At 41.8% G+C, this 72,089-nt stretch overlaps 1 protein-coding gene across 1 annotated transcript in view; it reads right to left on the minus strand.

Annotated features, from left to right (window-relative positions):
- Positions 1-71,806: 71,806 nt before the first annotated feature.
- Positions 71,807-72,089, minus strand: part of DMRT2 (doublesex and mab-3 related transcription factor 2) — a 22,454-nt gene continuing 22,171 nt past the window's right edge. The window contains exon 4 of the mRNA XM_072992161.2: positions 71,807-72,089. This exon is cut by the window's right edge and continues 11,193 nt beyond it. The gene's annotated coding sequence lies outside the window, so the exon portion shown is untranslated.

Below are 72,089 nucleotides of genomic sequence, written 5' to 3' on the forward strand. Positions count from 1 at the left end.
GAAGAAGAGGAGAGGAGGAGACTGCTTTCTTCAAGGGATGAATGTGTATGTATAAGCAAGCTTTCAGACTGAACTCCCCACCCAGCCAGGGAAGTCATCATGTAGTCTTTTACAAGTCCCCTTGCAGTTAACTTAGCCAGCTTGTTATGAAAGATCAATGCAAAAACATATTTAACCTTAGATTGTAAATGGAAATGTACTGTAAGAGTTTTTGGTCATACTAGGGAAAAAGCATTATAATAACCATAGACTTTTTACTCATTTCATGGCTAACATTTATTTTAATATATTCACATGTACATAAATTATGCATTTTACATGTACTAATTTATTTATATGTATTTATTTGTTACTGTTATGTGCTGTCAAGTTAGAACCGACTTATAGCAACTCTAATAGGTTTTTCAAGATAAGTGAGCTATTTGAAGAGTGGTTTTACCAGTTCCATACCCCTAGTGGGTTTCCATGGCTGAGTAGGGATTCAGACCCAGGCATCCTGAGTCCTTGTCCACCACTCTGTTCACTAGGCCACACTGGGTACATAGGATACATATTTATTATCTCAGGAAGTGATGAGCTCTTCAATACTGGAGACATTACAGTGGTGCTTTGCTAGACTAATGTCTCATGGCACGAAAACCTTGCTAGATGAATGGGTCTGGCTAGGGTTTTTTTGCCTCCCAAGATGATCGTTCCTATGGCCCTGCTTTGCAAGACAAAGGCCTGGGAGGCTTCTGAAAGCAGCACTTTGCTGTGGGGGGTGCTGGGCTAGCCTCTGCAAGCGCCGTTCGTTGGCTTTGGTGGTTCCCCAGGGCTTACCTTGCACTATCCCAGGACTCACGGGGGTCCCTCCGCATGCCGAAGGGCGTTTGCAGAGGTTTGCCTGGCACCTTTTTTTGAAGTTCCTGCCCTTTCCCCCTGCCTTTGGCAAGCCTCGGAAGGTAAAAAGAAAAAAAGAAAGGCTTTTTACTTTCCAAGGCTTGCCGAAGGCAGGGGGAAAGGGCGGGAACTTCAAAAATGGTGCCGGGCAAACTTCTGCAAATGCCCATTGCCGTGGGGAGGGACCCCCGTGAGTCCTGGGATGGTGCAAGGTAAGCCCCAGGGGACCCCCAAAGCTGGCCAGTGGCACTTGCAGAGGCTAGCCCAGCACCCCCAAGAGTCCTCTGATGGTGCAGGAAAAGCCTCCAAAGTGCTCTGAAGCCGGCACGTGCGGTTGCGGGGCACCCCCGCCAGTGTTCCGATGGTGCAGAGAAAGCCATCGCAACACTGGCGGGGGTGCCCCACAACAGCACGCACCGGATTCAGAGCACTTCGGAGGCTTTTCCTGCACCATCAGAGGACTGGCGGGGACCTCCAAAGCTGGCAATCGCGGTTGCAGGGGACCCCCGCCCCACCAATCCTCCGATGGTGCTTCCCCAGCTCCCTACCTGGTAAGTGACCTTTTTTAAAAAAATTCCCAGAAGAACACATTAATAAGATTTCAATGCATTTCTATGGGAAAACACGACTCGCAAGACAAATTTTTCGCAAGACGGCATTGACCGCGGAACCAATTAAATTCACCTTGCGAGGTACCACTGTAAAGAGAAATCTAGACAGCCATCTGTCAGATGTATCTTAACTTGGATTCCCACCGTGAGCGGGGGGATGGATTCAATGGTTTTATAGGCCCCTTCCAATTCTGTCAATCCATGCTTCTAGGTTTATACCAATCTTTTTCCAAGGTATCATAGATGCCCTCACATACTTCTGCCCTTCTACTGATAGCTGATACAGAGTTACCCAGGGAATCTCAGTGAACGGGGATTTGATTGCATTTTCCACAGCCAAAGTCCAACATTCTAGACACAGGCCACATTTGTGTCTTTGTCAGCTTTGAGTCTCCCTTTTTTGTGTGTTTACTTAGTGCTGAAAATGCAGAGGGGGAAAGAAATTTTCGTCTGTTTGCTCTTTCAACAACACACTTCTCAAATCGATTTATGAAACAGCTATATGACTTTCCATAAACAGCTCCTCTGTCATTGCAACAGCAGTTACAGTTGTAAAGTGTTTATGGTGTCACTGCCTGATCAACAGCTACTGAAATCAAATGAAAATATGAAAGCTAGACTCTGTGTTGTCCCTGCTAACCACATCGCCGCACCCCCAAAACAGTAAGCGAACACGCTAGCAAATGTTTCCAATTCAGTTCAACATCTTTATAGGAAATATAAGTTATAGGTATGGGACTGTCAGGACAAGAGAAGGGGGCAGGAATAGGTGTTAATATAAAGTGAGAAGTTCTGACTTCTTTTTCAAAGTCTATGGAAGAGTAGACCTATTATTCCCCCTCATGAGCACATGGGTAAGACAATTCTATGCAACTGTACTCAAAAGGAAGACCTACTGAATTTTGTGATCTTGGGTGGCTTTCTCCCAAGAGGCACAGTGTAACCCAGATACTACACAAGAGTTCTGCATGAGAATGGAGCGTTACCATTTCAAGAGCTGTTTCCCCATTGTTCATTTTCTATCCCTACTGATGAGGTGCCAGCTGCACACAGTGAAGTACACAACTAGAACCTCATCAGATTCCCAAGGCAGCTTTCACTGGTGGAGCTTTCAACACTAAATATTGAACAGGCTCTGGGCCTTTGTCTTTCTACTGCCCATGTCTTTAGATAACTTACAGCATTAAGAATATTCTCAATCTTTGACCTCCAGGATAAAGTTGCATCCTATGCTCTCAGTACATTTTGTGCTGTTATTTTCAGATCATTTACAACCAACCAACATTTAATAATAGTGTAACTTTGATATCCAACAATGCTTGTGTTTCTTTTTCTCTCCCTCTTCTTGGTAAAGAAGGGGCTGGTGTGCATTTATCTGCAACTGATCTTTGTGATGAAAATATTCCCAGCTGCACACAAACACACTGTAACATCTACACCCAAATTGGTGCATGAGTCAACACATCCAGCTTAGTTATTATTACTATGACATTGCTTGCTTGGTTTCTCCCCAAATGAAATACAGCTGCATTGTCCATCACATTATTTGAAAACAGTCCCTTAGCAGACTTTTGCGTTAAAAACAATTGGTATACCTTTGGTGACAACAAACAATAAGGAAACCAAATCCTAGCATGCATTGCCCAGCTGTCATTTTTTAAAAAATCAAATACCTAATCAGGTATTCATTTTCAAACATAAACAGTACATTTTGCTTATTTGCTAAACAGGAAGGAGGTAAAAAGTGAGTCACAGATATATGTATGTATATACACATCCTCTTGTGGATGAAGGTCGTTTAAGATGTAAGACGTAAGAAATTTATTTATCATTGCGCTCACAAGTGGGTGCAACGAAATGAGGTGCTCTTCCCCAAGGTAAAACTGGACAACACTACAAAAAAAAGTTAAAATATACACAACTTTCACCATCCAAATATAGATACCCGTTTTCTCTCAGCAATTAAAATTCCACCAAAAACCTATGGCCTCGCATTTAAACTTTTTAAATTAAACAATTTAGTTGTCTGTGATGAAGGATACTATGAAACCTTTTTTCGTCAGCCATTCAAGGATTCTGTGCTGGGGTAAAACCCTAAAAGCCAAAAAAGTGAAGTGAAATCAACACGGAGGATATACAGTATCAGAAATCTCCTACCAACTCTCCTCAGACTGAAGAAGCTGCTTGGATGAATAGCAAAACGTTTCAACCAAACAAGTCCAGTTGCCATGACTCAACTTCCAGATTGCCTTTCATTGTTGTAAACTGCTTTGGGTCCTTTTCAAGGAGATAGGCAGGGCAAAAATATTTTAAATAAATAAATAAATAGTCCTCCATGAAAGTGAGGAACTAAAAGCAGACAGCTGTGCAACCCAGGATCACCCATCTGTGGCAAGAAGTGAAGTGCCAGACAGTGCCTCCCCACCAAGACATGCTTAGCCACTTCCACACCATTGCAACCTCCTAGATGCCAGAAAAAGAAAAGAAAAACAAACCTCCAGATCCAGATACCACCAGAGGAGGAGAGGGAAAAAAAAAGCACAGCCATTCATTTTCCTGAGCACTTCAGCCTTCTTCATTTGTTTCAAGGGGAAGTCCTAGAAAGCAAGGCATGATGGCATTATTATTATTATTATTATTATTATTATTATTATTATTATTATTATTATTATTATTATTATTATTATTATTATTATTATTATTATTATTATTATTATCAGCATCAGCATCAGCATCAGCATCAGCATCAGCATCAGCATCAGCATCAGCATCAGCATTCTATGTTTGCTTTTTAACTGTGTGTTCATTGTCCTTTTAACTTGTAGTTTAATGATTGCGAGCTGTCTTGAGTCCCTTTACAGGAGAAACGAAATAAATATAATAAATAATAAATGGAAAGGACAGTTTCCAAGGTCTCAGAGCTCAGAAATTACGCTTCCCATCACACCTTGCTTTTCTGAGGACCCTGAAACCAACAGTCAAAGTAGAGCCAGGGCCCGCAGCAGCTGCTTTTCCTTTTTTTTTCCGGTGGTATGTGCTGCTGGATGTTTGGGTGTTTTTCTTGGTTTTGCTGGCATTTGGGTTAAATTTGGCACCCTGTGGCTTATCCCCAGTTGCCCCACCCTGGGTTACATCCCTGCATATGACTGACAAACCCTGGCAGCGTGCCAATTAGTGTCAATTAATCACAGCACGTTACATAAAGCTCATTCAAACGACAGGATTCTGCCCAGTATCTCAGTATTCCCTCCTCTTCTTCTTTTTTCTTGAAGAAGAGGAAGTGAAAGAGGAGCAAATGACAGAGCTGAGGAAGTTGTCTCCAAAGTTGACCTGTTAAAAGGATCTCTTGAGAGGATATATATATTTACATGTGGTGTGGAGGACACCTGTTTTCAATTGCATCTTCAGATCAGAAGACACCCGCAAGAGCGGTATGCAATCCCAGCCGTCACAAATAAAAGAAAGAGCCCAGTGCATATGGCTGTCATTTATGCTTTTCACTGCAAATGATTTCTGATCAGCATGTTGGTGGAAGTCTTCTCCAAGTCCTGCTGACATCATATGTATGGAACTCGATTCCCACTGTAGGAAGTAAGTACAGAAGGTGCTTATTTAAACTGCTGGTCACAGGGGGTCACTCTCATTGTAAATGGATTCTGGGTCATAAAAATATGTGAGATTAGTTTTTAAAGTATCACCAGAGAAGCCTAGCTTTGCAAAAAAACATGGCACACAAAACAAAGTGAGCTCCTCTTACAATGTCCCAGTGTAATTTCTACATTCATATTTGGTAAGATGTCTGAGGTGTGACCTCTTCAGGAGCTGACCATGTGGTCCTTTTATTTCTCTCTCTAGTGAGTTTTCCCTTAGACCTGATTCCCACAGTAAAGTTCCAATTTTGTCTGTCTGTTTGTCTGTCTGTCTGTCTGTCTGTGTATTGTCAATGAAAAGTGGTGTGCTTTTGTAATATAAATAGCCCCACTGATATTTTCTTTGCACTAATCCCAAGAATTGGAAAAAGTTGCTTTTCCAGATAACAATTCCCAGCATCCCACAGCCAGAATAGCCACTGGCATTACAGACTGGAGGCAAAGCTGCAGGCAAAAACTCTAAACTCTGATTAACCCTGACTAGCAACGAATGCTTACATCACTTCCATGGCATGAGGGCATTTGGGCATGACAAATATATAATCATTGTTGTGGGGTTTTTGGGCTCTTTGGCTGTGTTCTGAAGGTTGTTCTTCCTAACGTTTTGCTAGTCTCCGTGGCTGGCATCTTCAGAGGACAGGAGTAGCACTCTTTGCTCTGGTGCTGTTTGTTTGGGAGTTGAGTATTTATAGCTGTGGGATCAGCTTCTGTCCTTTTCAGGAGATGGGTGATTATGGTGATCAGTGTGTTTTTGTTGTGGGTGTATTGTTGTGATAAGGAGGAGAGGTTATCTGTCACTGTGATTGATGGGTATCGTTAGCTGGTCTTTTGTGTGTAGTGATCACCGGTCCTTGTGGCTGGGTAGATTTCTTTGACCTTTTGCAGGCTGTATTTTTCAGTGCTGGGAGCCAAGCTTTGCTGAGTTTTAAACTTTCTTCTTTTTTGTTGAAGTTCTGCTGGTGTTTGTAGATTTCAATGGCTTCCCTGTGCAGTCTAACGTAATGATTGCTGGTGTTGTCCAGTATTTCAGTATTTTGAAATAGAATTTCATGTCCAGTTTGTTTTAGGGCATGTTCAGCTACTGACCATTTTTCCCGTTGTTTTAGTGTGAAGTGTCTCTCATGTTCATTGATTCTGGTGTAGATGCTTTGTTTTATGGTTCCAATATATACTTGGCCACAACTGCAAGGTATCCGGTATACTCCTGCAATAGTGATGGGGTCCCTTCTGTCCTTTGCTGACCATAACATTTGTTGTATTTTTGTGGTGGCCTTGAATACTGTTTGTAGGTGGTGTTTTTTCAAAAGTTTCCCCATGTGGTCTGTGACCCCTTTGATGTACGGCAGAAATACTTTATTTGTGGGTGGCTGTTTTTCTTCTTCAGTTTGGTGTTGTTTTCTTAGTTTGATGGCTCTTGTGATTTCATTTTTAGAGTAGCCATTTGCCTGTAGGGCCCAATTCAGATGGTTGAGTTCAATGCTGAGAAACTGAGCTTCACAGTTCCAATTTGCATGGTCTACTAGTGTTTTGATTATGCCTCTTTTTTGCTGTGGGCGATGGTTGGAGTTTTTGTGTAGGTACCAGTCTGTGTGGGTGAGTTTTCTCTAGACCTTGTGTCCCAATAGGACATCTAAGAACGGGAGTTGACTCTCTATTTCTTTTTCCATGGCAAATTGTGTATTTGGGTGGATGCTGTTGAGATGGTTTAGAAATTCTTATAATTTCTCTTCATCATGGTTCCAAATTGCGAAGATGTCATCCACATATCGGAACCAGATTGTGGGTGCAAAATATATAATCCCTCATGAATGAACATAATATGGTTTTGCATGCACAAAAATATAATATGGGTGTAGATTCTTAGTCAATTAGCCAACAATGATCAAAGAGGAGAAGACTTGAAGATATCCTGAGAATTGTTCTCCAGGATGGCTAGTATGTGTGACCCAGAGAAACATTGAAAGCGTCTGATAAAGGAGACTGCATTCCATGGAAGATGATGCCAAATGTAATCTTTCAGGTACCAGAAGACTCTGCTGTTTCGTGTTGCATCTTTTGGGGGTCCTGTTTCTGGATTGTTCCATGTGCTCACAGCCAGGTTTACCACATCCATTTTCTTAGCCAATCTAACTCTTTCCTTATTTTTGAAGCATTCCCTTTGGCTCTCCATTTGTCCTTCAACCGTCTTTTCTTCCGGTCATTTTTATTTTTGGCATTGGCAGGATAATTTAGAAATGCTAGCAAAGTATGCCCAGGTTCTTCTTTGGGGCAGGAGGAACCCTATAAAAATTATTCTTAAAAACAGTGGATACAAAATGGTGAAAGATATGGATTTCCTTTGCTAATTTCTACAAGCAGAAGGCACTTTTACTGTAGCTTTTTCAAATGCAATTCAACATGAAGAGAAAAAAACAAGCCAGGGGAATAATGTTTAAGATAAGAAATAAGTTCAGGACAATAGTGCACCAAATAAAACGATGCAGAAATTATTACATCTTGAATGAGATCATTTTTCCAGAATGATAAATGAGCCAAAGATGGGTGTGGTAGGACAACATCTTAGTAATCTAAAAAATAAACAAAAATGTCACATTTAAAAAGGTAGTGAGGAGATAAAACTTATTAGATGTTGGAGTGATAGATGAGAAAGCAAGTAAAAAAAACTTTTAAATTTTGCAGGGAGAATGAGAAAAAACTCACCGCCCACAGCTGCCACAGGATCCTGAGGGTTGCCAAAAGTGGCTTCAGAGAGGGTGTGGTGTATACAGCTCCCCCAAAATTCTCCCTAACACATGCCAGTCACCCAAAATAACCCCCAAATCGCTGTCCAAGAGAAAGGTGGGTTCAGGTGCACCTCCAAATACTCTACACCAATTGGTTAATTTCTCATCCAACCAGTAAGGTGCCACCTCTTCCGAACTAGTTCAGGATTCCATTGCAGTGCTTCCATGTAAGCTTTCACTAGTAAGAAGGTACAGTACTGAGATCTTAAACAGTAGTGCATAGAAATCTGCAACCTCAAAATTTGAACCATCCAAAGGGGAGATTAGGATTTGTATGTGGCTCATTCAAATGGCTGAAAATAAAGCTGGACCACTGGCAATTCTCACTATTTTAGCCACAGCATCACCTTCAACAACATAGAGCAGCCATATTTTGTTTTCATTTTTGTCAGGTAAAAACACACAATATATCCAATACCAAGAATTAAGATCTATCCCTTACACCAAGGGGAACATCAGAGGCTAAAGCACTGTGTTTATGTCTCCACTGAGACTGGTGCACAGTTTTGGTTTATGTGATATCCACAGGTTCTGGCCAACAGTCTTTCAGCCAAACTTTTTCACACACGAGCTATGCAATGTTTTTCTTTCCACTCTCATTATCATCATTGCGAAGCATGTAATTCCCTTCTCTTTTTTAACCTTCATTTGATCTGTCATCGAGGATATGTTTTCTCTTGCTCCACTGCCTCTCTTGCAGCTTCCCCCCTTCCCCTGGCTTCTCTGGTAGCCATGCCTATCTCAGAAAAATACCCACATGACCTGTTCTGTAGTCGGTCAGTTCTTCAATAGGGTAAAACAAACAAGATCAAAAAGTCGCCAAAGTAAGCAGATGTCAAGTGGCCCCTTGAGATCTCTACTTAACCCATTGCTCCAGCTTTCTTGGACCCTGATGGGAAATCCATTGGTGGTATACAGGATTGTTTTTCTAAAGCATTTTCTGACTTTACTAGAGAAATAATCAGGTGGACCAGTCAGTGGGATCACTTGTTCCAGGATATAATTAATGATAAAAATATAATAGACAAAGGTTAAATGTTGACATTTATATGGGAATGTTGACTATCCTAGACTAATTTTTGAAACTTCAGAATTCTTAGATACACAAGTGAATATCCCAAAATGTTAGGAGTGTATATCTGTGTGTGTGTTTGTGTGTGTGTGCGCACGCATTAGTATATCCCACTTTCCTAAATACAGTACTGACGAGTTCAAAGAACAGCATTAAAGAATCTGTTTTTCTTCGGATGAGAAAATATTGAAGTCTGATCTCCTTGTAATACTTGTTTTCTTTGTAAACACATGGCTACAGCATAGCAGAGTCAATTACATCCCAGTAAGTATGACATGACTTGTAATCCTTCTTATGGAAAGGGAACATTTTTCTCAAATTTTTACCATTTATATTTTCATTAAACATCTCATTCTTTTTTTAAGCCATTCAGAAAAGATATCTCATTCTCCCATGAAAATTCTCACATCTGGAGTTTTCTCACTTTTATTAATTGCTTCCCCACCCCTCAGGATGGTCAAAGTGTCATCTGGCAGCCAAATGTAGGGCTAAATCCAATTTTAGTTCCAGCTAGAGTAGATCCACTGAAATCAATGGGATTTCAGCATTGACTAACATATCCCATTAATTTCAATGGCACTATTCTGGTCATCACTAAGACTGGATTTATCCTTTGCAGAGCTGATTTACTATTATGGTGCAAAGTGGTGAAGAGAAAGCCAAAGGGACACAAGGCCAAGTACATTTCAGGCAGTTACCTACATTTTGTACAACATGATTTTTTGGGGTGATTGTTCTTCCCTGTACCTAAGTGCCATCAAATCTGATGCTGGAAGTGTGCCAGAAGCCATGTGTGCAAATTATATGTTAGCACTGAGAATGAAATGATGTACCAGTACCATTAGCCCAGCTACAATTACACACTAAGTTATGTGACACAGCACCATAAGCAAAGAGAGAGAAGGAGGACCCCATCCTAGAAACAGAGATACAAGCCAAACCAAAACAGCATCCGGATTCACTGTGATAGACCTACATTTTTGGGGCCCTGAAGCTTGAACTATTATGGATGCCCCTTTGCAGTCAGCAATGTCACCTGGGTAACTACTGTTATTTTCTTCAATGGGGTTGTTCCATCTGTGCCTGCTTGCTTGGCCTAAAGATAGTAGCCCTGCTGCATTCAGTTCCTTGTGTATGTTGACCCGTAAGCGGCATCTACTGATTTACTCTATGTACCAAAGAGGGGGAAATGTTGGAGAGAGAGATGTGGACAAAGGCAGAGTGGCTTGTGGTTGCAATGGGAGTGATGGTGATTACACCTCCTGCTTGCAATGGGATGAGTCCTGCTGTGTTCCAGCAGGAAAAGATTCATTCTTGCTGATAGGGGAAACCCTCTCACCCTAACTTTGAGCAAGAATCCATAACTTGTCCAAGTTTGCTAGTGCCAAAAGTAATGGCCTTCTTTGTCACAATCATTGCTTGGGTACACAGAAGGACTCTTGGGGGTTATTTGTGCCACGAAGCACACCAATGTTGTAGCACAGGAATGGAATAGCAGAGTCCCTATGGCTTTAAATGTGGTTGTCTCTTTTTTTCTCTCCAAGTAGAAGTAGCACTACCTGTACGTACCCACAGGCTAGAACTGATAGGACAGCCAGAAGGGCTTTACAGTATTTGCTATTTTTGGTTATTTAGTTGCCCTACCTGGTAATGCAGGTGTGCAAGGACCAAAATACACCGCCAAGAGAGATGACCCCCCCAAAAAAATTTAAATGTGGATTAGGGGCCCTGAAGCTAAAGCTTCATTGGTTTCGTAGTAGATCTATATCACATAAACAAAAACCCCTGCTGATTCAAATGGCTCAGCAAGCTTCAGCAAAGACGAGTAAAAAACAAAAGTTGAAATCAGGCAGACGGGGAGAGAAATCCTAATGCAAGCCACCAGTGTGGCTCAAAACCTACAAATCACCTCCTTTTTAAAACAGTTGCAGGCAAAATTCTCAAAAATTCTAAAAAAGAATTTGCTCACCGTGTTTCCTTGGCCCAGCCTCTTACATCCACAAAAGAAAGCGAATCCTTACAGAAGAACCAAATGGGTCCAACCTCTGATTTTTCAGTCTGTATTGGTCTTGGTATTTGTGAGCAGCCCCCATGGCCCCCTCCAAATCAACATGATAAGTAGCTGCTGGAACGAAACCATAACATTTAAAACTTCAGGGCATCAGGAACTTAACATCACTCCCACACTCCTGGTGGGATGACTGAGCCTCTATAGAGTCTCTTCACTGGGAGGAGCAGAGCCCCACTTCCTCTGCCAGTTCTAAGACACTGCACAGGTGGATCAGGCACAGTATTTTTTCTGATATTCACAATTTTTAACTCAGCACTCGGGAAAAGATCAGAAGTAAATCGACATAATGAAATGGTTGTGTTCAGAAGCTGGATTGAGTGCAGTGCATAATGAAATGGTAGAATGATTCTTATCCCACAACTCTGTTCAATGTATTACTACAAAGATGGAAGAAGTTAGTGAGTGATATACTCTGCCCAGAGACATGACTACTCAATTCTTCTAAAGAAGTTTGCTTAGACATACCAAAACTTATAAAAAATAAAAAATTGTTCGTCTTGTAGGTGCTACACAATTACATCTGGTATAAAAGATTCATGACAACTGAGTAGAATTATATATCCAAATTATCCCTATATTTTTATAAAAGCACATGTTACACAGTGCTGGAGACATTCAAGAGAAAAGTGGACAACCATCTATTACATCTGCTTTAATTTGGATTCCTGCATTGAGCAGGGGGCTAGATTTGATGGCTTTATAGGCCCCTTCCAACTCCATTATTCTGTCATTCCATATTTAATGCAACCATATCTAGCTGCTATGAATTAGGAATGCCCTTACAGTGTTCTGCTTGTGCTTTAGAAATTGGTGAATAGTCACAGCCTTTTGCAGTAATAAGATACAGATAACAATTAATTATTCATCCTAAAGGTACAATTAATTGTACATCAGTATATAGCAGCACCCATTCCCCAATCGTTGCAGTGAAGGCTGAGGATAAAATATAAAGCAGATGCAATTAATCTTTCTTTAAATGGCATTCACTTTTCACATTACTGAGAACTCGAAAGGAGGTGGGGAATCTCCCAGGATCTACTGTGGCAAGGGTTTTCTCCTTAATCAAAAGCATTTGATGGCCAACTGTTAATAATGTGTTTGTCAGTAACTGTAGTCTAGTTCAGTTAATGTTCTTTGAACTAGAGTATCACATTTGGGTATGTTACTAATCCACAGTGGGTTTTATGGAGGATTTGATTTCACCTTGTCCTTATGTCAGGAGATTCAGGTTGCTTATGGAACGACATGGACACGTTGAGACAATGGATCATTATAGAGGATGAGAGGCACTAGGTGCAACTTTTCTGAAATACATACTGGTATATTTCAAGTGTTTTAGATCATGGCATTGAATGTGATATTGTATACCACTGGGTACATTTTAGTCTTGCAACTCAAGAACTGCTTTCAAGTTATATACAGGAGCTTGGGGTCTGCTTCCTTCCACTCTAGTCAAGAGCAGAGATAGGAGTAGTACTAATTCCATGGCAACATTAGGATAGAGAGAATTCATGGAAAATGTACAGTAACATAATTAAGAAGATGCAAAGCTTTTGATCTAAACTGAACCTGATCCATAGTTCAAAGAAGTCCATGAAATATTTCTCTCATCATTGGATTACTATTTATGAAATTTTACTTTTATTAATATTAGTAAGGCTGTTAGTACTATACAGTATTAAGGTATTTGTTTGATGCAATTAGGCACTGGGCATCATCACACAAAAGACTTGAGAACCGGTTTCATTATAGCACTGTGCAGTGGTGCATCACACAACATTTCAGACTGGGTCCGAAAAGCACAGTCTTTTGAAAAAAAATCACTTAAGATCAAAACTGTTTGAACAAATAAAATTTGAATTGCATAGGAAGATATATTAATAAGTTGATTGTTTATCAAGGTAAAGTCAGGGGTAGAAGAGTGTTTCCCTCTTGCTCTCCACTGCTAAATCCATCAACAGTTGTATTGCTGTTTTCAATTCAGAACAAAGATAGACTCCTGGTCAACATAACCATGAAGTAATGTCACCTGCTGGCCCCACATAAGTTGTTGTACGGTATCAGATTTTTGCTGTGCTTTTTATTATGCTCTGCTTAAAAAGGTCATGGTAGGCTGAGAATCCTAATGAAATTCAATCCTCCCATTTAACAAAGAGTCTAGCAAGATGTATCAGACAGAAAGAGGAAAGAACTGGATCTGTCTTAAACTGTGGTTATCCCGCAGTGACACAGATAGGCAGGCTCCCATGTTAAAAACTGTACACGTTTCATTTTTGCAATCATACATGCAATTACTGAGAAGCAAACATTTTTGCATAATAAGATCAGTGCACCACTGAATGAGCTAAAGGACAAGATATCCAGAAAGTTATGACATCTAAATACTGGGAGAAATCTCTAATTCATTGTTTTACATAAAAGTTTTTCATAGATGATCCTATCCCAGACTATCCAGATTATCTCCTAACATCTGTTGTCAACTGTGAGTGTTTCCCCACTTCATTATGCACTCCCTTCTGGGAGTGTCGGAGTAATGTCCCACCCATCTGCCAACTCCCACAATCAGGATGAGTCACCGCAACCCAGTCAAGAAAAGAACCAGTAGATTTCTAGCTGACAATTTCCCCTCTAAAGGTGTGGTCTCCCTGAGAGGACAAGACAACAGCAGCTTACTCCATTTCTCCTGGCTGTCATCAGTAGCAAGTTAAATAGAAAGCTTTTCTTAACCTGCCTGAACTGCTTTGACTGGGATGAAACAGTTTTCATTAGCAGCAAGTGTCTTCTGTTACTTACATTTCTCCAAGTTTATTTTTCCTTTCAGGTGTAACATGAGCTCACAGGTTATGATTAAGATCTGCTTAGCAAAGTATGTTTGTCCAAAGGCAATAAAGCATTCGAGTGAAGCATCTGTCCTCACATTTTTGTACTCAAACTGTCTTTAAAAAAATTGTAACATTCCTGATCCTTTCAGTTACAATATCAAGAGATATGACTCCCAGCCAGTCTTTTAAAGAAAGCAGCCAGCTCCTCCTAAAGGGGAGCTTTGCGTTTGAGATCCACACAGATTCCTACAGATGGCTTTTTTAAAAAAAAATATATAGGTGGCCAAACCAGCACTGGAAAAAAAAACACATAATGTTAACTACACACAGTCATAGGTTTTTATTGTTGTGAATCTGCTAACTTTCAAGTTCCACAATCAAAATATATTTTTAATTCCCCCCTTTTTTTCTTTTCATGTTTTTTTTTTTTTTTTTTTTTTTGAGAGAGAGAGAGAGAGCCAGCAAAGAAAAATCCATGAGGATAAAACCAGGTCAGAAAACAAAGGTTGGGCTAGTAAATGAGATCTCCTTACCTGTCTAGAGACCTTCTGTTTCTATGGAAATGACTCAGCAATAGCACATTGTCACTAATGGCAGCCACTCTTCCTTGACTGAGACCTTGGATGAACTAAAGGATAAGATATCCAGAGAGCCAGCCTCAGAGCCACAGATCTTACACAACCTCAAGGAAGTGTTGAGTATGTCCTACTTGGAGATGCCAGAAGTTCCTCTCTTATTGAACTACGTGTCTCATAATGCCTCAGTCAGTGAGATCCATATGGGTTGGTGTCTTCTAAGAATTACAATCCAAAACTGTAATTTTTCCATCTTTTGTCCTAGCTAGGATATATGTTTGGTTCATGCAGAATGTCAGAGACTTCCAGCATATTTGGCAAGACCTCCACAGAGGCCTTAGAACAATTCCAAGAATGACATGTAATGCAGTAGCAGTCAGATCCATGTGGAATGTAATGGAGTAGCAGCAGATCCTCTGAAAGAATCCAACTCAGAAAACCTTTTTTTAAAAAAACTTTTTTTGGGGGGTAGATTTAACATTTAAAAAACAAAAATAAATTGAACTGACAAAGAAAAGGAAAACAAAAGAACAGAACAAAAAATAAGAACAGAATATACAACAATGTTAGTATTCACTGTAAACCATTATAAATTTGTAATATGAACATAATTGCAACCATCATTGCATATGTATCTAATTAAGTATATAAACCAATTTAGATCTTCCAAGTAAATGAAACTGGTGTCTGTACAACACTTGTTTGAATGCAGCTAGTGCTAACAGATCCTCCAACTGTTGGTGGATGCTAATTCTTTCAGAGTGTAACTTTCTTAGCCACTATAAGAGCTCATAAAGTCCCATTTTGTTGTCCATTTGTTAGATGCCATAGGACAAGGATATAATTTAAGCGAACATGAACATCTGCAAATACCAAAGATTTCCCCAATACTGCATTAATACATGTGAGACTTCAAACCAAAATGAATGAATAACTGGACAAGCCCAGATCATATGTTTCAAGGATACATTTCCAGTATTACATCTCCAACATTTGCCAGAGTTTGACAATTCTTTCCTAAGCAACCATTGTGAAGTCCAATCTTCTCTGAATACTTTTTTCATTGAATCAATCTTCATTTCAAATCTGTGAAAACATCCCATCTAGATTCCAATACAATTTTCCATTGTTTAGATTGTGTTACCTCCTAATTCTCCATTCCATATCTCCTTCAGCTCCTGAACATATATTTTATAAGGATCCATTAAACATGTATAAAGCACAGTTATGAGTGCAGGCTTCTGAACAGATCCAATAATTTCTTCAAACAACGTAAGAGTGCAGATGGGCCAAAGATAGACACCAGCAAATACTGGAAGTGGAGATATGTGCCATCCTGAACTCACAGGGAAAGCCAACTCAGAAAACAAGATATGACAGGAAGCAACAGAACCTGAAGAACAATCACAACTGAATGTATTTTGTGTAGAACATTCACGTCTTTTTACGAGGTTTATTCCCAGGAATAAGAGCATATTTTGCAGCATAAGTCTTCAAACGATTGAGCCTTCATTGCCTCCCCTCTCCCTCCTTCAAGAGTTGGTGCAGAACTTGGGAAAAGGTTAATTTTTAGACTGAAATTCTGAGAATCTCACTTGCCAGGCCTAATGTGGATAATCTCTTGAGTTGGGGTTAAATTCTGCAGATGAAAAGCAGTTCTATTTGTAGAGGCTCTCCATGTGATTTAGCATCCTAGAACAAAAGTCATTCCCTGGGAATGCTGGAAGCAATTCCCAAAGAGTAAGAGCCCAGGTTCAACTCATCCACCTCTCCAGTCAGACTGGACAGTTTTTCCTGAGTTCCTCATATAATATAGTCCCCATCCCATGACTCCATTTTCCTTTTCTACTTCTCATTCCACTGCCACTGATGATGCTTACCCTTCATGCCAGGACATTTCAGGTGGAGTCCTGTTTATTCCTCTTTATCTTATTCATTTACATTATTTCTGCAAACACTCCTTGAGTTTTTTCAAGCCTGCTGATACCATGATTTCTTGCTTCTTGTTTGGGGATGGTACCAGATTGGCTCTATAAAATCCATGCCCCAAGAATGAGTTCCTTCTTAGGACAGAGCATAATCTGGGAGTACTCTCCTCAACTGACCTCCAGTCTGATCTCTGCTTTTTGTTTGGCCTCCTTTTTTGTTCCCAGACAGTACTGGGAAGGAAAACTCCCTTTCCACTTGGAACAATATGCCAAACCTCTCTTAGTGGCCCCAACAATCACAAATTTTGATGAAACAGAATGGATAAGTCTAATCAGAGGTAGACCAAAATCATAATGAAACCCTCTATTGTACAATAATAAAGATTGAACTACTGGACAGCTCAGTGGTTTGGGTATCTGGTTGCAAAGCCAGAGGTTGGGAGTGTGATCCCCCACTGTTCTTCTTTGACAGGAGCTAGAATTGATGCTTTTGAATAGTGGTGCTGGAGGAGACTCCTGAGAGTCCCCTGGACTGCAAGAAGAACAAACCTATCCATTCTAAAGGAAATCAACCCTGAGTGCTCACTGGAAGGACAGATCCTGAAGCTGAGGCTCCAATACTCCATCTCATGAGAAGAGAAGACTCCCTGGAAAAGACCCTGATGCTGGGAAAGTGTGAAGGCAAGAGGAGAAGGGGATGACAGAGGACAAGATGGTTGGACAGTGTCATCGAAGCGACCAACATGAATTTGACCCAACTCCGGGAGGCAGTAGAAGACAGGAGGGCCTGGCATGCTCTGGTCCATGGGGTCACGAAGAGTCAGGCACGAGTTAATGACTAAACAACAACAAAGACTCAGTGATCCATAGGGTACCTTCCAAGATTGCAGTTCTTAGTATTATTTTATTTAGCAAAGGCATCCCATCTTGTTTCACCTTTAACTGTGCTTGAAGGAACTAAGTGATGAGTGAGAGATGGCATGCAAATCTGACTTAGGAGTGAGTAATGCATGATCAGTAGCCTTGGAGCAGTTGCATTTACACTCCTGCTACTCCTGAGGCAGTTTGCTCAGAGATAAGCTGCAGGCAAGAACAAGCCTACCATTACAAGTAAGAATTAGCACCACACTCATATGTAATGCCAGTCTCTTAATTTGTGCCATCAAGCATACCTAAAATGATGTTCAGCCACTTGGATAAACATGAGCAATACATGCATGTTGATATGTGAGAGGGAGGCAATGTAGGGCACTCCCCTCTGCCCCCAGAATGCTAAACTTCTTTTTTTTCCTTTAAACCTACTCAGGAAAAGAAACTACAGTAAGATCAACAATCCATAGGTATCATTTGGCCTCTAATTCACCCTAGAACCATCTCTGTGGATACCAAGCCCACAGACATGGGGGGTCCAACTGTACTTTTTGTTTCTTATTATGTGACCAAAGTATTCATTCCTCCCTAATGGTTTTAATTTAAAAGGACACAAACAGATGTTTACAGTAGAATCCTATACCCATATCATTCAAGCTCAAATCTTTCCTCTTGAAAGCAACAAGATATTGGAGTGCATAGCTTTGCCTGGATCATGCCCAAGGATTTTTGCATTGCAAAATACTACATACTTTTTGGGCACTGTACAGTTCAGTTGCCAGAGGAAATCCAAAACAGACTTCAGTAGCAACCATGGACTAATATGTACAGAAGGATGAACTGTTCTTATGTAATGTTTTTAATATATACATCAGGCACAAACATGTTCCCTATTAGCAGTAAAAACGTCACTGTGTACGTTTTCTTATTCCTTTTAGAGGGAAGGGGATGTAAAGATTTTCCCTTAAAAAACCTAAATTCTCCAGCTACCTTTGTTTCTTTGACCCTGTTTCTGTAAAAGGAAGGAAGAAAAACTAGATTACAGAATCCCAGTTTCTTCTGCAATGTATGGGACTGACAACTGAAGACTTGTCCAGAAGGAGCATTTGGTCCTATAAAAGTACCTGGATCAGCATTGGTTGTTTTGGTATTTTTCCCATCACCTAGATGACATCAACTTTGATCAATATGACCAATGCTTTTTCCGCCGCCTTTCCACATTTTTTCGTCTCAAGACTGGTTTATTTTGTCCCATGGTTTGTTGTAAAGGAAGGAGTTTAGTATCATGGCACTATGAATGTAATTTCCATTGGTCAGCTTTTCAAGTGGGCTTATAATTGACTTTAGAAATAGCTCCAGAAACAAAGCTACAATATTTATAAGGATATATTTCCTACGATCTCAACACCAAATGATTTTCCAGGATGGGACTTTTGCAGAGCAGACACAGGTCTCATTAAGCCCAGTCTCCTCTGGGATGAACTGTAACTACTGTACCCATGATAACTAGGAAAAGAACTTTCACTCCCATCTGAACAAAGCCAGAGGGACCTCCTGCACCAATAGTTGGCTTGTACATGTGGTCTAACTGAGTGGCAAAGAGAAAGAGAGAGGGGACTGGATCCAGGATTTGCCTTTCATTTGCGGAAGCTACGCTTTTATAAAAACTATTTTCACACAAGTTGGAAGGGCTCCTTCTTTCCCTTTATGTCACATTCGTTTGTTCGTTCGTTTAGTCATTTTGTTGTGTCCGACTCTTCGTGACCCCATGGACCAGAGCACGCCAGGCCCTCCTATCTTCCACTGCTTCCCGTAGTTGGGTCAAATTCATGTTGGTTGCTTCGATGACACTGTCCAACCATCTCATCCTCTGTCGTCCCCTTCTCTTGCCTTCACACTTTCCCAACATCAAGGTCTTTTCCAAGGAGTCTTCTCTTATGAGATGACCAAAGTACTGGAGCCTCAGCTTCAGGATCGGTCCTTCCAGTGAGCACTCAGGGTTGATTTCCTTTAGAATTGATAGGTTTGTTCTCCTTGCAGTCCAGGGGACTCTCAAGAGCCTCCTCCAGCACCACAATTCAAAGGCATCAATTCTTCGGCGGTCTGCTTTCTTTATGGTCCAGCTCTCACTTCCATACATCACAACAGGAAAAACCATAGCTTTGACTATTCGGACTTTTGTTGGCAAGGTGATGTCTCTGCTTTTTAAGATGCTGTCAAGGTTTGTCATCGCTTTCCTCCCATGAAGCAGGCATCTTTTAATTTTGTGGCTGCTGTCTCCATCTGCAGTGATCATGGAGCCCAGTAAAAGTAAAATCTGTCACTGCCTCCATATCTTCCCTTTCAATTTCCCAGGAGGTGATGGGACCAGTGGCCATGATCTTAGGTTTTTTTTGATGTTGAGCTTCAGACCGTTTTTTGCGCTCTCCTCTTTCACCCTCATTAAGAGGTTCTTTAATTCCTCCTCACTTTCTGCCATCAGAGTGGTATTATCTGCATATTGGAGATTGTTGATATTTCTTCCGGCAATCTTAATTCCGGTTTGGGATTCCTCCAGTCCAGCCTTCCACATGATGTATTCTGCATATAAGTTAAATAAGCAGGGTGACAATATACAGCCTTGTCGTACTCCTTTCCCAATTTTGAACCAATCAGTTGTTCCATATCCAGTTCTAACTGTTGCTTCCTGTCTCACATATAGGTTTCTCAGGAGATAGACAAGGTGGTCAGGCACTCCCATTTCTTTAAGGACTTGCCATAGTTTGCTGTGGTCCACACAGTCAAAGGCTTTTGCGTAGTCAATGAAGCAGAAGTAGATGTTTTTCTGGAACTCTCTGGTTTTCTCTATAATCCAGCGCATGTTTGCAATTTGGTCTCTAGTTCCTCTGCCCTTTCAGAATCCAGCTTGTACTTCTAGGAGTCCTCGGTCCACATACTGCTGAAGCCTACCTTGTAGGATTTTGAGCATAACTTTGCTAGCGTGTGAAATGAGTGCAATTGTACGGTAGTTGGAGCATTCTTTGGCACTGCCCTTCTTTGGGAGTGGGATGTAGACTGATCTTTTCCAGTCCTCTGGCCACTGTTGAGTTTTCCATTTGTGTCACAATTCATTCCAATGTCTGGGTCTCCTAAATCCAGTCCTGCACGTGAAGGCAATTGGAATTATACATTTTCCATTCCACTCCCAATCGCCTACATTGACCATAGTTAAGAAGAGGCCCACACATATGCATGCCCCACCTCATGTGCCATTTTTCCAAGGACTAGCTTATATTGGGACACACCTATATAGAATCCCTGAGCAGAAGTTAGTATTAACATGTGAGGACAGAGACATCATCAGAAACAATCCCAATTGCTCCTTCCATAGACGCATTTTTACTCAGTTTTATTCTAGTTCTCTTCAGAGGTTGATCAAAATGAAAAATTATCATAAGTACACAGTCATTGTTCAAAGCTGTACCCACTGGTCAAGGATATACCCACTCATCCTGCCTGGTTCTGTTGAGGAATGGGGAAAATTACCACACTCACTAGGGTATTCTTAGAGTTCTGTTGTTGTTGTTGTTGTGAGGATTTTTATGACATTTCAAATTTTCTCTGCAAACTACATTTGAACCCAAAAGCAATTTCAAACATCTTTATGGGTAATCAGGTCTTTCTCACCATATCCCTAATAAACATGTTCAAACCCACCCATAAGCTCAAACATAGATTGCAGGGGGAGAATCACATATCATAGAAATCCTCATCCTAATAATAATGACAACGACAAACCATAAAAAGAAAGAATTGGAAATATGGATGTATTGGATAATACTAATAATTAAAAGGATGGTGAAAGAAGAAGCATTGAAGTGAATGAAGGAAGCCAAAGAAATCATAAGACTTAGAATGTACAGGCAGCTAGAATACTTTAGTTGTGTAATAAGAAGTGCAAAGTACAGATGGTTACAGCTGATCATTCCAAGTAAAATACATGGAGAAAGAAGTAAAGGAAAGAAGAAAAATATTTTAATTGGCTGAAGAACATTGGAGACTGGTTTGAATGCAACACAACACCATTGTTTGGAGATGCTGCATCCAATATCAAGTTAGCTATAATGTTGTCCGACCTTCTGTAGTTCTTAAAGAGGCTTTGCAAATCAGGATTCCAGATTGTGGAATTATTAAGAGAATGGGACCCACCAGCCTTCACCCTAAAGAGAGCAGCTATATATTAAAACCCTTAATGCATGTAGGTGAAAAGACATATGGCTAAAGGTTCCTCTAGGAAAAATTAAGGCTGTGTAATCCTATATTCCTCAGCAAGTAAATCCTACTGAACACAGCTGAATTTATTTCTGAGTAAGCATATACTGGATTACTAAATGTACACACAATTGCATTAACCTCTAATACACCTAAATTTCCATATTCAAATTAAGTTAGGAGAACTTGATTGTGAATAACCCCGTTCTCTTGAACTTTAACTAGAAAATCATTTTAACTGATTTAAAAAAGAATAAAAACAATGTTTAGCATAAAATCTGCAGAATAAAAAGAAACACAAATGAACACATTTATCATGAGAGAGAGAGAGAGAGAGAGAGAGAGAGAGATTAGGAAAGGGGACATATTAACTTTAAAAGCTGTACAATTTTTTTCTGAAGTGTTTCTCTTACACCTCCTTACCAAGAATGAAATGTTCTCATTATAGTAGTGAGCAGGAAGCATTTTTATGAAAACAAGAACTGTGTACAGTAAATTGGGGAAAAAATTTAAAAGACCATCAATATTTATACTTCCTTGTCTGACATTCAAAATGAGCCACTGTAGAAATTCATGCAACACCAAAGCAGTTCACCCAATGCCTCTAAAAACTCATTAAGCATGTTGTGATGTTTGAAAACTGGGTGGATGGCTATTGTGGATTGAAATAAAAACCAATTGCCTCGGGCCAAAGTAACACATTTTACACATGCTACGAGAAAGTTAAGCACGATTAATGTCCTGTTAACATAAAGCCCACACTGGCTATTCCAGAAGCTCTTTGTGTCCACATTCTAGCATTAACAACATTGCATTCACTTACTTGAATGTACACTCCACTGTGCTCAGTAAGATTTTCTTCCTGATAAAGGTGCTTAATATGGTATCCTTAGTTGCTCAAGATCAAGGGGGAAGAGAAGCCAATTTGAGGATCAGAGGTAGCCCATGGAGCCTCCCCATCTGACCTGCAGTCTTCTCTATTTCTTTCTTCAGCCCAACAATTACACTTTTTAAATGTCGAGTTGCCTTACATGGAGGTCTGCAGAGAAGGGAACATCCTTCCTCTCCCTCTCACATAATATGAGTCTCCCCATTCTCTCTCCCACTCAGTAGGAAGGTGTTTTTTTCAGAAGTTCTATTGGTATCAAAAACATACAGCACTGGTGTTACCTGTCTGTCATGGGTTTGGAGGGAAAGTTCCATCCTATGGGGAGTGGAAGGCGGGACATCAGGAGGAGGGGCTGTACTGTATAAATATGTGATGCCTGTGAGGAGACTAAAGGAGATGCTGAGAGACACTGGGTTGTGACGAAGCAGCAGCTGGGAAGAAGAAGCTGTTGTGGGAGTCTGTGTGTCAGACAGGGTACTACTGTGTGTCAGAGTACCAACCTGATAGGTTCAGGTGTCTGTTGGTTAGCCAGAACTGATAGGTTCAGGGTCTGTGCTTTAAGTTAAGGTTCTGTGTGAACCAAACTGTGTGTATGTATTAGTGAAACTAAGCCACGTTACTTTATCTGATTCACCTGATTGTTTTATTTTTCCTGTGTGTATTTAAATAAACCTTATTCTTTTTATTGTTTAAAAATCCATCCCTGGTCTGTGTGACTTCTTACAGGGAATGGTTGGTGGCAGCTTAGTGTAACTGTGTGACATATCCCAGTAGGTCTGGGTTTGTCACATTGATTGGTGTCCAGCGTGTGGGATACGACTGGTCCAGTTGTCCAGTGGTCCAGCAAAGCCTTGGCAAGTGTGCCCAGAGCAAGGGGGGTCTAGTCAGGGACAGTCTGAGGCGCGTAGGTAATCTTCTAGGTGTACCTCACGGGGAGGTGCGCTAGTAGAAGAACGTGCCAACTGGGGAGACTTAGATTAAGGTGCTCTGAGGCAGCCTAGTTTTGGCGGGAAAAAGCTGAGGCAAAACTGCGTAGCAACAGTGATCTAGCTTGCCAGCTGAGAGGCCCAGCAGAGGGGGGTAGGCTCTGACTCGATACTGTTGCAAGTTTAGTGCTGAAGAACAGCAGCAATCTCTAGGGAAAGCTGGTTCTGAGGCAAGAGGAAAAAAGTGGTCGTTTTATTTTGAGGCTTGACCTTTTAAAGCAGCCTGTTCTGAGGGGGGATTATGCCCTTGACTCGAAGCCAGATAGCAGACATGAGTGAAGTGAAAGACCCCCAGATTGACCAAGGTTCTGAGGATGAATTTGGCTCAGTGCAGGGTGACAGCACAGGAGAGCAGAACCCAGAACTCAGAAAATTGCTCATAGTCCAACAGCATGAACTGAGGATGAGGCAATTTGAAGTGGAGGAAAGATTAGAGAGAGAAAGAAGGGAGGAAAGGGAAAGGCAAATTGAAATGGAGGAAAGGGAAAGAGAGAAACAAAGGCAATTTGAGTTAGAGAGAGAGAGAGAGAGAATGGAGAGGGAAGAAAGAATGGAGAGAGAGAGAATGGCGTTTGAATTAAAAAAATTGGAACTGATGAACCAGAACAACAATAATAATAATAGGGATTCTGAGGGAGGCCAACTGTCTAAGGCTGACCTGAAGAAATTCCCTGTGTACCACAAGGGAGATCGTCCTGAGGTGTTCTTTTCCTTAGTGGAAAGAGCGTTTGTGGACTTCTCAGTGAGGGAAACTGAGAAGATGACCATCATGCGATCTTTAATCAGTGGTAGCCTGGCTGAGGTTTATGCCGAGATGCCTGAGGAACTGATGAAAGATTTTGGAGAGTTTAAAAAACTGGTGTTTGCCAGACATGGGATAAATGCGGAGCAGCTGAGACAAAGATTCAGGTCCCTAACCAAGAAGCCAGAGCAGACTTTTACCCAAGTGGGGGCCCAATTGGTGAGGCTGCTTGAGAAATGGCTATCGCAGGAGGGAACAGAGACCTATGAGCAGCTTAAAGACTTGATAGCACTGGAACAGTTCTATTCAGTCCTGCATGGGGAATTGAAATTCCAGGTGAGGGAAAGGAAACCGAAATCTGTGGCAGCAGCCGCAGAGATCGCGGATTTTATTTCCCAAATAAGAAAGCCCTTGGGTGAGGGGAAATCTGTAGGTAAACCCAAAGAAACCTACAGCAAGTACTCTCAGGGACTAGGGAAAAGCCAGCAAGGGGGAGGGGCCCATGGTGAAGGGAAGCCCTCAGACATGAAACTAAGACCTCAGATTTTGGAGGGAAAACCAAAACAAGATGAGAGAGAATCAAAATACACCAGAAAATGTTATTTCTGTCAAGGAAAGGGTCATCTAATCTCAGAGTGTGAGAAATTAAAGAAGCTAAAAGGAATGGTGCCTCAGGAGTCTAGTGGGACCAAGCCAAAAGCTGTGTTCTGTGTCCAGAAAGAGCAAGGCTCAGGGTCACTGAGGGAGCCGGTTGCCATGGCTACTCAGTCTGGAACAGCTACCTATGCTGATCAGGCTGAGGAAAATGGTCCTCTTATAGAGGTAAAGCGCTGCTTGCTGGTGAAAACAGATTCTCAGTTGTTTGAGACAGCAGGGGTGGACGTAGGAATACTTGACCGTCAGTATAGGGGGCTACGGGACACTTGTTCCCAGGTAACCCTGTGCCATCCAGATATTATTCCTTGGGAGTTTATAATCCCAAATGAGAGCATGAAGGTGGCAGGGATTGAGGGGCAGGTAATCTCTCTGCCAGTAGCAGAGGTACCTGTCAACTTTCAAGGCTGGAGGGGAGATTGGCGGCTAGCGATTTCATCGGCTCTGCCAGCAGCCGTGCTCGTGGGAAATGACCTGGCTGAACATGTGAAAAGGGTGCTAGTGATTACACGCTCACAAGCCACCACAGGGACAGTTCAGGGGGGTAATGATGAGCCAGAGACGGAAGCAGAGGGGAGTTCAGAAGCTGTGGTGGAAACCTTAACCACAGACAGCAGATTTGGACAGGAGCAAAAGGCAGACGCCACTCTCCAAAAGTGTTTTGAACAGGTGACTGACGCCCAGCTAACACCTGAAACCCCAGTGAGAATTCTGGAGGAAAAGGGGATTTTATATAGAGAAACCCTGAGGAATATCTCAAAAGGGGGAGATGGGATCACAAGTCAGCTGGTGGTACCTGAAAAGTATCGCCCCATGATCTTACAAAGGGGTCACTCTGACATGTCTGCTGCACACTTAGGGGTGAAAGGGCCCCTTGATTTGATCAAACAAGATTGGGAGCAGATCACCCAGGATGACCCACAAGACGTTGTAACATACATAGACACCTTGATGAATGACCTAAGGAGAAATCTAGAGCTGGCAGCAGAAAACCTGCAAGCTCGGAAGGTCAGACAGAAAACATGGTATGACCACAAAGCTAGAGAGAGGCACTTTGACCCAGGGGAGGAAGTGCTTTGGCTTAGGCCCTGCAGAGAGAATAAACTGCAGCTCAAATGGGCAGGACCATATAGGGTCATTTCCAAGATGTCAGACCTGAACTACCTTATAGAGCAGGAGGAGAACCAAGCAAGGAGGGTGGTTCATGTGAATGCCCTAAAACCCTACTACAGAGGGGAACAGAGGGTTCTATTTGCTATAAAAGCAGCTGAGAGTGAGGAAGCTGAATTACCCTTCTGGGAGGGTAGAGGGGAAGTAAAATACAACCCAGAGGAGGTAAAGATCAGTCCTGCACTCACCCAAGACCAGCAGCAAGAACTAAAAATGCTGCTTAGTAAATATCAACAGGTGTTTTCCAATAAGCCGGGGATAGTGAAGGGAGTGATGCATCGGATCCACACAGGGGATGCACCCCCGCAGGCAGTATCCCCATACCGAGTAACGGGACCCTATAGGGACAAGGTGCGGAAGGAGCTGGACGAGATGCTTAGGGAAAACATAATCGTCCCCTCTTCTAGTCCTTGGTCCTCTCCGATAGTCCTTGTGGACAAGCCTGATGGGAGCATTAGGTTTTGTGTCGATTACAGGAAATTAAACCGTGTAACCACTCCTGATGCCTACCCAATGCCCAGGCTAGACAACCTGATTGAAACCATAGGGGGTTGTCGGTTCATCTCATCATTGGACCTGGTAAAGGGATATTGGCAATTAAGAATTGATCCCAGGGATCAAGAAAAGACTGCCTTTTGCAGCCCTTTTGGTCTCTATGAGTTTCGAGTCCTGAGCTTTGGTCTCAGAAATGCACCAGCCACATTCCAAAGGCTGATGGACCAGACCTTGGCAGGGCTCAGTGACTTTACAGTGGCCTACATTGACGACATAGGGATCTTCAGTAATACTTGGGAAGATCACCTGATACACCTGGAGTTAGTGCTGCAGAGGTTAAGTGCAGCAGGGCTAACAGTAAAGGCCAGCAAGTGTCAGCTGGGTAGCCCAGAAATAAAATACTTGGGTCACATGGTAGGGGGAGGAGTGATAAAACCCCTGGAGGCCAAAATAGAAGCTGTTCGTGATTGGCCTAGACCCAACACCAAGAAAAAGGTCAAATCATTTCTTGGGTTGGTGGGCTACTACAGAAAGTTCATCCCGAGGTTTAGCGAGATTGCGGCTCCGCTGACCGATCTGACGAGGAAGAAGGCTGATGACCGCATCCCGTGGACCAGCGACTGTGAGGCGGCGTTCCAGAGGTTGAAGGAGGCGTTAATCAACTATCCTGTCCTGCGCGCTCCAGACTTCGACCGGGAGTTCATCATCTACACCGATGCGTCTAACAGCGGGGTAGGAGCAGTTCTGTGCCAGGAGGATGAGAATGGTGACCAGCATCCAGTGTCCTACCTGAGTAGGAAACTTCAAAAAGGTGAGAGACATTTGGCAACCGTGGAGAAGGAGTGTTTGGCCATAGTCTACGCGATCCAGAAGGCCAAGCCTTACATCTGGGGAAGACATTTTATTCTGTGTACTGACCATTCACCATTGCAATGGTTAAAGACTATGAAAACCCACAATAGCAAACTTATGAGGTGGGCTTTAAACCTACAGGACTATGACTTTGAAGTGAAGGTGGTCAGAGGGTCAGTGAACTGTGTTGCTGACGCCTTGTCAAGAAGACCTGAAGAATGAAGACGGCGAAAGAACATGGACTATGTGTATATAATGATGACAAGGTTAAATGTACCTGGTTTTTCTGAATTTGGTTTGTATGAATAAAGGTAAATTGATGTAATGTATATGATAAATGTTTAAATGCCTATTTGCTATGGTTTAACTTAGAATGTAAGTATAAGTAAGTATGGTATTATATGGTATGTATAACTCTTGTTGTGTGTTTTATCAAGGTTGTTTTTTGGTGAAAAGCACTTTTAGCTTTCCCCCTACAAAACAACTTATAAAGAGGGGAGGTGTTACATACAGCACTGGTGTTACCTGTCTGTCATGGGTTTGGAGGGAAAGTTCCATCCTATGGGGAGTGGAAGGCGGGACATCAGGAGGAGGGGCTGTACTGTATAAATATGTGATGCCTGTGAGGAGACTAAAGGAGATGCTGAGAGACACTGGGTTGTGACGAAGCAGCAGCTGGGAAGAAGAAGCTGTTGTGGGAGTCTGTGTGTCAGACAGGGTACTACTGTGTGTCAGAGTACCAACCTGATAGGTTCAGGTGTCTGTTGGTTAGCCAGAACTGATAGGTTCAGGGTCTGTGCTTTAAGTTAAGGTTCTGTGTGAACCAAACTGTGTGTATGTATTAGTGAAACTAAGCCACGTTACTTTATCTGATTCACCTGATTGTTTTATTTTTCCTGTGTGTATTTAAATAAACCTTATTCTTTTTATTGTTTAAAAATCCATCCCTGGTCTGTGTGACTTCTTACAGGGAATGGTTGGTGGCAGCTTAGTGTAACTGTGTGACATATCCCAGTAGGTCTGGGTTTGTCACACATCCTTCCTCTCCCTCTCACATAATATGAGTCTCCCCATTCTCTCTCCCACTCAGTAGGAAGGTGTTTTTTTCAGAAGTTCTATTGGTATCAAAAACAGGAGTTTTATGCCCAATGGCTGAGATACTTCTCTCCACGACACCCAAGTATGTGAGAGCTTGATACAGACAAAGGTCAGTCCATGAATGCATGGAATTTATATCTCCCAATGACAAAAACAAAAAAAAACCTTCTTTCTTAACTTCCAGATTTGGGGGTGGGGGGAGAAATCTAAAATTACTGTATAGTCTTTGGCAAAGCATGGAAACCCTTTTCCTGCTCTTTCAATGGCAACTCTATCCAGCAGGTCAGAGAGTTTAAGTATTTGGGTGTCTTTTTTCATTATAGACACACTTGGTCGACTCACCGGCAAACAGCGATTAAGTCAGCAAAGCTTTCAGTGCAGGCTATCTTACACTTCCATTGCACTTGGGGCCGCTCATACGTCCGCGCTGCGCTGCAGATTTTTAATGCCAAATCTACAGCACAGCTTCTTTATGGTGTTCCCATCTGGATGTCTGCGTTCCACAGCTCCGTGGAAAGGGCCCAATCAATGTTCCTGTACAAAATCTTTGGCCTGCCCCACCTTGTCTCCTATGCAACCGTATGCCTTGAAGGCGGCCAACACAGGATTGAGACCCTGGCTTGGCTCAGATCCTTTAAATACTGGGTCAGAATCTACTTGTTCTCAGCCTGGGACATCCTATTCCAAGCGCTGCTTTCTGACAGTGTACTTCCAAAAGGGTTGGCCCTATTTCTCAAGAAAATCAAGACCCTGGGGTTGTCACCAGATCTGCTGGGTTCAATACCCCTATCCCAGGTATTCCATACAATCAAAAATAGAGTTCTGGATATTGAGGGGCAAACCCTACATAGCGCTGCACAAAGGGTCTGCTCCCCGCTATATTTTCAGTTGCCCCTCTCCCATAGCAAAACACCAAATTATCTTTTAGCTCCTCCCCAAGACCAGCAGGCATTCACCCTTGCTAGGTGCCATATTGTACCTTTGAACTTAGCGCAGGGCAGATACACAGGTTTACCCACAGAACTGAAAGTCTACCCTTGTGGTCAGGGAGTGATTGAATCCTTGCAGCATATGTTGTTTTACTGTATCTTGTGCAAGGGTATCCGCCTGTCTTATCAGAGCACTTTCCTTTCCTTCCATTCTGGATGGGACAACCCGAGAAAAGTTCGACACTTCCTCGGCGGCACTGTTAAGGAACTTACCCTGACAACAGCCAGATACATCCACTCCATCATGCAGAGGTGACACATCATGCTGTCACTGAATGCCAAGCCCTAACAATGTTATTTGGCTGTTCCCTGCCACATCTCAGCTGCTGAATGTTTCATTTGCATCTTAGCATGTTTTAATTTTGCACAGTATGCCAATAAAAGTTTCTGTGTGTCTGTCTTAACTTCCAGATGGGGTGAAAATGTTGCAGACTTTTGAATTCCTTGTAAAATTCTGCCCTCCCCGCAAGTACTCCACACACACATGCCCACATGCACGCGTGGCCCACCCACCCAGGTGCCCCACCCACTCATGCATGCATGTGAGCGTGCCCCACCCATCTGCAAGTATGGCCTGCCCACTTGCAAGCATGCCCCACCCACCCACAAGCGCACCCTGACCATCTGCAAGCACACCCCGCCCACCCATGAGCACACACTGCCCCCTCCAACTGGTCCGTGGTTCAGAAAGGGCTGGGGACCACTGCTATATGGGAAGTCCCTAAACGCCTGGGCCTCAAGGATAGGGATATGCCATTCAAACAAATTTTGTCCCATTCTGCAAATTCTACCTGACAGACCCATACCTACAAACATCTATGTTTGGTCACTGGGAGAAAAGCCTAGCTCTAGCCTAGCTTCCTGTTTAAAAGGGTAACACTGTGAAAGGTTACTTTTTAAATAGGAAACTAAGATAGAGCTAGGCCATGGAGGCATCAAGCAAGGCCTTTCACCAGGTGAGTGAAATTTAGGTATCTGGTCTGTCAGGTGGAACTCCTAGAATGGAGAATTCTGAGAGCTGGAGCCCAAAAATTTCAAATGGCACATCCATACTGAAGGGTCTTGGGAGGAACTAGGGGAGGTATTTTCTTGCTGGAGCAGCAAGGGCCCTTCTGGGGGGAGAACCAGTACTTTGCAGACATTATCGAGTCCCTGTACCCGCTGCCTCTTTCCACTTAGTGGTAGACACAGGCTTCGCAAGAAAAAAGAATGAAGGAAAATATTAACTGGGGAGAGTTTAAGACTTTCCCAATCGTATGCAGTGGTCCTGATCCAGATCAAGCTTATTCATAATCACTGGAAGGTAAGAAAGTAAACGAGGCTTAGTTATAGGCTACACATTTAACATAATGCTACATTATGTTACCTTAACACTAGGGTTACTATTATTCTTCTCACTGCTCTGCCCCTTCTGACCTTTGTCCTTTGCCCTCAGGCTTCCCACAAAATGCTATTTCCTCTGTGAAAGAAGTACAGACAGAAATGTTTCATCACAAAATATTTATTCTATTCTGAAAATCAGAGCACAGTCCTCGAGTAACACTCCAAATAAACATACATCAGTTTGTTGTTATACATCCATACAAACAAAAGTGTTTAAGTGTAGTGAGTCAGAGGCTCTCTGTGTTTCTCCTTTGATTTTCTACCAGTTGTAGATGGAGGTGGGGGTGGGAGTATGTGTGTGTAAGGATGGGTTTGGTGTCAATCAAATGAGAGGCCTTGATTTATTTTGCATGATGAGACTATGATTACTGCCTGCTTCAGACACTTGTGACTGTACCTTCTGCAAAACACTACTGGAAACTAATTTCTTTCATTTCCGTGACAGCAAAGGGAAACATGGTGTACCTTAAATCACTTTAAAATATTTATCATGCAAAAGATAAATGGAGGTCATATCCATCTACTGCACCATGCAGAATGGCCAATATTTTATAAGGTTCACTGAGAGTTTGTGGGAAAGAGTTACCTCAGGGCTATTGACCTGAAAAGGAGCCCCAATCACTTCATTGCCTTAACACCACCCTTGGTGATCCATTTGATACGTTTATACGTTTCCCAGCTGACTTTTCAACACAAAAGTCTCACTTTATCGAAGGGCTTTCTAACATGTTTTCACCATTGAAGCACAGACTTGGGACCTACCAAGCTGAACAGCTCTTATCTATGGCAGGGGTGGTGGAACTCTCCAGATATTTTGGCCTGCAGTTCCAATCATGCTGCTCAGTATAGCTGAAAATAAAAGACTGTGGGATTGTCCAAAAGATGTGGAGAACCCAATCTTCCACCTCCTTAATATAGGGAAGGTCATCATTCAGGATGAGCGAGGGGTCCAGCTCAGACCACAGCAGCCCTTGAGAGGGCCAGGAAGAATTTCTACCAGAAACTCCGGAGAGGTTCTGCCAGTCAATGCTGACATCAGCAACATAGATGGAATAATTGCCTGGCTCATTCAAAGCAGGACCAGGCCACTCATTATCTAGAGTAATGGCCCCCAACCTTGGGTAACTCAAATGTTCTTGGACTGCAACTCCCAGAAGCCCCAGCTAGCACTGCTGGTGGTGAAGGCTTCTGGGAACTGCAGTCCAGAAACACCTGGGTTACCCAAGGCTAGGAACCACTGAGCTGGAGTGAGTCAGTCACCTCAGGTGGCAGAGCACTGGAGCCATGGTGGAGTTGTCACTGCCTCCCACTCTCCTTGCCCAGAACAGCCTAATGATGCTGCCTGATGATGCTGCCGCCGCCACCACTGCTGCTACCTTCTCATGGTTGCAGAGTCACCATTTCTTGGCTGTTGAGGTAGCTAATGCTTGGCTTCAAGCCTACTGTTCAGGCAACTTTTTGACCTCCCCTCCCTGTAACACTTTAGCCTCAAGGACCCTCATGGCCAAGCATTAGACACAGAGACAGCTAAGCCACAGTTACCCTGTGGAGGCTGGGTGGCAGCAGAAACAAAAAAGGAGCTGCTGCTGCCATTGCCTCTCCCCTGCATTGCACACGTATATGAGTGTGGCATCAGGGCAGTGAGTGGGAGCACCAGTGGATCAGCAGGGCACCACTAAGCGGCATTTCTCCCCTACCTCAAATGGTTAGAAGGCTTCTACTGGGATGAATAATAAAGCAGCTCCTGTTGTGTCCCTAATGATGGTTGAGATGCTGGATGTGGGCCCAAGGGACCTCAATTCAACTTCTTGCCCAGCCACAAAATCCACTGCATGTCCCTCACCAGAAGCTACTGCACAGGATGGTTATGAAGAGAAGTGGGATAGCTATGTTTCCTCACCTTTTGGGTCTCTAGGTTGAAGGGCCAGGTAGAAATGTGGGAAGCCAATTAACCTTCCCACAATAGTGCTTTCTTTCTTCATGATCACTCTTAAACTAGCTCATGACTTTCCACAAAGAAACAAAAAAATATCTATAGCAAGTCATGAAACAGAACAGCACTATGTATCATCTAGATTCAGATCTGCATAGAAATGGGATGACAAAGGATAAGTTTAAATTTGGTGAACTACATTGCCTGTGATCCCTCAGCCAGCACAGCCTTGCTGGGAGCTACCGTCAGAAAGAAGAAATTTTCCATGCTCTTTGGGTCTGCCCTGGGACAGAAAAGGACTGTCATCCAAAAATAGTCCTAGTTTTAATGTGTTTGCTAGAGGGAAGCAGTGGGGCGTGGTGGTGCTGCAGGTTAAACCGCAGAAGCCTCTGTGCTGCAAGGTCAGAAGAACAGCAGTCGTAAAATCGAATCCACTTGACTGAGTGAGCTCCCGTCACTTTGTCCCAGCTCCTGCCAACCTAGCAGTTCAAAACCATGTAAATGCAAGTAGATAAATAGGTACCACCACGGTGGGAAGGTAATGGCATTCCATGTTTAGTCATGCTGGCCACGTGACCATGGAAACTGTCTACGGACAAACGCTGTCTCTATGGCTTGGAGACGGAGATGAGCACCGCACCCTAGAGTCAGACATGACTGGACAAAATGTCAAGAGAAACCTTTACTTAGAGCAGTGGTGGCAAACCTTACAGCTGGCATGCAGAGCCCTTTCTGTGGGCACGTGAGACGTAAGTTGCCATTGAGAAATACTTACCCATCCTCCGATCCCGGATTTTGGCACTCCCTTCTGCTGGTGCAGTGGTCCAGAGGAGGGGGTACAATGGCATCCATTACTGATGGGTGATTGGAGGACTTGTAAGTATTTCTCTGTTATTACTGCCCCTAGGAGTGAAAAAAACACAAGCATTTAAACGTTGCAGTGCAGAGGCAGTTGTTTTTTCTAAACTAAAAACTCAGTATTCGGGTTTAATTGCACTGTTGGCACCGTGAAAAAAATAAGTCGGTTTCTGTTGCAGTTTGGGCACTCAGGCTCAAAAAGGTTCACCATCACTGACCTAGAGGGAAGAAACCATTAATTTAAAATAAAAATAAAAATGTGTTTAGGGATTTATCTGGTTTTGATGGGAACCTGTTAGAGTTTCATTTATTTGCTGAGGCTCCCACTGGTTTGCTGTGGGTGAAAAGGCCTCAGCACATCTTATGCCTCTTAAATCTGCAAGTGTGACATGAGATGCCCCACTGCCAAGCCTGCTCCTGACTTTGATATTACAACAAGTCAACAAGTCAATTGCCAGGTTCTTGTTTAGACTCTGCTGTGGGTAGGTGGGATCATGGGAGGTTCTACAGGAAAAGCAAAGACCATCGACTTCCAACATGGCTGATGTTAGAACTTGATCCTAGGACAATCCCGACAATCGTGGTCTCCTTTCAGGACCAAACTATCCACTACAGCTAGCCAGTTACAAAAAGAGGGAGATCCTTAAATGTTACAATTATCTGATTGTCATAGTAGGAACTTCTCATGCCTCCTCCAGTTTGCCAATAAACATGCTTTGTTTTGTGACTGGTCATGGGGAGGTAAGCATGGACTCTGCAAGCTTGACAAAGGCCTTTGTCAGTCTCATTTCTAGAACGGTAACGAATTTCAGTTTCTAATGACAGGCTAGATATGTTTGTTCCTCAGTTATTTTTTCCCGAGAAGCCCGAATACAGAAATCAAGTGGTCATGGCTATGATACCTAATCCTAGTCTCTGTTGGAAACTGGAGGAATGCCACTGAAGAGTAAAGACATGCAGAAAGGAAATATTCACAACCGGGTGATGGCAATATATAAGTCTCTGTGCAGCAATCCAGCACACCTGGATACCAGCACATAGGATTGTCAACTTCTCTTTTTTTTCTAGCATAGCTCCTGTGCTGGGATGCAGTCTACGCCCGCCCTCACATCAGATTCAGTGAGTAGCTGATATGAGGTGCCACAAAACGGGCAGTACATCACTGATTGTTTGACATTGTTGTAGAGTGTTTAATTTATTTTACTGAGGAGGGGGAAACAGGGGAGGCACTTGTAAGATTTATTTCATAGAACAAAATCGCTTGGGCTGCCTTGGTTCCTTTTCATCTTGACTTGCAAGGTGGGAGGGCACCGGTTGCCTCTCTGTTTCAGGTAGCAAGAACTTTTGGGTCGGCCTGGCATACACTGACTGACATCTAGTAATTCTCATAATTAGTGCAATCACAGCTCATTGCTTTGCTTTCTTTATATAATGTCTGCTTGTATGAATGAGATGGGCTATGGAATTTTGGGAATTTTTGCAGTCCAAAAAGTAACTTTGCCAAGTTCTGGCTAGGGCTCGTGATTGCCTGCACCTGTGTGATCTCCCAAGTTCATAAAAGTACACAGACCAGGCAGGCCAGGCGCCATTCAGAATATTACGCTGTTTTTTACTAGATGCCTAAATGATTCGGCTTCCCATGAGTACTAATCAGCTTGATATGAGGGGAAGGGAATGCCATTTTGGTGCTCTGACTCAGGCGCACAATTTGAACTGCTTTCTGTGCCATTGCATTAAAAAGATTTGTCTGTTGGGCCAGAATTTGCCTTTTATGAAGGTCGTCATTGTTTAGTCGTTTAGTCGTGTCCTACTCTTCATGACCCCATGGACCAGAGCACACCAGGCCCTCCTATCTTCCACTGCCTCCCAGAGTTGGGTCAAATTCATGTTGGTTGCTTCGCAGACACTGTCCAGCCATCTCATCCTCGGTCGTCCCCTTCTCCTCTTGCCGTCACACTTTCCTAACATCAAGGTTTTTTCCAAGGAGTCTTCTCTTCTCATGAGATGGCCAAAGTACTGAAGCCTCAGCTTCAGGATCTGTCCTTCCAGTGAGCACTCAGGGTTGATTTCCTTCAGAATGGATATGTTTGTTCTCCTTGCAGTCCAGGGGATTCTCAAGAGCCTCCTCCAGGTACTGTATTAGAAAAACCAGAACCTGCATCAGAAAAGGCCCAGCAAAACCTCCCAGCATGTATCTGATTTAAACCCAGCTTGCAAATTGAACCTGACACTGACACAGCCACAATCATTTGCCCTACAAATGAACTGGTTTTGTTTAAGGATTATGATACCTGTAGCAGTGTGTTCGCCCTGGACTTATCAGAATCAGTATTTGTTTATTCGTTATTTGTTTAAAACCATTTGTAATCTGCCTGTCCACAGAGGCTGTCTTCATGTAAACCAATATGCAAAGAGTAATAGAAGAAACAAAACCATAAAACCAAATATAAAACAGCTCATGCTTACAGGAGGCGAAATAAAATCAGATACAGTAGAAAGGGGATATATGAAATCTTCATATTAAAAGCCAGGAAAACCATTTTTAAAAAACGTCCTCATTATTCCTTAAGTGTCTCAGGGTGAAACTGCATACAGTGCTGAGGTTCTGTAACTGGAACCCCAATTTTGTTTTCCTATCACAGAGCACCCATGAGGGTAAACCTACAGCACAGGCAAATGTAGAGCCCTGGGCCCAGCCCAAGTTCCCCACTCCACCCCACCCCATCCCACCTACTTCAGCTCCTTTTTGTAAAGAAAGGAAATGCCAAGCGGAGTTCCAATTATGGAACCCCCACATCATATGTAGTTTTATCCACACAATTACAGTAGCTAGGCAAACATCCCACCGACATCCACATGACTTGCTTCTGAATAGACATGCAGTGAGACTGGCTGTTAGCTGAGTTTCCTTATGCAAAGAACTCTAGAGGTCCCAAGGCAAGGCATGGCCAGTCTAAACATGAAATGAGGCCAGAAGCAGCCCTTTTCCACATCTCACCTACTGAACAGTTCGACAGAGGCAGACCATGAAAATAACGAGTGACAACTAATTATTTAGTGGCTCTGAATTTCTTTTTGCAGTAATGAAAATATACCTACATCACAGTATGACTGTAAGGTTTTATTACCTTATAGTTACACTGAGGTAGACTGACTAAATAGTGAAAGGGAACTATCCCCCCCCTTCAAGCACTAGCTTGCATTGTTGCCTCATGTACATTTGTGGTTGCTGAGCCATGGTGAGGTGGGCTGGAAGAAAGTGTTTTTTGTTTTTTGTTTTTTGTTTGTTTTTTACTGTGGACCAGTTGATTTTACTGTTGGGCCACTCAGCTTTTTAAAAACAAGTTACTGAAAGCATCTATTTTTGAAACAACAAAAGATCTAAAACAACAAAAGACTGAAGCAGTTTCAACCTAATAAGAAAGAAGTCCAGTTGCCATGACTCAGCTTCCAGATAATCTCACCTGGATGACTGAGAATCTTCATAGAAACAAAAGATCTAGTGTTTATTTTCTTCAGGACCAATGAGTTTTATCTGGCATCAACTTTTGTGGACTGCAAATCACTTCATCACATGCAAGTGGGATGTAGTTCACAAATACTTAAGCCAAAAGAAATTTCTCATTACCCACACTTTGCCTCATCAGGGAAATTGAAGTATCTTTGGATAGAGTAGAACAGACTTGGCTGGAAAAACAACAAGCAATGTGATTGGATAAGAGTTAAAACCTCAAATGAAGGGAGCAAGGACTTAAAAGGAACATAACACAGAGAAAGAAGACAATCAAGAACCAGGCTGTGTCTTTGGAGCTACTATACATGACTTATATCCAGTCCTCCTCATGGTTACTATTCTGAGACAGTGGAACAAGGAAAGCAGACTACAGAGAGCATGGTGGTATTTGTAGGTGTGAATTGAAGGATTCCTGCCACTAGGGATTTTCAAATGTTTTGGACTGTAGTTCCCAGAATTTGACCAGAATTCTAGAAGATGGAGCCAAAACAATTAAAAGTTCACAAAGGAACTTTTATTACCCACTCATGTGTTTCCATCACCATAGTTGGTGGGGAGAAGACCTGGGGAACCATTTAGTCAGACTGACATCAAAACAGGTTTTTGAACAGTCAGTCTTTGAGCACTTGGGGGGAAATGTTGTCATTAAGAGCCAGAATGGACTCTTCAAAAACAAGTAATACAAGACTGATCTTTATTTAATTTTCCCTTATTTTTAGATAGAAGTAAAAGACTGGTAGCTTGGAAGAGTGTTGTGGATGTGATAGATCTTGATTTGAGCAAAGCTTTTCCCAAGGCCCCCTACACAACATTCTTGCAAACAAGCTGGTGCAACATGGGTTAGCCAATGCTACCATTTAGCTCACTTTGTAGTCAAAGAATGCTCCCCAAGGGTTCCTTGTTATCCTAAGTCAGTTGTTCTTCACTTTGGGTCCCCAGATGTTCTTGGACTAAAACTCCCAGAAGCCTTTACCAAGAACATCTGGACATCCAAACTGAGAACTGCTGTCCTAAGGAGAAGTGTGGAGTGGACTTGTGGTTCAACGTCTTCATAAAACGCTTGGATGAAATTAGGTAAATAACAATGTGAGGTTATCTTGCCTTGCCCTGCATTGTGAGAGTGCTGACTGTGCTGAAATCAGGGGAAGAGCTAATTCACAACTCAACCATAGCCTCAGATAGTGTGACACTGACACCATTACTCTTAGCTGGATTAGGAATATCTGCTCACTGAACAGTACAACCTAACTGAGTGAGACACAAGGCTGGCTCATAGACCAAAGAAGAAAGGCTCACCCCTGATTTGGGCCCACCTCTTTGCTCCAGTCATGAGTCACCTATGCTGTGAAGGGAAGAAAAATGAAAACTGAAACCACAATTTCAAAACAGAATGTCTTCAGTAAATTCAACAGGGCCGTTCTAAAGTAAATAGCTTTAAGGCTTACAGTTTCCACAGCCTGAACTAAATCCATCGCTTCTGTAAATGATGGGGAAGTATATGAAAAATGTTGATTCCCCCCAAACAGTAAAAATTCCTTCCATGAAGTAGGTTCATGATTTACTCTTTTCAGCTACAAACTGAGAGCAAGATTATGCTGAGTGGAGATTTTTTGAAGGCTCACTTTGAGACGTACAGGTGCAGTCGCTCATATTTATCCTCAGAGAGTGTTCCCTGTGGTTTTTACCCACAGCTGTAAATCAATTAGTTCAGAACAACTCTAAGCCAGCCCCCCCAAATGCTAGTTACAGGATCCGTACGTAACTCTTACACTTCTGACAAAACAGCAACTTCATCAAAATTCCAAAATAGGTAATGACAGAAGAATATGTTGTGCCAAAAGAAGAAGAAAAGATAAGTGCAGTGCATCTTGAAAACTATTCAGAACATTCCTGTACTCAAGAGTTTAGGTTAGTAACTCTAGTCATCTTTTTGCTTTTTTGTTTTTTAAGTCTTTCAAGCTTTGTTAGATGCAATCTTTATTCAAGGCAATTGCTTCTATTTATTACAGGCATAATGCACAGGGTTGGCTCTACTATTAGACAGTTGGGCAGCGACTTTAGGTAGCAGACAAACAACCATGGAAGGGCATCAAATTATTAGTTATGCATTTATTTATTTTGCTACCAGTGATAGGGACAAGTAGCTATGTGCTCTTGCTGCCTCTGCTACCAAAATAGCATGTCTGACTTTGGATACTGGGCAATTTGCTGCACACCAACCATAGGGTGTCCAGATGAGGACAAAACTTGAACAGGAGTTTTGTCCTCTATTCATCTGGTCCCCCCCATTACTGATGTCTGTGCTATACATTGTTTTGTTTATATGCTGCCTTTCTCCCTGTAGGAAACCCAAGATGGCTCACAACAATTAAAGCTATGCAATGCCTACAGGTCTAAAATACCATTAAAAGACAATATTTAGAAAAAAAATTACAACATTAGTCCATATTAAATTACTGTAGTTAATATTAAAAACAAGATTAAGAACAATTTTAAAACCATTTTTAAAATATTTCACTAGCTGGATAACTCAGTGAGTTAGGTACTATCTGGCTATGAAGCCAGAGGTTGTGAGTTCAATTTCCCATGGTGCCTCCAGGGGAAAGACCCAACCAGTTTGACCTTGGACAAGCTGCACACTCCCAAAGCGCCCCCAAGAAGAAAGGAATGGTAAACCGCTCCTGAGTACTGTCTACCTAGAAAACCCTGAAAAGGGTCACCATAAGACAAAACTAACTTGAAGGCACAGAGAGAGACACACAGAGAGAGAGAGGGAGGGAGAGAGGGGGAGATGGCAGTTAACAGAGTGTGTAGTTTTGTTCAAAAGAATCGGTATCTGTGTGGAAATTAAAAGGGAGGATTTTTTTTTTAAGGTCAGAGCTATTCCTTGCCACACATTCCTGTTTTGGCCACGTCTCTCAAGTATGACTCTCCTTTTACATCACCTAGCCATTCTCTTGTGTTTCAGGAAAATCATGTGAGTACTTGTGTAAATTCATGTGGTGACCTGTTTCTGCATCAGTGCAACTCCATAATGGTAAAGATGAGTGCTTCGAGGGAAAGTAGCTGGTTATTAGATCATATGATCTGGGTCACAGGCTCATTTTTGTTCCAGTTTTGTACCCTGTTTAGTGCATCTGGGTTTACTATGAGATGCTGAGGAGGAGGATTGCCCACAACCTGCTCAATATTATTAATGCTAATAGAGAAATACATTTTTCAGTGTTTAATATGAAATGTAAACCAAGTATTTCCTGTTCAGTAGTAATAGTAGCAGACGTTGCATAGTTTCACTGTAACCCTGCATGATTTTTCATCACGTTCCACATTTGATTTGCAAATTACACCTCTTGGAGTTTTGAGTTATTCATTGTGTGGGACGTGGTGGTGCTGCGGGCTAAACCACAGAAGCCTGTGCTGCAGGGTCAGAAGACCAAGCAGTCGTAAGATCGAATCCATGCGACGGAGTGAGCGCCCGTCATTTGTCCCAGCTCCTGCCAACCTAGCGGTTCGAAAGCATGCAAATGTGAGTAGATCAATAGGGACCACCTCGATGGGAAGGTAACAGCGTTCCGTGTCTAAGTCGCACTGGCCATGTGACCACGGAAAGATTGTCTTCGGACAAACACTGGCTCTATGGCTTGGAAACGGGGATGAGCACCGCCCCCTAGAGTCGAACACAACTGGACAAAAATCGTCAAGGGGAACCTTTACCTTTACCTTTACCATTGTGTGTTTTATTTTAATTTTATTGATCACTGTGTTTTTATCATGAGGGAAACCACCAAGAATAGTGCATTGCTCTAATGGGGTGAGGTATCAATTTAAGAGCGAGCGAGAGAGAGAGAGAGAGAGAAGCATAGTATTCTTATATGCATCCTGCTTTTTCACATAGGTGTGGCCAGTGCGGTGGTCCGAAACCAAGGCTAGCCCAGCCATTATCTCAGCCAGCACCACCCCACATGCCCCCAGCAGATCCACTGCCACCCATGCTTTCCACCTAAGAATGCAGGGTGGGGGAGAGGGAAAGGAAACAGAAGGCCATGGCAGTGTTGGCAGGTTGTTTTGAATCACTACGGACTGCCTGGCCACCTGTGGATAATGCTCTGAAGGCAACGACACAGCCAGCAGCAATTCAAAATAGCTTGCTGTTCCAGTTGCCTCCACTGCCACTCTTGCCATCTTCCTTCTTCCCTCGTGACTTTTGCTGCAACCCTGAGAGGAGGGCATGGGCAGAGGGAGGTGGAAGTGGCAGCGGCTGTGGCAGTGCTTCTCCTTCAGCGTCAAGTTGCAGGAGAGCTGGAGCCAGCACTGCCACAACACAAGAAGAGCCACTGAAGAATAAAAAATAGGCAAAGTGTTATGACTGTAAAGAGTCTGAAACTTATTCACATATCAGCATTAATTTTTGTTGTTGTTGTTTAGTTGTTAAGTCGTGTCTGACTCTTCGTGACCCCATGGACCAGAGCACGCCAGGCCCTCCTGTCTTCCACTGCCTCCCGGAGTTGGGTCAAATTCATGTTGGTAGCTTCGGTGACACCGTCCATTCATCTTGTCCTCTGTTGTCCCCTTCTCCTCTTGCCCTCACGTTTTCCCAACATCAGGGTCAACAGTATTAATTAGAAATCCACATAAACAGTTTGTTTCAAAGAACTGTAGAGAGGAGTGGCACAGCACTCTCCTGGTAGCATTTTTCAAAAACTGATACACCAAGGCGCGCTGTTTCCAGTAGAGGAAGAAACATAACACCCATCAGGCCTAGTAGCCATTGATAGTACCCTACTCCAGTGGTCCCCAACCTTGGGCCTCCAGATGTTCTTGGACTTCCACTCCCAGAAATCCTGGCCAGCAGAGGTGGTGGTAAAGGCTTTTGGGAGTTGTAGTCCAAGAACATCTGGAGGCCCAAGGTTGGGGACCACTGCCCTACTCCATGAGTTCGTCCAGAACCCTTTGAATAAACTGCATAACAACTTAAGTGTCAAGATCATTAAAGTCTATCATATCATGAACAGTTGCACCAAGACTTTTGCATGGAGTGACTGTGAAAGTCATTGGGCTGAAGTTTGAATGGGAATTCCTGTGGATTCCCTAAAACTGTTGGACTGTAAAGGAAAGTTACTTAACGATCTTCTTTACCCTGGGGTAGATTAGACTTTTTCTGCTTTCTTCACGAACAAAGGAAAACCGCAAGAAAAAAAAAGTACCCTGGTGTGTTTACACAGGTGAGCTGAGTGTATGTTGGGGGGTGGCAGGTTGAAAAGAATGTCAGCAGCTGTGTAGAAAATAAGAGATGTGAATAATGACAGCATCCCAGCTTTCAGTACTGTGCTATTTAATATACACATTTTTTAAAAAGCTGAATACAACACTGGTGAAAGGTGAATAGCGTGCTGAGATGACAGCCATGGAGTTTGACATTCTTCCCAGATCAAGGGGGTAGAGCCTTGACGGTAGTGGGGTAAAACCTTTTTATGCCAACTCTGTCCAACAAGGCACAGTACAGATCAGAGGGGGGTCATTCCAAGGTCAAAACTAGTTGGTTCCACTTCCACAGCCTGACAGTACCCAGTCTCTGTGACTTCCAATGTGATTATCTGGGCAATTGTTTTATGGCATGTGTTTTCCAAAACCTGACAGAGTTGTTTGTTTGTTTGTTTGTTTGTTTGTTTGTTTGTTTGTTTGGTTGGTTGGTTGGTTGGTTGGTTGGTTGGTTGGTTGGTTGGTTGGTTGGTTGGTTGGTTGGTTGGGGGGGGTAGTTTGCTCCTTCCAAACAAACTTTTTGACCACTCTCTACTTTTGGCACAAATAGTGTGAGCATTGAATCAACAACGGCTTGAACCTGCCAAGCCCCTTGAATGAACAGAAGGAACTTCCAAGCATTTCTAGGAAGGTTTGTATCTGCACCAACCAACCAATATTACTCTGATATCCTACCCACTGAGAAATCAAGCTGAAGGCCCTAAGTATGCCTTAACACCTAAGTGTCATATTCCAGGAAATATAAGGGACGGCTGCTGAGCAGGAAGCATGGGAACAGCTGTTGTTGCATGAATTGAAGCCAGCAGAGCATAATATCGATACAAGCATAGAATCATTGAGTTGGAAGCAGCCTATAAGGCCATCAAGTCCAACCTCCTGCTGAAAGCAGGAATCCAAGTCAAAGCAGATCTGACAGATGGTTGCCCAGTTTTCTCTTGAATGCCATGAGTGAAGTTATTGCATCTTGCAGTGCCTTGCCTTTGATATTTGTTGCTGGAGTGTTCTCAGGGCTCAAGACTCATCTGTACATGCCATTTTTCAGGCCTTGTATATATACTAGCCATTCTCTTGGGCCAGCACTGGCCAGCATTGCAGACATGGAGTCAATACATTGAGCCCAATCAACTCAAGCAGGAGAAGTATACACAACTCAAGCTGTATTCAGGCATTTGGGGTAGGGTTCAATGTGAGAGAAAAGACAGCTGGCTAGCCCTACCCCTTCCACTATTGCTGTATTCTGGTGGAGAGCAATAGGCTGAAGAGGACAGCATCTCTCACAGCCCTTCTGTACAACCACACACCCTGATTTTCCAAGGTCCCAGGCTATACAGGAAACCAACACATTACAAAGCTTTCCTTGAGACTATAATTCGACACATGAAGAAAGCTGTGAAAGAGATGTGAGGCTCACCATGCTTTCTTTCTTCTCATGTTTACCTTAGCCTATCCCAAAGAGGACTTCCCAAGAAAGTTCTTCGACAGCGCCAACTTCTAAATTGGGAATGAATTCAGTGTGCCAGGGGAATGTGGTGTGAGACATTACTTGGGCATCATTTTCATTTCACTGCACCACGGGCAAGGCTTGCTGAACACATAGGAATTACAAACGGGTTCGATTTTTAGTACAGGCCAGCTAACAATCAGTCTCAGGAGCAACACTGGGTATGGATTCATCTACAACACTGGTTCTTAACCTTGGGTTACTCAGGAGTTTTGGACTGCAACTCCCAGAAGCCTTCACCACCAACTGTGCTGACTGGGGTTTCTGGGAGTTGCAGTTCAAAAGCATCCGAGTAACAAAGGTTAAGAACCACTGCTCTACAATAATGGGATTCATCCTCAAACTGCCAGACTCCCAGAGCCAGCAAAGCCAATGGCCATGCTGACTGGATGATTCTATGAAATGCAATAAAAAGAAGTAACTTTTAAACATTCTGGAAAGGTATCATGTAGAGGAGCTTCCAGGCAAATACAGCTGTATGCACTGTGGAGATCCAATCCACCATGCAGTGGTTCTACATAAACCCCACCCGTTTCCCTGGGCCTTGTACAGAATCAGCCTTGCGCAAATGCCCTCTAATTTCCAGTATGCACTGGCTAGACTTATGGCAAAGTCAGCTTCAGTCATGAACTTCACAAGCTGCCAAAGTCTAATACCTTTAGGGATCTAACCACTTAACTGACAAAACATTTGTGAAGGAATAGGTATGAAACACATGAGTAAAAGTATCAAATATCCCTAAAACATATGTGGATTAAGGTGGTGAAAAGGTGAGATTTCTCTTCCTACTGAGTGAATGTGATGTTTTTCTTGGAAGCCATACTACAGGCTTGTGGGGGTGGTGCGTGTGTGGGTGCATTTTACACAGGTTGACAAAAGACAAGTTGATTTAGCTTGAATGCACTGACATCTTAAAAGGCTCCCTTTGTTGTATCTCAATTTGCACATCAACAATTAGGCTGTTTATATGGAGGCCTTTTTCTTGACTTTATGGCATGGTGTGTTGATATGAAATTAGACAGCACACTTTTCTGCTTTTAAATGCTTTCCTTGGATGAGAATCTTTACAATCCAAGGTTAATCTTTCTTGACTGATGGTTTATTAGCATGGTTGACAATCTAAATCCCTCATGGACTATGTTAATTCATCACCTGGCTTTATGATACATATTTTACTTTTTGGCTTTTCAGGGTTCTTCGCTTTCAAGTTTTTTTAAGAGGATGCCAGAGCTTGTCACCATACTTTGTAGGAGTGTGCATAAGTGCTTTGTTGCTGCAGATCAGACAAACTCCAGAACAAAATCATGTGAGTCTCATTCTGCAACATGCATAATCCAAGGAGAATTTTTGCCATGAAAATGAGTGCATTAAAGCCCCCTTTTAATGTTTCTCAGACAGAGTTTCTGGGAGGGCAGGACTGACATGGGAAGAAGCTACAAAATGGGCTCACATCACATTGCCTGAGGCAATGTTACCTAGGCGGAATGGGAGCGAGGTGTAGCACAGCAGTTCCCTGCTTGCCAACATGACACAAGCTGGGAGCCAAACAATGGCTTATGGCCAGGACCTGCCAGAGTAAGAGCTTGGGAAAGTTATTTCAGGGACTAAAAACCTCAGGAAAAACTAGGGAATTCTGGAGTCTATTGTTCAAAAATGTGACTTTTCCAAACTCTCACAAAGGGAGGTGTGCCATGATCAGAGGAGGCAGCTTGTAATCTTCCTTCTGAGCAACTCCTATTTTGCACTATTTAAGAGGAAAGATCCAGCCCCTGAGAACTGGATAACAGGGATTATACAACCTCTCCCTCCTTTTAGAGTTATAAGAACTAGAAGTGTGCAGATTTGCGTTTTTGGACTGCAGCTCCCATAATTCCACAGCTGGATTTTTGGGTACCGTAGTCCAAAAAACATAAATCTTCTAGCGGAACTATAGGAAGCTGACTTATACTGAGTTAAAGCTATGGTCCAAGGAACCCAGCATTTTCAACTCTGACTGGCAGCAACAGCTCTCCAGGGCTCCATGTGGGGATGTTGCCAACACTATCTACAGGTGCCAGAGCCTGGACCAGGTGCCTTCTGCTTGCAGCATCTGTGCTGTTCTAGTGAACCATAGACTGTGGAACAGACCTCAACGTACCACAGGAGAGAACCCTACTTTCTTTTCCCATAGTTTCTCTAGGTATTTGCCTGGAACAGTTTGGTGGCTTTAAATTCACAAACAATTTGTTCTGTGGAGTGAAACATGGCCCCCAGCAACGCTTGACATCCACAGTCTTCAGGTAGTTTGCCTCACAAGTAACTACTTAGCCCATTTATTTATTGTGGCACATCCACCCAACACAGGCAAAAAGGTCCTGGGTTCCATTCAAAGAGGCGTGTGCAGACGCCTGTCCGTGCAGTGGGACTCAGGGTGCAGTCCGATGATGAGAAAGGGTTGTGTCATGTCACACTAGAAAGGGTCGCTTTGCTGGGAGCAATCCCCCCCCCCCCAAAGTGATCTGTCCACGGAAGAATTGCTCTAGCCTGGTCCCAAAAAAGAGAGGCCCTGCTGGTGGTCCAAAAAGTTCCAGTTTGGGCACGGATCAGGGTCAGGCTGAGCTGCAATGTTCATGTGATCACCAGGAAACAGTTCACAAGCAATCCAAAATGGGAGCTATTTCTCCCTCTTCTCGACCCTTACTCTTCCTTTCTTCTCTTTCCCTGCCTTATCTCCCACCCGCCATTCACATCTGTTCTACCAAACCTCCAGAGAAGATCTTGATGGGGGCATATGAGAGACTGCCTGGAGGGAGAAAGAGACCATCTGCAGCATCCTTTCCCTTGGCAGATGGGCACAACTGGACGCCGTTCTACGGTCTCTTTTCTCCAGCATTTTTAAGTAGGGATTACTGAATTAAAGATGTTTACTCAAGCACTTTTAAAAAAATTTCTGCTGAGCAAGTAAAAGTTGACTTTTGCAGTCTAAAAACATTGCCAGCATAAGAAACACTTTAAAAGAAATGGCAAAGAGTCAACAGCACATTGGGTGTCTGTTTACTATTCAAGCATAATTTGAGTGGCAGCCCCATTAGGTTTTCTTGGAGGCCTATTGGAGTGGGTGGCAGCCTTCCACTTCCTTCTTGTCCTCTTTCTTTTGCACAAAGGAACAATCTGCAGGCAGCTTGGAAACTCAAATCCAGAATTAGCAAGGGAAAGTGTACAAACAAGAACATAGTATTTCAAAGACGGCTTATACACTCTTCTCCTTTGCTTGCTTCTGAAAGAGAAAAATAGGTAATGCTCTGAATTCCGGAGAGAGGCCCGGAAGGAAAAGACACGAAACCGGGCCTTCTCGGCGGTGGCTCTTCTGGAACAACCTCCCTTCAGAGATTCGTGCGGCCCCTACGCTGGGAATCTTTAAAACCCAATTAAAAACATGGTTGTACATCCAGGCCTTCCCTCCAGTCAATACCTGATTTCTTTTCTATTCCTTCTTATTTTATTCTCACTCTATTTTATTGTAACTGTATCATATGATTATGTAATGTGCTTGTGTTTTATTGTTTTATCCTATACTGGAAGCTGCCTAGAGTGGTCGAGTAGACCAGATAGGCAGGGTATAAATCAAATGAATGAATGAATGAATGAATGAATGAATGAATGAATGAATGAATGAATGAATGAATGAATAAATAAATAAATAAATAAATAAATAAATAAATAAATAAATAAATAAATAAATAAATAAATAAATAAATAAATAAATAAATAAATAAATAAAAGCTTCCCCAGATTTTAAGATCTTCAGAGAGACCTTTTTCTCACATTATCCATCCTCACAGGCATGGGGGGGGGGGGGAGAGAGAGACACAAGCGCTTTTCCAGAGACTCCCCAAAGCTGTGGAACTCACTTCCATTGGATGCCAGGCTGATGTCCTTCTGCCCTCCTCCTACTAGCAGGCAAAGAACTTTCTCATTTGATGGGATTCTGGTGGGCAAGGAGGGGGTTTTAACAGGAGATGTTGTATTTTTATCTTGCTCAACACATTTTAGAAATGTTTAAAATGATTTTTATTGTTACTTTCATTGTTTTGTTTGTGCCAGCTCTGCTTCTAAAAGTGAAGCACCTCCACCCCAGTCTGTTCTGGCCTTTTAGACAGCCAATAGGAGAAAAAGATTTTTATCTGGGGGGTGGATTACAGCCAGAAATTTGCCTTGTGACGGTATCCCTTTTAGGATCCTGACAATAGTCTTTTTTCGGGGAGGGCTGCAAGTGCTAATCCTTTCTAGCCTCTCTGGATCAGACTCAGAGTGTGTCTATGCTGGCAAGCCAAATCAAAGCAATTCGACTTTGCTACAGCTTCATTTGCAGTCTGATTTATGGTTGTGTTCAGTGTGATGCCAGCATCCACACTGGCCCTCGGTCTTATACAATTTTATACATGCCCACAGCCCCCTTCCTTTGATACCACCCGGCTCTCCTTTCATATCTTTTTTTTAACCTGTGCAAAGGTGATCTAGCACTAAACTAATGTATCAATGCAATGATAAAATGATTGAACACTAATCTTGGTAGTTTGGGTAAAAAATATATATTTTAAAAATACTTCCGGACAACTAGGGAAAAAGATCACAGGTGTGGGTGTTCCCTCTGTCCCAAAACATCATGCCCCAGTTTAATGTGTCACCATAACGCCATCCAGAGTCATGCCCTCCCCATCCTTTTGTAGAACGAAACAGATTATTACGCAGGGTAAGCACTGTTGGAATCCCTCTTGTTTTAAAAATATGGAAACTCCTCAGCAGTAGGGAGGAAACTCCAGATTGGAAGCAAAAAAGGGCCTGGCCAATTTACCTTGGCCTTTGCATTGTGTGGTCACTGAATAGTACTTCAAATTCACCGGTGCTAATTGCAGAGGAAATCTCAAAGTATTTGTCAATGTAGTCACAGGCTGAATCTATGATCAAGTTACAGGACAATTCAGATGTAATAAAGCAAGAATGGCTGCCTTCTGTAAATAGTCTCAAGAGAAGATAAAACAGTTTGCAGACAGCAAGGGACTGATGCAATAAAAATTACCAACCATGGCTTAAAGTTTTTCAGAAGTGAGATACTGATACCAGTAAAGGGCTTTATGGGCTCCAATTGTATCTGCATTAGAGGGAGGAAACATTCTAGGTTTTGAAAAAGATGTTTAAAAGGTATTTCCTGTTATGTTTCCAGTTTTCATCAGCTGAAATGTACCGTGAAATCCTTGACATATAGGCTAGTCAGTAAACGATACTAAAACCTGCAAGCATTTTTCAGCATCAAGAAAAATATGAAAACAATTCCATTTCAAGGTTTGTGAAACAAAAATATTATTTATGCTTTGGAATCATTTTTCCATGAGCCAGTTTGCTGCTCATGACTAGCTCTGCCATTGGACTGATGGGACGATTGTTTTCTATGTCTCTCTTAGAATGCAAGAAGGCCAGCTGCAGGGTGGAGATCAAATCCACGGCCAGTTGTAATGTGTTTGTTGTTGTTGTTTATGATGGAAGTGACTAGGACAACACTTTGCAAAAGAGATGTCACACTGTCAAATCATTCAGCACATTGTTCACAAGGTCTTCTCTTGATTCTTCAACACTCAAAAAGTGCTCACGTTGCACTGTAAACAAAATACATATTAGGTTGGTATTTTTCTTAACAAGAATAGTTATGTGTCATCAAGTCAATTCTAACTCATGGTGATTTCTTTCCAGAGTTTCCTTGTTTGAAATGGTTAGAACTGGTTTAAAGTGCCCGTCTTCCTGGGGTGCTCTGAGGCCATCTAGGTTGCCCCAAGCTACACAGGGACAGAGAGAAATCAAACTCCTGATTCCTGGCTCTGCGCAGTAGAGGAGAAGAGGGCTGAGGAAAGACCAGATTTAAAAGTCCTTCTGTTCTCATCCTATCCCAGTTATGATGGAGAGGGGAGAAAGAGCAACTGTCCAACGTGTTCAGTGTGGCTCAGTTGATCCATGGCTGTTGCTGAATGGCACAGGAAACAACCTATCTTATGGCTGATAATAAAGAAGGGAGGAGAGTTTTGATCCTCCAGTATTGCGAAAAAATGAAGCTCAGGGGTGAACGCTGGCCTATTGCTGTCCTCTTTGAAGCTTTTGGACTCCTTGCTAGGTTGAAACCTAATAAGCCCCCCTGGTATGGCATTTGCATTTTGGACTTAATTTCTTAAAACAGTTCAGTTCATGTACTAATGGTCTTCCAACCTAAAAGCACTTGTAAAACATAAATCTCATAAAATCTTTGATCTCTTATTTGATGCTTTGATTTCTGGGAGAGAGGTTCAAAGAACTCTGGATTCCATGTCTTTGCTGTGGCCGTTTTTCTAGATCACACCCATGAAAGCTCCTCCATATGAATGACCTTTGATCATTCACTCTACTTTCAGTTTTAGAACAGTCAATGTTTCTTTCACCATGAGCCCAAAACAGAAAATTCTTGGCTAGACTGTACATGATCTTCTCACAGAGAGTAGAATTTACACAAGATTTCCCGAAGTTTCAACAAGTTGAATTGACAGTAATTCTGCTTCCCCAGATGAGTCCTGTTTACACCAGTGACTCCATACCTTCAACCTTTCCTGTTGCAGGTACAAGACATCTTTCAGGTCACACCTCCTATGCACACCATTCAAATGGCAAATTGATATCCCTGCTGACATCAGGTGGTGCCACGATTGCTGTGGAGATGGTTGCATGCAGCAAATCTCACTGCATTCTTCCTAAACACTGAACAGAATATCACTGCCTCTTTCTTGAATACTAGGCTGAGCAGAAGAGTCACAATCTAGGCCAGACACGGGGGTTTTATTCCTTCTGTAGGCATGAGGTCAAGTGGAAGGGAGGGATTGCAGAAGGTTAAGAAATAAACCTCTGCCTCCCTAAAGAACATACAGGAAGGGAAGAATCAGGAGAAATTGCCAGTTTTGTTATTGCCAGTTTTGCTATGGGGAGCAGTGGGACCTCAAAGCAGTGTATGGAGGATCACTTGTGGCCCACAAGCTGCATGTTGCCCACTCCAGATGTATGGTTTCATACTTGTCCATTTTTGTGGCCAACAGGTATGATCTCTGTAACTGGCATTTCTGTGATGCAATCTGTGAAAACTTAGAGCATACAGGCATTGTTCTATGCTCAAAAGGGTCAAAGGTCTGTCCACTTTACTTGCAACACAAAACATCTGAGAACATTTTGAAGGTGTTCAGTGTTGTGCCTTAATATTTACTAGCCAATACCCACAGCCTTCAGTTTGCAAGGCCTGAGGAGGGCTGTTAATGATGGACCTTTTGGAGCTTAGTAATTCATAGGACCACCATCCATGGGAAGTGACTTTGTGGCACAAAACAACAACATTGGTTTTTAAGGGTGGCCATGCACACATATACTTGTATTGGAAACACAGAAAGATAACGATTCTTTCCTTTTGAGTGTTTATTTTTTTAAATGTTCATCTTGTAATGTAACTTTTCATACACAGTCTTTGCTTTGTTTTGCTACATGACTTTCCACGTCTCTGCAATTCAATAAGCATTGCAAATTGTTCACCACTTGTTTATATAAAGCATTTTAAACGACCACTGCTCAGACTTCATGCTTTCAGTGCTCCCTCTCTACCACCCCAAATCCCATATGCCAGTTCTGCTGTGACTGCGAGGCCAAGACATTGTGCTGCCTGAGGCAAAGCAGCAAATGGTATCCCTTCTTCCCAAAGATATTGCATGTAGTTCACAACCCAGCTGTTTTGATATATAATATATAAACTTCCACAAGCACCTTCTCCATCTTCCTGGCAGTAAAAAAACAAAACAATAATTTGATATATTTTTAGAGTACCCCAAATCAGCCATTTCACTCTGTCTAATGATAGGGCTAGCCCAGGATGTCCAGTTCAAGACACCACCACAATTTCAGAACAGAAAGTTCTGCTTCTATCAGCCCCAATGTGTGAAGACTAGAAAGAGCAATCATGTGCTTTCTTTGGATTTATGTGAACACAGGTTTGCTTCCTTGTGTGAGGCTTCATGCTGGAGGCTAAGCATGCAGCAGCACAGAAGAAATGTTAATTCTGTGTCTGGTTGGAGCCATAACAAGAGAGAAAGGCTGGAGTCTTGAAGTAGCCCATTAACTGTTACCAATAGGACAGTGTATTAGGGGCGAATCTTCCTCATAAGGCAAATTTTAGTGTATCTCTGCCTAAAGTAAACTAAATGAGCAGAATCCTATTGCCAATTTATCCTTGCATAAGAAAATCACACAAGTGTTGGTAGCTGACTTCTACTCATTAATGAGGTACTGGTAGCATTTCTCAGCATGTGTCCAAGCTGGGAATGCAACCAGCATCTTACGTGGTTTGTCTTTTAAAAAGTCTATACTAGCAGAAAGGTTCTGGCCAGTATTTGTTTCAAATACACATCTGTATGTAAAAATTAGCATATTCAGATTCTTGTGTGTGCTCTCACGTGGATGATGCATTCCCTCTTTTTTGGCAATTTTATTTATTTATTTATTTAATTTATATCCCGCCTATCTAGTCTTGTTAGGACCACTCTAGGTGGCAATGCATAGAAGGCCACCTGACTAATATCAGGTGTGGGGCTCCTCTGAAGTTATTGAAAACAGGCTCTGGAGAGTTTTTTCCCATGCACAAGCCCACACAGAATTGATTTCTTTTCTTTAAGCATCACCAGAAACGTATGAAAAGGGCATCATTAAAATTATGCTGTAATCCTTTAAAATGATAGAGGAAATGTCTCCCATCTGCAGACATGTAAATAATACATAACAAATAACAACCTACTTGCTGGAGTACATTTGGGATTTTTAGAAGTGGAGACATTAGAAAATACCAGCAGAGGTTTGTTTTTGTCGCTTAGGTATCTACTGATCTACTGTAGCTGACCACTTCAAAGCCAACAGTTTAATTGATGGGGACTGTAATCCAAAGAACATTGATTTATCTGTGGCTGAAATCTTGTAGCACAGTTACCTGGGTCTAACTTGACATTATGCCCATGGTAGTTAGAATAGTGCCAAGGCAGAAGTGCTATCCATGAAGCACTTCTGCCAGTACATTGCTCATTTGTCACAATGGGAACTGTGTGACCAATTGCTCAATTAAATTGCACAATTCTCTACAACACAGTGTAATGCCCAACACATGTATGTGACTGTAACTTTATATTATGCTGGCACAAACAGGATTTCAGCATATAAGCAACATGATGTCCAAATGGCTTGCAGACAGATTGTCAGAATTACTCTTTTGGACAACAACCCCCAGAATCCTTGAGCCAGTATGGCCAGTGGCCATGCAGCTGCAGGATCATGTGACCTGTGGTCTTTTCTTGCCTGTGGCTTTAGAACCTGCTCTGGATATAGCTGAAAACAGTCTGCTTCTTGGCATCATTTTCAGCCCTCTCCTCCGCCCTTCAGTGGCAGTGCTACTAACTGCCTTTGGCCATTCTCTACTCCAGTGTGGCAAAGGAGCCAAGCAGTCTCATGCTAACCATGAAATGCAACCTAGGAGATCATGAAATCTTAAAAAATTGTAGTTAAAAGGCATATCTGTTGTCCAGGGCCAAAGTCAGGATCTAGCACAGTGAGGCACACACCAGGTGCAGAGGGTCTACTTACCCATGGTTGCTAATTCTTAATGTTTTTTCTTTGTTTCTTTGTTTTGTTCTTTTTTTAAAAAAAATAATATTCAATTTTTAATTTTAAATATTCCCTTTAGGACCATATAGGGAGTCTGACAATGAGCCCGGAGACATCTTGGGAAAGTTTAGATGGCAGCGGCTGCCGCACACACGTCTCCTTAGGGCACCTGCTTCTTCTAATGACACCCACTACTCTACCTTTGGTAAGTTCACCAAGACAACAAATGTTACCCAGCCCCCTGCTTTGCCCAGCAAGCCGGGTGCCAGGCTCCCTATTACCTGTGTACAACTGTACCAACACTTTGTTGCTACAATAGAGTTGGGTGGTTCCAGGTCTTTGGGGCAGCAACAGCAGTCAAATGTATTATGCCATTAGGGTAGCTATAACTTGATTTCAACTCAACAGCACATAGCACACATTATTTATTTATTTATCTATTGGATTTCTATCCCACCCATCTAGACCAAAGGTCTACTCTGGGCAGTTTACAAATTTAAAAACAATAAAACCAAGAACATGTATTATAGGCCCGAGATGGCAAAGTATAAGAAATTAAAACATGGCAGGAGGGAAAGGCTGCCCAAATAGCCAGGTTTTAAGTCTATTCCTGAAAACACCCAGAGAGGGAGCCAGGCAGATTTCCACTGGCAAGTTATTCCAAAGGCAAGGGGCCACTGCCGAGAAGGCCCTACTCCTTGTTCTTTCCTTCAGGACCTCCCTCGGTGTTAGGCCCCTCAGCCACCTGGTCTGGCTGGAACAAGTGACTCGCAGAACTGAGTGGGAGAAAGCGCTCTGCCAGATATCTAGGTCCTAAACCATTTTGGGCTTTATAAGTAATCGTAAGAACTCTGAAATCAGCATGGATACGAATGGGCAGCCAATGCAAGGCAGCCAGCGTGGGGGGAAATATGTTGGTACCTTTTCACCCCTGTAAGAAGTCTGGCCGCCGCATTTTGTACCATCTGAAGTTTCCACATCAGTCTCAAAGGCAGCCCCACGTAGAGTGCATTACAGTAACATTTTATTTTGAGCTGTTTGGCCATGTTCACATGGCCAAACAGCCTGAAAAACCTACAACAACCATCAGATCCTGGACATGAAAGCCTTCAAGAATACTTTTTTTTTTTACTTAGGAGAAAACAATGAGGAAAAAGATGTGGCTTGTCTTCAAAAATTCAAATAGAAAGCAGAGTTAGGAAAGTTATATTTTTAGTTCAGTTCAGTTCAATTCAAGTTTGTTGTATTAGCTAAAAGCCGTCACAATTGTGCTGGAAAAGATAGAGCAAAAATTCTGGAGTGTGGTCTCAGCTATGGATATAGGTCCCAATCCTGCACCAAATGCCTGCATCACGGCAAATGCCTGGTGCCACTACTTTCAAACTATTTTCAATAGTGATGCAAACACTGGGCCACAAAAAGTGAGAACCCTCCAGACCCTACTAAACTCTACACCCGAATGGCCCCCAGTTTCAGAACGGGAAATGTACAAACTTATCGATGCCCTAGCAACTGATAAAGCACCCGGCCGAAGACATGATCCCACCAGAGGTGTATAAGAACAACCCAGTATGGTGGGCCCCAGCCCTAGCACAGCTCTTCTCCCACATTAATGCTACAGGAATCTTTCCTGATGGGTGGAGGCAGAGCATAATTTTCCCAATCTACAAAAAAGGCGACAAATCCCTCCCCCAGAATTACCGCCCAATCAGCTTACTGGATATTAGCTCCAAGCTTTATACCCGCCTTCTCTCCCAGAAGCTGACCAAATGGATGGAGGAAAATAACATCCTTCACCAGGAACAAGCAGGTGTCAGGAAGGGGCATAGCACAGTAGATCAAATCTACGTGCTATATCATCTTGTGTGCAAATACACCTCCAGGCCATTCAAATGGCTGTTCACGGCTTTTATTGACTTCTCCTCTGCATTCGACACAATCACTAGAAACTGCCTGTGGGATAAGCTCACAGAGACCAACATTGATAAGAGACTCCTAGCTCTAATACAAGAACTATACTCCAACACAACATTGAGGGTAAAAATTAGCACAGATGGAAGGCTGACAAAGGAAATTCACACTAACAAAGGGGTAAAACAAGGATGCTTACTCGCACCCCTACTTTTTAACTTTTATATTAATAATATTGTAACAGCCTTAAACCATCCAGACCATTTCCCCCCCTCAATTGGGAACTATAAGATTGCATGTCTCATATATGCTGATGACATTGTTCTATTATCAATGAACAAAAAGGGATTGAAACGAATCTTAAATAAGCTCCAAGAGTTTAGCCACCTAGAGCAACTAAAAATAAATTACACAAAATCTAAAGTGATGATTTTTGGAAAGCACCCCCCCCCAAGTTCAACTGGACTATAGGCGAAAACAAAATAGAACAAGTCCAGACCTTCAAATACCTGGGAGTGCATTTCAATGAGAAAAACTGCTGGAAATCCCAGATACAGAGCATGAAAATATTGGTTCAGAAATCTAGCCATGCTCTGGTCAAATTCTTTCATTCTAAAGGTGGCAAACTAGTAACCCCAGCTTTAAAAGTATTTTCAGGGAGGGTCATCTCACAAATGCTTTATGGAATTGAGATCTGGGGTATGAATCAGAACAACCTACATCATCTTGAAGTAGGACAGAATACATTTCTGAGACACATCCTCATGGCACCCCAGGGGACCCCAGCAGCCTACCTTAGAACAGAGACAGGTATGGTATCCATCAAAGCCAGGGCAACTTTAGCTATACTCTCGTATTATAAGAGGGTGATGGATATGCCCGACCACCGCCTACCCAAACACTGTATGATAGAGCAATGGAAGAGTGGTGGCTGGGCAACTTCAGCTCAAAACCTACTAAAATCTAAATCCCTCTCTACAGACATTTTCATTTTTTCTGAGGTTAAAAGAATGTTGAGAGATTGGCTCTATAAAACGGATAACGATCAGGACCTGGCCTTAATCCACTCTTCAGGTTTCTCCCATTGGTACTGTTTGTTGAAGACAAACCACTCAAGGGCACAATACCTAGATGCAGTTACTTTTGCCTCCTTGAGAACTGCTTTCACAGAACTCTGCTTCCAAACCATGCCAACCGCTGTTTTAGATGGCAGGTACATGAATGCCCCTAAACATCTAAGGCTGTGCATCTGCGGAGCAGGTGAGATAGAGGATGTTCTCCATTATTTACTCTATTGTCAGCTATATCAGAACCCTCGAGAAAAGCTCCTGGGTAACATTTTGACTGCTCTACAAGAGGAAACCCCTCAGATAAAGGTGGTCAGGTTACTCTTGGACTGTGACCCATATGTTACGTATAGAACAGCGCTATTCGCAAAAGCGGCCAGAAACATTCGGGCTAATGTTTTGAAAGCCATTGCGATCAATTGTGTGGGAGATTCTCAGATATGAGGGGTCTCTTATTATTTTATATGTCTGTGGTTTTTATCATGATTTTAATTAACCATATCGGTATTTTAAACAATTGTGGCGGCTTTTAGCTAATACAATAAACTTGAACTGAAACTATATTTTTAGTTTATTGCTCCCACAATCCTCCAGTCATCATGGCCAGTGGGAGCTGTAAACCCAAAATGTAACTTTTCGAGGCCATGATCAACTGTACCTAACCTTGCCTCATCAGGTATATTCCTAATTCTGATTATGTGGTGTGTGGAATGTAACTGTATGTTGTGGTGATGGTGGTGGTTGTTCAAAAATACCAGACACAATCAATCAAAATTATAAAAACACTGTCTGGTATTATATCAGATACAAGTTGCTGTTGTTGTTGTTGTTGTTGTTAAAAGCAGATTTTGCAAAAAAAAAAATGGTATTATTCAGCTCTTTGCTAGCAAGGAGCACATTTCTGTAGTATATAAACTTGATAAATGAATATCTTAGACTTCCACAATTTAGGAGTGGGGGGAATGTTGCTTAAAAACACAGATGCCCCCTAGTGGGTATAGTCCATAACTAAGAACAATCAATAGGCATGATGAAATCTCTTAATCATCCTTACCCATGTGTGTCCACACAGATAAATAACTCCATTTTGCAACATATCAAAGAGGGGATGGCTATAGAAGCCGCTCTCATGGCTGCATGGCAGGTCAGCCACGTTACACACAGCCCTCTTCGAATATCATCCCAGCTTCACCCAATTCTTCAACAGAATTCATGAATCGATGGGGAAGGGAGTATCTTTTTATGGAAGCAAGATCTGCATGCAAGTTTTTGTTTCATCAACATGTTGACCAAAACAAAGCAAAACAAAACAAGACAAAGTTGGCTTAGCATCCTGAGGAGCGGCCCTGTATAAATTCCTAGTCACGTATTGTTTGACAAAAGCTATCCAAATACAAGAAAAGCTATCCAAATACAACAAAAGAGAACAAAATGAGGACACAGCTGACAGTGTTTTGTTTCGCCTTTATCCAGTGACTTGTTTTTCATAACAGTGCACAGTATGCAGTGTTTGTTAATATGTGTTATGGATAGCAACAGCATCTGCTTCTTCAAATTACAGTATATAATTAATACAGCCACTTTTACGTACTTTATATATTATGAATAACCCTAGGTAATCTGTTCTTCATTCTGTACTCTATTTCTTCTGATCTCTAATTCAAAATAGGCTGGAACTTACAGAACACAACCAATGGACAATAATCCACTTCCCCTTAAATGCAAAAATTCAGCAGCAGCCCCTATAAATGGGATGTTGAACTGAAGGCAATGTCAAATTTCCACATAAGAAGAAAACTGATGCTCGTAGAGCCTGATAAAGTCAAAAACTTATTTCAGTTGTCTTCTGCCACTTCTGCACTTTCCAACCAACAGGAATAAAACATTACTAATTTGTGCAAAGCAATCATATAGTAAGGTAAAGGTAAAGGTTCCCCTTGACAATTTTTGTCCAGTCGTGTTCGACTCTAGGGGGCGGTGCTCATCCCCGTTTCCAAGCCATAGAGCCAGCGTTTGGCCAAAGACAATCTTCCGTGGACACATGGCCAGTGCAACTTAGACACAGAACGCTGTTACCTTCCCACCGAAGTGGTTCCTATTGATCTACTCGCATTTACATGCTTTCAAACCACTAGGTTGGCGGGAGCGGGGACAAGCGACGGGCGCTCACTCCATCGCGTGGATTTGATCTTACGACTGCTTGGTCTTTTGACCCTGTAGCACAGGCTTCTGCGGTTTAGCCCACAGCGCCACCACGTCCCTATAAATCATATAGTAAAGAAGATTATAAATTGCAACTGGCAGATTAACTGGAATCTTTAATTCCTGATTGTTCCTGTAAACCTCAGGTGGCAAAGAGAGATACTGGTGAGCAGTGTAAAGGCTATTTCTATTGGAGTTTTATTTACAACCTGACATGCTGTCTGTAGTTTAATGACTAGGAGGGAGTTTTCTGGGCTGGATTGTCTATCTGTCTAGTACTGATCAACCATTCTTTCCTACTTTTGAAATTCAGAGAGAGCCCAGACTCTCTGGTAAGTGTTGTATCCCTTTCTTTCATCAGTTGATGGCAGTTGTCTGTTGCTGTTGATCTATTCGGTTGGTTGCTAATATGTATGCAGTAAAGAAATCAGTATGCACAAGCAACTGTAAGGAAAGATGGGGGGGGGGGTTTATTATTATTTCTTCTACAAATGTCACAGAGTGAGCCATTGTGACTTTAAGTACCAGTTAATGAGAACTCTGGAACAGGTGGACTATGGTGAATGTGCAGCTATGCTTTTCTGTGGATCTCTGCACTTCTACTTTGTAACAAAAAAAGAGAATTTTACCAGAAATTTAAAACTCTGGAACAGTTTCAAAGCATCAGAGAGAAATAATTGTTTATTGTAGGGAATGGATCCAAAAATTAGGAAGATAACTCTGAGACATTAGTAAGAGAAAGAATAAAACATTCCATTACTTAAAATTGAACAGATCAAACAGCAAATTGAGAAACATTATTACTTTTAGCAACAGACTCCAAAAGACTTGAGAGAGAAAAATAACCTAAGCAGAGAGGTAGCACTCTCTTTGAATTCAGGAGCAGCGAAGGAACAATTGGCCGCTGCTGGATAGATTGACAGTCATCTTGGCCCAGAAAGGTAGCCAAACCTACTAAAGATATTGTGGAGATTATAAAAACTCCAGCAAAAACATAATTCTAAACAACACCAGCTGTTTCGGTGGTGTTGGAGATAGTTTATCTCGTCCTCTTCCTTCGTCCTTTATACCATATACCTTTCTTACATGAGCTGAAGGAGGCATGCATTGATCTCATCTTCCACACTTTATCTTCACAAACAGCTCTCTGTGAAAGGCCAGGCTGAAAGAGTGGCTGACCAGAGCGGTCCAGAGCTAGAGAGATAGAATCCAGCTCATTGATCATATTCTGCTCTGTGACGAAGGGTCAAAGTCCAACACCAAATATACCTGTCAATAGTTTATGAGCAGTGGTTGAGCTGAACACTGTTTCTCAGCCCTCATCTGCAGCACAAGTCTAATTTTCTCTGGTGTTTCCAGGCCTCTGGTTGACAAATATTCAGCACAGCCCTGGTATCTCTGCCAGCTGAAGCCTGGTTTCCACACATGGTACTTTCCTTGTAGACATGTGCCACCTGGAGAACACCAGAGGATGGCTGCACAGATGGATGTTTCCTCATAGCTGAAATTCCTTACCCATGAAAAGCTATAACATGAGGGAGAAGGTCTGACTTAGCTTGTCCTGGGCCTGTGATTTTATTTTATATTCAGGGAGACTATATGATAGGAGAGAATCAAATGTGTAATCCTACCTACGTTCTGAAAGGACAAACTAATAGAAAGGTGATACCCTGTGTGTTTTTCTGAATGTGTATATTTGAGAAAATATGTTAGCAGCACATCTATATCAGGTTAGCAAAATTACAAAAAGGATTTTGGCACCTTCAAGCCGATATGTTTATTTTGACACATAAGCTTTTCTGAACTATAGTCAACTTCGTCAGATGGCATGAAGTGTATCAGGTTAGACCACCCTGCAGCGGTATCAAGAAACTTTACACTCGCTGGAATTCTTTGGCTCCTTTGGCTTATATCGAGCGTGTCACTGAGCTGATGCATGGCCTGTTGTGCTAGTGGTTCCAACAAAATTCAATGGTTGTGCAAATGGTTGTGCATTGTGCAAAAGTTTGTTCAGTTGATCACACAACTGTTTGCACAATGTCTTGTATAATGCAGTGTTTGAGCTTTATTTACAGCCTTGCATGCTGTCTATAGTTCCAGCAATCAGAAGGAAGTTTTCTGGACTGGGATGACTGGCTGTCTCTCCAGCGTTAGCCAGTCATTCCTTCCAGCTTTTCAAATTCAAAGAGAGTCCCATCTCTCTGCTGAGTGTTCTATCTCTCTCTCTTTCACCAGTTGGCGGCAGTTATTTGTTGTTGTTGATCTGCTTGATTGGTTGCTAGTATGTGTGCAGTAAAGAAATCAATATACAGAAGTCTGTAATTTCAAGCAATTGTAAGTAAAGAAACTTTCTTATTCTTTCTCCTACAAATGTCTCAGTATGAGCTACTGAGAATTTAAGTGCCAGACAATGAGAAGGGAGTGAACTCTAGTGAACTTGTAGCTATTCTCCTCTGTAGAGCTCTGTAATTCTTCTTTGTAGCAAAAAGGAGAATTTTACCATAAATTCAAAACTCTACAACATGCAACACATCTCCATTAGTGGAGATTTTCGCCCTCTTAGAAACATGCTAGTTTTAATGACCTTCACATCTGGGACTGAAATATTATTTTTATGATGATATTATGAAGAGAAATTATATGTTCTTCTAAAAATGTATTCTAAATAAAAGGCTGGATTCTACACTATCCAGATTTGCAGCCTGCATGGCTGTGCCACCATGCTGATTCACACTGGTAAAAAGAAGAAGAAGAAGAATGGGGAACTGACTGCAATGAAATACAGTGGTGCCTCGCTTAACGATTTTAATTGGTTCCAAAAAAATCATCGCTATGGAAAAACATCGCTAAGCGAAACGCAGTTTCCCATAGAAATGCATTGAAAACCGGATAATCCATTCCAATGGGAACAGATTGCCGTCCTTAAGTGAAAATCGCCATAGGAAACATCGCTAAGCGAAACGCGGTTCCCCAATTGAAATGCATTGAAACCTATTCAATGCATCTCAATGGGGAAAAAAATTACAACAAATTTAAAAAGAGTTGGAACAAAGTCAAATTAGTTTTACAAAGGGTTTATTAAGTGCACTTATGATTTCAAGCATTCTAAACATTTTGAAACATTTTCAAACATATAAAAAACAGGCAACATGAGGCTGTCAAAACCATTGTTAAGCGAAACGGGCACCCAAACTGTCATCGCTATGCGAAGCATGGTCCCAAACATCACTATGCGAAAATCGCCCATAGGGAACATCGTTAAATGGAGCGCAAGATCGCTCCGAAAAAGCCATCGCTAAGCGAATTCGTTGTTAAACGAAGCGCTCGTTAAGCGAGGCACCACTGTATTGGTTTGTGAGATGCTTCTGTTCTGGGTTCAGGTAAGCCAGTCATGTCTTCCTCAATGATATTCCAGTCCATCACCATCTCCAATATTCTCAGTATTCTGCCAATAGCAATTTGTAGATACTAAGCATGTCAAGAGTTCTTTCGTTTGGTAGAGGACCTATCCCTTAGCTATCTTATCATATACCTGCAAATCTTAAAGTTCCCAGGTACATAAGATTTATTCCCTTCCTTTGATTTCTCTATGATCCCATTTTGGCTAAACGCCTCTCAACATTCACAGCTAGCACAGTCCAGAGTTATGCCCAGGAATTGTTTGACATAATCACAAATGATATTTATTCTGGTCTTACTTCTAAGGCTTGTGATTACAACCACAGGACCAACTATGTTGAAAATTGACATGTGACCAAGACTTTCATCATTATAATTCTGTTACATAGGACATGGTGCTGTTACATCTAAGCCAAAGTGACCATGCTTGTGTTTTTAAGATAAGGTTAATCAGCTATCCTTTTTATAAATATTGGCTGTTGCCTTTCCATTGGACTATTTCAGTGACGTGGAGAGGGGGGATTTGCTGGTTGGGTAACAGCCTATCCTCCATATTATTTTACTCAGGCTTCATGCCCTGGAGAGGACACTCCAGCTTTGCGTACAGCGTCAAAACACTAGACGCTGTTCCAAGTCCTCCATACAGAGCACGTTACCATAGTCTCTTGAGACTAAAGGATGCCTATGATTTACCCTGTGCCTTCTTGTAAAAATTGTAGGCGCTTCAGCAGCTCAACTGAAAAGAGTAGCAAACTGTAGAAGGTCTGTACTCCCTATGTGACAAAACCTCCAAGATCTTCCCACCAAAAGCTCATTTGGGATAAACAATGCAAGGTGTGGTCAATAAACAAGTGGAGTGTTTTTGCTCTTGATGAGATGTGTCCACATATAGAGAATGTTTGCTGTACATAATATTTTTATTTATTTATTTATTTTGGTCATTGCATGCTTTGAGGTTTTGCACAAGTGCATGAAAGCATAATCCTTCCCTCCTAATAGAAATAACAATAATAGGTTATCACAAGCATGAAAATTGCACTTCCAAATTCTGTGAGCTATCTCAAGTAACTTGGAAAAAACAAAGATGTGTGTAGAAGAAGAAAAAATGCATAGTCGATTTGAAAGCTCAGAAAGGAACAGATCACATTGGGCAAACGCAACATAAGCACTTCACTCCAGAACATGGAGTTGAGGACAGGGATCTCTTATAAGGCACACACACCCTTAGCAGGACCTCTGAATGTCACTGTGGCATTCTGCTATTGAAAAAGAAATCTTGTGAAGTATATGCAAGATCCATTGTTTGCTCTCTAAAGTGCTGGACTAGGACTCGGAAGACATTGGTTCAAATCCCTACTTGGCGAAGAAACTTGCTGGGACATCCTGGATCCATCAAAGTCTCTGCACCTGACCTATCATTCAGGGTTGTGTGATGATGAAGTGGGGAGGGGGAGGAGCCATGCAGAAGGCCATAATCCCATTGGAGGAAAGGCGCAATATAATCCCATTGGAGGAAAGGCACAATAACCAATTAACTAATTGATAAATCTTCCATATCTGATCTGTTCATCTCCTGTAATGTACACATACATGTAGACTTTACATCCATGCACACCAAACCACCAACACAGGCCTAGAAAGTGATATAGATTGTGAGATGATGGAGAAGCCACTCTATATGCAGCCACTGGAGATAATGTGATACTGCCCTCAGGCTGCTTAATTACACATTGGCTGAACTCTTTTTGCTTAGCATGCTAAATCACATTAGAGTAGACCCATTGGGTCGGTGATGATTTGGTGAGTCAATTTCTTTGTGAGTTCCATGGATTCAAATGAACCTATTCTGACTCACTTTAGTATAGTAAGTCACACCTAATGTAGACCCATTTGAATCCATGGAACGTAAGGAGGAGATGGCCCACTAAATACCCACTGACTCCATGGGCCTACCCTACAGCAATTTACTACTCTAAGCAACAGGATCTGTGCTAAATCCTTGTTTGTTCACCATGATCAATCCAGGCTCTCTCTTTTGGCTGTCACAACAGATAACCAGGAACATGAGTGGCTCCATGAAGGGAGTTTGTAGATGGCTAGCTTGCCTTTATGAGGACTCTGGATTTCTAGTGGGAGACTACCACATGGACTTCTTTAATCAATGCTTCTGTCCCTAGATGTAGGCTTTTTTTTTCATGATCAGGAAAGGGGAGAGTAGATGTGAAGCTGAAATCATTGTACAACTACATATTGGTAACTTCTTGTGCTACAATATGTGCAATTTCAGATCTGAAGCCAATCTTCAACCCACCCACCCAAAATCCTTTAAATAATTTTGTTGTTGTTAGTAATGGCATCAAGTTGGAACCAACTTACAATGACCCTAATAAGACTTTCAAGGTAAGTGACATATTTAAGGAGCAGCTTTAACCTATTCCACATCTCTAGTGAGTTTCCACGACTGAACAGAGATTCAAACCCAGGCCTCCTGAGTCCTAGTCCATCACTCTATCCACCACATTGCACCAGGTATCCAAAAAATCTGACAGAGAGATATATAAAGAAACCACAGCATAAGTCATATTTTGTATCAAGTGTTGATATTATATTTAGAAAGAAGACACCAAATTTCTTTTTGAAAATGTTTCTTTAATCACCATATATAGTCTATGACCTTTTGGATAGTGTTACCACCATTTTTCATGTAAAATCTATTTTTTCCCTCAGAATGGAACAGACTGAATCACATCAGGAAGGTGAGGTAAGTTAGAAACAAAGCCTGGCTTAGAACTTTGGAAGCCAACATCTGAATGTACTTAGAAGGAAGGAAACTCCCCCCCATCTCCAACTTTCATTTCTTGCTTCTTTTATCCTTAAGCTCAGCAATAAACTAGCACTCCATGGTTAAAAAGTCAAGAGAACAGATGTACGATGGAACTACTTCAGGATCTGTATTTCAAACCCTAGCATGTAAATTTATAAAGTGAGCCCATTCAGAGAGCTCTTGATATTCTGCTGAAGGATTTCTATATAGTACGGTAATTCTATCACAGATATTTTTATCCCAATGATTTTGTTACTTGACAATTGGAAAGTACAACTGATAATTGGTGGGGGATGTGTCACATTTTATTGTTGTTTATCCAGCAAGACATTTAAAAGTACTGGACACAATTCTAATGGTTGTAGCTTTGTACAAGGTCCCTTTGAACTAAGAACAATATAACAAGAACAACACATTCACATGCTTTTGTTTTGACAGGAGCATTGTACACATGCTTAAATTCCTCCAATTTACATATTACAGATAAATACAAAAACTACACGTTTCAGATTTCCTGACATTAGAAGCTAGAAACCTGTGAATGTTCCAGAGACATGTTTCAGGCAGACGTTCATCACTGAGAAATTATATTTGCAAATAAAAGCTGTGTTTATATCTAAAGTACAATCACAAGACAAAGCACGTTAATTTGCACAGTACAGTATGTGCCATGATAAAAAAAAAACTACCTACTGTAATGATCAGGTGTCCTGTGCACTTAAGGAACTCCTTGCTCTAATCACGGATTATCCATAACATGTAGTTTGTCCCTTAGTTTATGGTGCTTAGTATCACAACATCTGCCTACCCTGAAAAAGATGAAGGAATTGAAATAACTGGTTCAGGGAGGGTCAATTACCCTCTTAGTAAATTAATTTCAAATCCATCGTAAGACCAGAGTGTGAAAGTACCTAGTTATAAGTAACATAGTAAACTGTAATTAGTTAGATGATGTAATATAACTAGTAGTTACAAGCTTATTTCCCAATGAATAACACTTCGGGAGACCTGGGTTCAAATCCTGTTCAGTCATGGAAACTAATTGGGGAGGTTGAATTAGTAAAATCACTTGTGACATGCCCCTCATGTGTCCCCAGATTATTTCACTAACCTAAGGCCCATGCCACGTTTCCTTTTATGCTGCCACCAGTTGCTCTCTGTCAACAATATCTATTTAGAAAGATGGAGGTCCATACTGCATGTAAAGTTTAACAAAACAGGTTTATTGGATACAGTTCGAATAAACAGGCTCTTCAAAGACTTTAAAGTATTCAGTAGTTTTGTAATAACTTGTTTCACACTTAACTCTCTATAGGTTCCACACTCTCAACTGCCTCCCTTAACTCCTCACAGACTAACTCTCCTCTCTGACTTCTCACTTCAGACTCACTATCTAACTCCAACTGACTAACTGACGAACTCCTCTTATCTGCCTCACCCTCTCTTCTAGTTTCTCTGGCTCCGCCTCCCAACAACTCCCATTGTTGCATGCAGATAACCTCATACATGAGCCAAGGCAGGGTGATTGCTACACCACTCCTTAACTTTCACTCTTACTTTGAAAACTTTATTAGAGTTCCTGTAAGTCAGATGCAAGTAAATGGTGCATAACATAACACAACACCTACATTACTTACAAGTAACAAGTACCATCTAGTTACTTTTTACAAGTATTCTTTTAAAGGGGATGAAAGGCATTTTGACAAGGATTTTTCAGGTTTGGTTGTCATTCTCATTATTTTCATTTCATTCTTTTATTGATCGGTGAAAGACATTTTCTAGGTGTTGTCTTTTGCATTTTTAGAACAGTTCCAAAGTGCAATACCAGAATTGGAGCCAGAGAGTCCCTCCCTGTATTTCCTTGTCCTATTGGTAATGGCAGCACAATGCATTAATAAATGATAAGCCACAGAAATGCTTATCTGATTGGACTAAGGACAATGCAACCTGGTTGCCTCCAAATAAAGAGATCCTTTTAAAAGGCAATGTTCCAAGACTGAAGACTGAGAGTTCTGAATACTAAAGGGGGGAGGGGGAATACTTTTAGCCATGTATTCAGAATTTAGACCTAAATAGTACTTACACAGGTATTCAGTGCAGTGTAGTGGTTTGAGTAATAGATTAGCACTCTGGAGACCAGGGTTCGAATCCCCACTTGGCCATGGAAACTCACTGGAGGAGAGGAACTGACTTATAGGGCTTTCAAGGTAATATCTCACTTACCTCGAAAGCCCTATTAGGGTCACTGTAAGTCAGTTCTGGCTTGGTGGCCCATAACTAAGAACTTACATGTTTGAGCGTAACATATATATTGCATGTAACTCCTAATTAACTATATATAGACACAACAAATGAAGCCTGTACTTTGAACTGTAATTAGCAACTTACAGTGCCTTTCTAAATTCTGAACACAGTTTGAAGCCCTAGACTTCTAATTCAAATAGGGATCTGTTACATTTGCTGAAGACCAGGTAAGAAGTGAAAATCATCCTTAGGTAGCATACACCGATCATGCTGTTTCTATGGTCCTTGCAGGAAGAGATACAGCTCACTGACTGTAGAGGGGCTTAAAATGAAACAAAAGCCTTAAGCAGAAAGAAGGGTAGAACTGAAAGCAGATGAAGAGTGAAAGTTTGGATGATGACCAAATATTTCAGAGAGAATTCCCCAACCCAGTTCTTTCCCTCGGGCCTAATACCGGAGGGGGGGATTGGGGGGGGGGAGAGAAATGCTGGAAGAAATTGATATTGATGTCAGAGAAGTACTTCCAAATGTTTCCAAATGTGGACTATCTTCAGGTATTTGGATTAAGATGATAAAAGATCATATTTTACCTTCTGCACCTTGTGAAAAATACTGCTACCGCAGAAAAGAGGCTAGGACCTAACAAGCAATCGAGTTGAGAACCTGGCTATTCCTTCTGCAAAGCCTCCATATCCTGATGTCCAAATTGATCAGAGTGATGTCTCAGAAACAGAGGTCCTATGAATGTGAGGCTGCAACATTTAGTTGCTGAAATCAGCCCTTTCCATGAATTCAGTGCACTGCATGCACACTCACTCCAGATCTGTGTACTATACTTTTGCTTTTTGATGATGGGCTCTAACCTCGTCAAGCTGGAATAGACCCTACCTGGAGCATGTCCATGTAGATACAGGAAATTCATTGCTCCATCCTCTCTCATAATATCATGCAAATTGTCTATCAGCTGCTCTGTTTGCCAGCAAAGTTCCAAAGCTCTGTTTTTGCTATTCTGATTCTGGGTCCAGCTCACAATGCTGTTTCTGAACTTTAAAGCTATAATAAGCAGATATGGACTGGGATATTGCAGGTGTTGCCTCCTCCCATCCATTAGCCAGTTGATAACCTTACAAAGTCATAAAAAGATGCCTCTAGAAGATAGATGCATCCTCATGACAGAGATCAAAAACACGGAGACTTTATTCTATTGACTCTTTCTTAATGGATTTTCTCCAGTAAGATGGAAATTAGTTAGAAATGAGGGAAAGCACCAGAGGATTACAGATGGAAGAGGACATCATCTGAGGGTTGAACTATACGGGCTGCATTGCCAAGTCTTAGGCACAAAATTTTGTCTAAATCACATCTCTGGAATGTTAACATGACTTCAGTTGCAGTAACAGGTTATCTATAAAGTATAGGTCACCCTGAAATCCCATAAACAATTATGTGGAAGAAAACAAGAGATTACATAATAGAAGAGATACATGAAAGCATCCAAAACCCCTTAATTTTGTGAAAGGGCAAGAATGAGGTAGTAGGAATGGCTGCCAAGGGTTAATATTGACTGAACTAGGCTGGGGGTTGATATAGAAAGTTCAGTCAATATTAACCCTTGGCAGCCATTCCTACTACCTCATTCTTGCCCTTTCACAAAATTAAGGGGTTTTGGATGCTTTCATGTATCTCTTCTATTATGTAATCTCTTGTTTTCTTCCACATAATTGTTTATGGGATTTCAGGGTGACCTATACTTGGGTCACTGCGCTACACAAACAAATGTTTTCTCCCAGTTTACATGCTGTACAAACAAATGTTTTCTCTCAGCTTACACGTCTGTTACATATATGGAAGTCTTTGGATGGACATTTCCAGTTTAAGCTGTGCAGTCTCACTGAAGTTGCATTTGAGGCAAAGGGGCTGCTGCCAACTTCCTAATTTTCATCACTGGGCATAGAATTGCTAATATGAAAATTATCTGAACTAGCCACAAAATCTTGGTGCACAATCTTAGGCAGATGAATGATCATCAGAAGCTAGCTGCTTGCTTCACTTTTAGTGTTCTAATGAAGGTGTCACCTGCTCTTGCATTTGTCTAATTGTCAGTGAGAGTCAATATGGTGAACTATTGAATTAGGATTCAGCATACATGAGTTCAAATCTTCATTCCCCCCCATGAAATTCACCCAGTGACCTTGGGTGAGTCACATTTTCTCATCTTAACCTACCACATGCACAAGGTTGTTGTAGGGAGAAGGAAAGCCGTACATGCCTTTTTGAGCTTATTAGAAGGAAAGATATAAATATAACTAATATAATATTAGTTTTCCCTACTGACATAAAAATTGATCGGCTTGGTCAAGCAGTTGACAGTAGGCCTAAGTGACTTGAACACACCCAGATAAAACTCTCTAACCTCATTGCTAAGCCATGTAAAGTCTTGCTGAGTGACAGCTTAAATCATTCAACAAGTAGAGAGATGGGGAGGGGGAGAGATCCCAGCATTCAATCTTGCTGGTATCCCTCCTGTGACCAACAGTAACAACAGCTCTCCCCTTTAGACTCGGGATTCTGACAGAAAAACAAAAACACAAAAGTGGGTGTGTATGTTTGTTGGGAAATCAAAAACCAAACCTTTCTCACTTCCACTTCAGAGACCTCTCAGCTTGAACAATTATTCTGTAACATCAGAGATACGAGCTAAAATTACTAGCAGATGCTGCAAAATCAGCACAGTCTTCTGGCATTTTACAGGGTAGAAGTGGCCAAAATATATAGCCCCACCACCTGCTACAGGCCAAACTCCTCAAAGAGATGAGGGACAAATATGGAAGTCCTTGGATGGTCATTTCCAGTTTAAGTTGAAAGAAAGAAAGAAAGAAAGAAAGAAAGAAAGAAACCAACCAACCAACCTTCCATGCTCCCTTAGACACACACACACACACACACACACACACACACACACACACACACACACACACCTCTGGTGATCTCCAGAACTGGACAAATCTCTCTAACTTATGTTAAAAAATACTGTAATATTTCTTTACTCAGACATGGAGGGGGTAACACAGTGACTGAAAATGATCCCCTTGGCAGGGCTGCATACAGCCCACAATTTGTACTTCAACTATGTATATTATGTGCCATAAAGCTGGAACCAATTTATACCTGCTCTAATAGGGCATTCAAGAGAAGTGAAATATTTAAGAAGGTGTTTTATCAATGCTACCCATCACCTATGAGTTTTTGTGGCTGAACAAGGATTTCCTAGGTTTCCTAAGTCATAGTCCATCTTTCTATCCACTATACCAGACTGGGCACTTAACCACTTGGATGTGTTACCATATACATTTGCAAAACTGGTGCCATTTGCAGCTGAGTTTTGATCTTCCTTGAAGGGCTGGAGTTAGCTTTGAAAGGAAGGAAGTCACTTGACTTGTGGATCCCAGGTCAGGGGTAGCAAGTGCTAGTTTACTTTGATTTACTCCTGGTGGCGGCTACCATTTTGCTAGGTTACTATCATCTTGCTGAGTTTTCTTTGGCATCAGCTTTGGTGGACTGCAGGTGACTCTACCAGATGCGTGGAATGTAGCCTTAGTATAAAGTCATTGGAATACATCCAGAGAGGCGTGAACATATATGAACATATATTCTTCCAGTTTCTCCTTGCCTCTAGTGCCACCTGGGCAACCACACTCTATCTAAGAATGTTCTGGCTTCTCAAAGTGTCCACCACATCTTAAATCAAAGTCACTGGGATTTTTTATTTATTTTTTTTATTTTTTGCAAAGTAGGGAAGCAGGAAGGAGGCAGAGGAGGCCGCAGGTGGGCAAAGGGAGAAGAAGTGGATATTCTACCTCCCACCTTAGGCAGCAAAAAAGTTGATTCTGCACTCTTGAAGTTGGTTCCCTCCCCTCAGAATTAGGAACATCTTGTAGATAGTGATATCCTATGCTACAGCTAACCTTGCCAATAGGCAAACTGTAGCGATTCTCCCAAACCACAATAGTTTGAATTTAGAATACTCCTGCAATTTATCTTTAATATCACTTTTTAATTTGTTTAGATTTTGTTTCTTTAATTTTTGAGTCACTTTAACTTTATTTATACCTAAATATTTAATATAATTACACATTTTAAAACCAAATGTATTTACAAATGTTTCTTGTTCATATTTATTGTAATTAAACATCATTATTTGTGGTTTTTTGCCAATTAATAGTTAATTCTGTTATTTCCCCAAATTTTTCTAAATGATTTTTAATTTTATCCATACTTTCTAATGAGTTTTTAATAGTTAATAATGAATCATCATCAAATAAATTAATCTTACTTGTATCATTTTACCTAATCCTTTAATTAATTCATTATTTCATATTGCATTAGCTAACAGTTCTGTAATCATACAAAACAATATTGGTGAAAGTGGACAGCCTTGTCTTGTACCTCGGGCTAGAAAAATCCGCTCTGTTAAACCATCATTAACTATTACTTCTGAAGTATTATCTGAATATAATTGATCTATAACCCCAATAAATCTACCAAATCCCCAACCCTTATAAGCAGCTTTAATGTTGGCCATTCCACACAAAGGCCTTAAATGTGTCTAATGATAAAACAGTTGCCTTTGGTTTTTTTCCCCCTTTTCTACCTCATATATAATGTTCAAATTATTCATTTGTCTTCCCTTTATAAAGCCACATTGATTCTCTTTAATATAATTTGCTATAAATCTATTTGATCTATTTACTAATATAGCAGTAGAAATCTTAGCATCTTGATTTATTAGAGATATAAGTCTAGAAGATCCTGGATCTGTTAGATCCTTGTTGGGTTTTGGAATAAGAATCGTTAGCGAGTGTTCCCAGGAAGATGGCATTGTCTCTCCTTCCAATATTTTATTATAAAACATTTTTAGCTTAGGTA

The sequence above is a fragment of the Pogona vitticeps genome, chromosome 2 (assembly GCF_051106095.1).
Source record: "Pogona vitticeps strain Pit_001003342236 chromosome 2, PviZW2.1, whole genome shotgun sequence".
In the NCBI taxonomy this organism is placed as follows: Eukaryota; Metazoa; Chordata; class Lepidosauria; order Squamata; family Agamidae; genus Pogona; species Pogona vitticeps.